General features: G+C 39.5%; 2 protein-coding genes and 1 pseudogene across 2 annotated transcripts in view; 1 reads left to right on the forward strand and 2 right to left on the reverse strand.

Annotated features, from left to right (window-relative positions):
- Positions 1–19778: 19778 nt before the first annotated feature.
- SETH5 (transducin family protein / WD-40 repeat family protein) lies at positions 19779–54317 on the reverse strand. Its single transcript, XM_077389563.1, has 19 exons — positions 52585–54317; positions 51351–51662; positions 50980–51219; positions 50771–50891; positions 50545–50687; positions 49781–50405; positions 47226–47290; positions 47033–47134; positions 46761–46903; positions 44630–44685; positions 41363–42012; positions 40975–41165; positions 40512–40818; positions 38254–38544; positions 38047–38156; positions 25333–25666; positions 20611–21027; positions 20300–20540; positions 19779–20193 (listed from the first exon to the last, which is right to left on the reverse strand). The coding sequence occupies exons 1-19, from the start codon at positions 54181–54183 to the stop codon at positions 20168–20170; spliced, it is 5973 nt and encodes a 1990-aa protein (XP_077245678.1). The 5' UTR covers positions 54184–54317; the 3' UTR covers positions 19779–20167.
- Positions 54318–59343: 5026 nt separating this feature from the next.
- LOC143883694 (pre-mRNA-splicing factor ATP-dependent RNA helicase DEAH1 pseudogene) lies at positions 59344–62403 on the forward strand (annotated as a pseudogene).
- Positions 62404–69209: 6806 nt separating this feature from the next.
- Positions 69210–72089, reverse strand: part of LOC143883122 (uncharacterized) — an 8208-nt gene continuing 5328 nt past the window's right edge. The window contains exon 2 of the mRNA XM_077386482.1: positions 69210–69233. Within this exon, the coding sequence (XP_077242597.1) occupies positions 69210–69233 (24 nt within the window). The remainder of the gene's footprint in view (positions 69234–72089) is intronic.

Here is a 72089-nt window from a genome sequence, read left to right on the forward strand (position 1 = left end):
TCCCCTGCCGTCTTACGCAGCACGGGAAAAAACCGGATACCACAGGCTGGCGACTTTGCTGGGGAACTTGATTTCTTAATTTCCTTTCAGCAGACTTGTTATCAAAATCATCAAAATCAAAAAGGTTATAATTCTGCATTAACCTACTTGGCATTCTCGAAGAATTCAACCAATGGTTATCCTTAACCCGATGTAGCCTTTAGGGGTATCCGCAAGTTGCAATCATTTCGCAAGTTGCAAACACCCCTAAACGTGCGAGATAAAACAAGTGTTAGATTTACTTTCCAGTACCATATACTTGTCACACTTCTTCTGCAGGGATTGCTAAGAGCCAATGCTCAAAATTGCTACCAAATTGCACGAAAATGCCCCGGGAGGCACCTAGACTACCCATTTTTTTCATTTTTCACTCACACATCATTTGGGATTTCATCACCCGCTTGCATACCTATTTACCCTCGGGGATGACTAGCACTTGGAATGGATTCGGTACCACTTGGGATTTCATCACCCGAAGTGCAGCTGATCTCAGCTCCATTTGATGTGAAAGCACTACTTTTTTGCATGTCACCCTTGTGGTGGCGTTAAAACGATGATTTATTGAACTTCTCGCCGCTCTAGGAGACATCTGGCAAGGGTTGTTCAATCACTTCGGCGAGAGGAACCTTCAAGCCTTCATCCCCTGCATAAGCCCAGCATATACACGTAGATGTTACCATGCCTGCATAAGGCATGCTGAACTTAGAGTTAGGCAAAGCCCACCAGTTACTCTCGAGAGATGTGAGCGTCTTCCAAAATAAGAATACACTAAACCTTTGGCCTACCTCGGGCATGTCGAGCGAGTCTAGAAAGGTGTCCCCGAGTTGCCATTTCTTGCTAGGAATGTCATTACCCTAGCCCGATGCGCAAACGGTCGTAACTTATTTTACCCAAAACTAAAGGTTATTGTCTAACCTGTAGCTTTGTGCTGAGTCATGTTTGCAAACCCATATCATCACATTCCTTGGATAAGCAATCATTGTACCCTTGAGGGATGTTAGTCCTACAGTTAATACGTTTAACCAAAAGACCCTCCATCCTGGTCCCATCTTTCAAAGGTTATTGCAGTCCCTCAATCATCTTGTCCAGACCGTCTTGGTCTCAGCCTTGTCAGGCTCTATTACTTTTCGTGTCTCGATCCATCCTAACTATCATTATAGTCAAGATGGCGAAGCTCTATCCGAATAAAGTCTATCTGTCCTTAGACTTGTCCCGACCACCCTGATCAAATCCCTTTTGGAATTGGCTTCTCACACAGAAATAGACCTTCCTCGACCACTGTTATGATCAAAAGACAGCGAAGCTCTGCCCAAAAAACCTATCTTCTAATATGAAGATAATCTTGTCATGACCATTGTTATGGTAACATTACCCGAGCTCTGCTCAAATTTCAAGTCGATCTTTCTGAAAGATTAGACTCACCCTGACCACTTCGGTCAAATCCCCTTTTGAGTTGTCTTCTCACACAGAGATAGACCTTCCTCGACCACTGTTATGATCAAAAGGCAGCGGAGCTCTTCCCAAATGAACCCGTCTCTGGTACGAAGATAATCTTGTCATGACCATTGTTATGGTCATAGTACCGAGCTCTGGTCAATTCAAGTCAGTCTTTCCAAAATGTTAGACTCATCCTCACCAACTATTATGGTCAAGATAGCGGCAGAACTCTACCCAAATTGTCTTCATCTTCCTCCGAGAAGATGACCCTTTTTCTGACCAATGTCTTGTTCATAAGTCAGGAGTCAAACTCAGGTCATGTTGTCTTCACTTTTGAAGACAATCCTATCCCGACCATTTTTCATGATCAAAGCGTCAGGGCTCTGTTCAAATGAATATGCCTTCTCGTAAGAAGGTATACCCAGCCAAACCTTTGTCAGCCAAAGTGTCAGACCTCTGTCCAATTATCATCTCGAGATCAAGGTTATCTGAACCCTGATCAAATGCAGTCATTTCGGGGTGACCTCCCATTTCTCAGTTCCTCGCATGTCCAGGTTCTGTCAAAATTTGTAAAAATTACAAAAAAAACAACTTTGCATGGTTTTTCCTCCTTGTGTGAAAAAGATATGAAACTAGTGTATGAATATTTCTGTCTGCAGGTAGAAAGTTCTTACCACTTGAAACCATTGCACCCAAGAAGTCAAAATCCTGGGCCCTTACCCAAGCTCGTTTAGAAAGAACCTTGGATCTATCTAGTCCTTCAATTCCTACTCCTTCGGTAGAAATTTCATAACCTTCTACTCCATGAACTCCTCTTACCATCATGGCAGAACCTATGGATCAGTCTCAGGTTATCCAAGAGCTGCAACAGGCGGTAGCTGAACTTACTCGAAGTTTCCGTCAACTCTCGGAAGAGAACGCCGTGTTGAGATCACCTCTTTGGGTTACTATGGAACCTCCTATACCTCAACAACCTATCACTTCTGTTCAGGAAACCATACCAGTCCATCCCACTAACCAGTTTACAGCTCAGCCTCCGGACCCATTCCTAGAAGAGCACTATGCCAGTGAGAATCATCCATTTTCACAGATAGGTAAACAGTGGGAAGATAAGTTCGCCAAAGTTAACCAGGACCTTAAGGTCATTAAAGTTCAGGGATCATCGAGACTCACCATGAGGAAGGTATCTCTGTTCCCCGATGTACAACTTCCCACCAGCTTCAAGTGGCCAGATATCAACAAGTACAATGGAACCGGCTGTCTTCGTATGCATCTCGCAGTATTTGAAGGCATGCTCCGATCACAGACACTGTCTCCGGAATAGTTAGCTTCGGTCTTTCAGATGTCTCTAGAAGGCGTGGGGCAAAAATGGCTTTTGAATTTGCCTGAGTTACTAATTATGGGTTGGAACCGCATAATGAATGAATTTATCAAGCAAATCTCTAATGAGGACAGAATCTCTCGCCTGGATCTTCAATCAACTAGGCAAGAACATATGGAGTCTTTCTCAAACTTCATAAAACGTTGGCGTCAGAAGGCAACTCAGACGCTCAAACGACCGTCTGAGGAAGATCAGATAGACATGATGTAACATAACCTAACCATTTTCTTCCAGCGCCCTATGGCCGCCCAGAGTTTCTCAAACATTTCATTGACACAGGTAACAAGATAGATGATTCCATAGCCAAATAATGGATACCAAGATCAGTATTAGAGTCGAGGTGTGCATACTCCAAGAATCCTGAGTCTGGGGCAGAAGTAAACAACACTTTAGCCTAAGTAGGAAAACTAGAGAAAAAATCGTCACCGCGGTCCCACAAGGAATTCTCTGCATTACCATCTTACCTGGTCGCGGTTATGAGGTTTCTGATCAAGAATAATAAGCTCACTGCTCGTATACCTAGCCCTCCCCAAATCCACTACCGATAAACTACAGTGAGTGTGAATTCTATAAATATCATCAAGAGAAGGGCCATCGGACTGAGAAGTGTGTCTCCTTGAAGCACGCCATCCAGAAACTCATCGACAAGGATGACTTCATCATCCCATCAAGGGCGGATGTTGCTCTCTAAAGGTCGTAGCTGCAAGCGAGAAAGCATAAGCATTTGCATTTTTCTCAGAATATGATTACCAATGCTGGAAACGCAAAACTCTCCAACTGGTCGAATACTTTTATCCCACTCCTTACTTCAATTATCCTTCTGGATACAGACTCCTCGTCCTCTGAGTCAGACTCCTTTCCGATTCCTACTCATCTTTTGAAAAAACGTCAAATGTAAATAAGCCCGACAGGGGCGCGTCAATCAGGTCTTCTTCTGATGTATAATGCAAATCAATAAAATGAACCTTCTCTATACTCGCCTTTGTCTCTCATTTCTTCTGAAGTAAATGCTTTAAAATACAATGAACAGCCCTCCTCAAACGAGGATACAAACGAAACTCCCCTCAAGATTAAGGAATTAATCAAATGAGAGGAAGAACGTCGAGCAAGAACCTTTAAAAGATGAGATTGAAAATATTAACATCGGCACTGAATCCCTGCTTCAGGAGATAAAGATTGACAAAACCTTATCCTCTGAAGAGCTTGCAGAATTAACCAAATTGTTAAAAGAATTTAAAGAGGTCTTCGTCTAGTCTTACAAAGATATGCCAGGATTAAGTGAGAAAATTGTCCAGCACCATATCCCTCTCTTCCTTAAAGACAAGCCGAAGAAGCAGAAGCTCAGAAGAATAAGACCTGAATAGGACCCCAAAATTAAAGATGAAGTGATCAACCAATTGAAAACAGAATTTCTAGAGATTATTACATATCCCATATGGTTATCAAACATCGTTCCTGTTCCTAAGAAAGACGGAAGAATACGGTGTTACGTTGACTTAACGAAGCATGTCCAAAGGACGACTATCCAAACAGTGGAACACTAAATGTCAAGAAGCCTTCAAAGAAATCAAGAGTTGTTTGTCATCTCCCTCGGTGTTATCATTAGCAATCACTTGACGACCATTCGTCAAATTCAACATCATGAACGTTACTCTAAAGTTTGTCAAAGACAAAGTTGCCACAGAGCAGTAAGCTGATGCACCTACTAAAGATACAGAACTGAGCCGTGAATTTTCAGAGAGAGGGATATGGTGTTTAGAGAACTCCGAACTCCTGTCTTCGATCCTGAGGAAAAGTTTAGACCAAACTAGTCTAGCCCCTACATCGTTGATGAAATCCTGTCCGGAAAAGCCGTCAGACTTCTTGACCAAGATGGAGATAGAATGTTAAAACCTACTAACCTTGATCAGAGCCTAAAATGACTCACCTTCAAAATTCAAAAAAATCCTTTGAAAATACCTTCAAGTCTCGAACTACACGGACCTGATCCCAACCTCTTTGGGGTACGTAGGCAATCTGGCAAAACTCAGGTTCGGTCACCCTTTAGTGAAGCCAACAAAACTCTTCATATTACCAATTTTGATCATTTTCCCCATAGAAAATCCTCGAACTACGCAGACCTGATCCCAATCGTGCTTTAGGGTACGTAGGCAACCTGATCCTTTCAAGTTCGATCCCATTTGGCAAAGCCAATTTACCCAATTAGTTCCGTACAGAAAGCCTCGAACTACGCGCACCTGATCCCAATCCTTCTTTTGGGTACGTAGGCAACCTGATCACCTCAGACTCGGTCACTATTGGCAAAAACCAACAAAACTTTTTCTCAGAATCTCCAGCAAGTCTTCCCAATGTCAAGAACAAGAAGATCTGAAGATCCGCTAAGTCGAAAACCTGAAAGGGCGACTTAGGCAAAATTTAGAGTCATCGTACCCGTAGAGATGGAAACCTAAAAGGGTGTTTCTGGCAAAAGTCAGGGCAAAACGGTCCGCCAAGTCGAAAACCTGCAAAAGGTGACTTGGTTATTGACAAGGCGTGTTTTCAATAAAGGCCGGGCAAAGCACTCTTTGGTCTAAAACAAAATGCGTTAAAACTCTGAACAATCTAAAGGGTCTTTGGACCATGATTGAAAAACTGGGGGCAGGCAACACTGCCCATTACAAATACATCCAAACTCATCTTCTAGGGTTCAACCTACCTAAAATAAATCAAAAGCATTTGTTTCAGTGAGAGTCGAGTCTCCTTCCTTTCCTCCCTCGCAGAGAAAGTAAAAAAAAATAAAGATTAGCCTTTCCCCAGCAAAGCCATTACCCGGCAAAGGTAATCATACATTGAAGGAAAGACACAGCGAATCTCTCCCCTATTAGAAGAAATCAGGATGCAACCTAGTACCCCAATGCTCAGAAAGATGTCACCTCATGATCAAGAGCGCTCAGAAAGAACCCTCTTGTCATTGTAATAAAATTGGTACCATTGTTTCTTACCTTGTATTGACTTTCTCTTGTCTATGGGAATATATACACTAGGGGCATTTTGTATTATTAGCCATAGAAGTATGGCTAATAACACAAAATGTATGATCAAATCAAGTTGTTCAAAAAACTAAACTAGGGGCATTTTTGTATAAATATCCACCTAGAACGAGTGTCTATTTATACAAAAATGCGCTTTATTTCAAAAACAAACAACAACACAACAAGTTCAAATAAAAGGCAATCAATCCCCAGAGGAATCTATCAACTCATCATCCAAGCTCCTTATCAGATTCAATCTTGTAAGCCTAGATTGTTCTTGGCTCCTATGCTCGCCAAGCCAATCACCTATTGACATAGGCTCACTCGCTTGCCTAGTCGATTCCTTTGGCTCTAGGCACACTCGTGGTCAAGCCAATTCCTGATTGATCCAGGTTCACTTGCTTACCTAATTGATTCCATTGGCCCTGGCTCCTTCGCTTGCCAAGCCAATCCCCTATAGACATAGGCTTACTCGCTTGCCTAGTCGATTCCTTTGGCTCTAGGCACACTCGTGCGCTAAGCCAATTCCTTATCGACCCAGGCTCACTCGCTTACCTGATTGATTCCATTGGCTCTGACTCCTTCGCTCTCCAGGCCAATCCCCTATCGACTTAGGCTCACTCGCCTGCCTAGTTGATTCCATTGGCTCTAGGCACACTCGCACGCCAAGCCAATTCCTAGTCGACCCAGACTCACTCGCTTGCCTGATCGATTCCATTAGCCCTGGCTCCTTCGCTTGCCATGCCAATCCCCTATCAACTTAAGCTCACTCGCCTGCCTAGTCGATTCCATTGGCTCTAGGCAGACTTGCGCGCCAAGCCAATCCTTGATCGACCCAGGCTCACTCGCTTACTTAGTTGATTCCATTTGGCTCTAGGCACACTCACGCGCCAAGCCAATCCTTGATCAAACATAGGCTTAATCACTTACCTAGTCAATTCCATTGGCTCTAAGCACAGTCGCTCACCAGGCCAATCCCCATCGACTTAGGCTCACTCACATGCCTAGTCGATTCCATTGGCTCTAGGCACACTCGTGCGCCAAGCCAATCCCTGACCAACCCAAGCTCACTCGTTTACCTAGTCGATTCCATTGGCTCTAGGCACACTCATACGCTAAGCCAATCCTTGATCAACATAGGCTCTCTCGCTTACCTAGTTAATTCCATTGGCTCTAGGTACACTCGTGCGCCAAGCCAATCCCTGATCGACATAGGCTCACTCGCTTACCTAGTCGAATCCATTGGCCCTGACTCACTCGCTCTCCAGGCCGATTCCAGACGTTTTGGTTCATTCACAACCAACTCAATGTTCATACGTAACCCTCGAAACCCGAGTCAATCCGTTTGTACGCTGTACTACATCCAATCAAACCAATCATGTTAAAGAAGCATCAATTCAAAATCAGTATTGTTAAATACAGTATCTCATCACATTCAATCAACAGGTGCCAATTTGGCATTTCTTTTATCAGTGTCCGCACTGGATGTGATAACGATATCCTCCGAGGTCCCTCCCCAAGTCAGGCCCCAAGCCAGACTTCCGATGACCCTCCCAACTGTTCGTAATGATGTCCACCCAAGACTCGTTCTAACAGCCGTATTTGCAAAACTCCAAAACCGTCGATGAGAGGTTTCCACTCGAAGACCTAACAACAAGATTCCTTGGTGAGGTTCCACGCCTTAGGATCCGATGTGAATCTTGCAAGCCTATAATTAGTCCCTGGTGATAAAATTTTGTTGTCTCCTTACTTTGGCATTCAGGTGCCTTGCACCCTCTACCAAAGAGGGGCATCTGTAGACACCCAGTTTTGTCAAGGCAGTACTACTGATAGGTGTCGTGAGGAAGAACCTTATGACGAGTCACAGAGCACCAGTTTGGTTTCTCTCAATCTCTCTTTAGGGTATTTGCAAAAGGAAACGATTTTCGAAAGCAGTTTTATTCCGGAGAAACAACCGGAAAGCCTGTTTTTACACAGCACCCAACTTTTTACGGCAACTCAAATGACACTTTGTTTTCCGAAAGCATACGATATTAGATTCATTAGAAAGCTCCTAGAACAAGGAATCCAACGGATCTGACCACGTGCAAATAGGAATACAATCGGGAAAGTTAAGAGCATTCGAAACTAAATAGATAAAAGACGAAAAATCACATTTTTCGAGAACCAGGGAAAAGACAAAACATCACGCCAACCGAGACTGGTGGCATCACCCAATTTTGCTTAGGGCGAAATTGGGTCGAAAACCTAAATTTTTTAGCCCCCCCCCCCCCCCCCCCACCGAACCCAATAAATAGGGGCGCGGGGGGAAGTGTAAAACATAACTTCACCCCCTCTCCTCTCCCCCCCTTTGCTTTGGTTTTCACACCCCCTCTCTGGTGATATTTTCAGCCCCCCTTTCGATTATCCCGAACCCTTGTCAAAATTCAGAAAAACCCTAGTTCATTTGCTTTTTAGAAGAGAGAAAGTAGAGAAACACTAGGTAGCTCACCCCGGGCGTCAGCACTCCGCCGAAATTTTGAAGGTTCAGAGCGACGACCATACTTTTACGTCGTTGTTCTGCCGAATTTCGCACAACTGCGAGCTACTTTTCAATAGCAGTGCCGTTGTTCTACCGAAATCGCGACAACTTTGGGTTCTTTTCAGCCACACAGCACCGTTGCACTGCCGAATTTTGGAGAACCCAAGGTTCTATTTCTTTAAATAGCGCCGTTGTTCTGTCGAAATCTCGGCAAGACCGAGACCTCCTCATCAGCACAGCACAGTTACGCTGCCCAAATCTCTACTAGTAAAATTACATTTATCACTTTAATGTAATTTTCTTTATAAAGTAAGATATGAGGCGGTTATATAAGTTCTCCTGCTCGTGTTGCCCCCAGAACTTATGACAGAAATCCATCTGCCTTTCTTTTACCGCTTTCTGTAATTTCCTTTGTAAAGTAAGGTACGAGGTGGTGACACAAGTTCTCTGGATTGCGTTGCCCTCAAAACTTATGATATAAACCCCTCTGCCTTTCTTTTACTTTCTGTCTGTCTTTTTCCTTTAGAATTGGTGGCCTACTTGGGATCAGCTGCAATTCCATCATTGGGTTTGTAACATATGGTCTCAAACAGGATCGAGCCACAACAGTTTATTTTCAAAAAAAATTTGTAAATTCATTTTATTTACATTCTGAAATTTAAGCATAACCCAAATAAAGGATAAAAAGATAAGTTATCTCGATTCATATTTTTCAAAAAATGCCAACATAAGTTAAGAGACCGGATTCGTCCTGGCAAGAAGGGTGCCTAACACCTTCCCCAATTGTCACCATAACCCTTACCCAGATATCTATAAGGACCATGCCTTAAACAGAGCAAAGTATAAGGTTCAAAGGCCCAAAGCAAAAGAACCCCTTTGGTTACTGCTCTTCCAATGAAATTCGAGTACCACTACTCATTTCGTTGGAAGAACAGGCACAGGTCCTAGGCCCTAAACTAGGTGGCGACTCTGAATTTCTCTAATTTGCGAAGTTAGGACTACGGTCCCAAGTCCGCAAGTAGCGCAGATCAAATAAACACTCCCTTGAGAACCCGATGTGATGATCCCCTGCCGTCTTTCACAGCATGGGAAATAATCGGATACCACAGGATGTGTCGAGAATATTTTGAAATACTCATGACATATGTATTGGAAGGGGTCCAATATGGACAAAATTGTGGAACCTTCAAATCTTGGGCCCAAGAACTTGCATGCACTGTATTTATAATATGATGAGAATAGTAGATGACTGTCTCCTGGATAGACTGATAGTTGAGGGAGATTTCCTTAACACCATTAGATAGTTGGAAGGGAATAGGCAGTATCGGTGGATATTTGCGGACTTTATTGACGAGATTCAGGACTGGGTGGATGGCCATACCATCCGTTTTCTGCACGTACACTGCTCGTCCAATGTTGAGGCTGGTCGTTTAGCCAGGGATGGGTGAATCAGGCATCTATGGAGATTTTTTATTTCCTTCCCCCTGATTTGATTTTTGTTTACCTGTAATATCTCTCTTGTATTGTACACTCCTCTAGATCGCCTTGGTCTTAGGGTTTGTTTATGTTTCTCTTATTGAATATAGTGCTCAGAAGTTCAAAAATAAAAATAAAATAAATAATATGACGAGAATATGTCGTCATGAGGTGATCCACATGGTCTTCTACTATCCTGATTCGGACATCCACAGATTCTAATCCCGCCCAAGACCACTATTTGGTTAAAAAAATGGAATCAAGGGGATAAAATTGACACGGGATGGAATTAGAGGGCGAAATGCCAATATCTGTTTACCATCCCAAAAGGAGTACTATTCTAATTTCGCCCCAATCGGAATAGTATTTTATTACCTTTTTTCTGAATTAAAATAAAATTTTTAATTTTTCTCTCAATCCATTTAAGGGAGATTAAGGATAGGAATCTAACTATGATGCTGATCCCGAATCCGATTCCTGATTCTAGTATTTCAAACGCAGCCTAAATAAGGCCTAGTAGATCAAGACGCTTGTATGATTTGAACAATGTGTTCTCAATGGCATTTGGCTGGACTTAAGGTTTCCATTAAGGTAGAATTGAGACCCACTAAGTATGGTTTAGGAATGAGTGTAAAAGTGACTTTTTTCTTACCATTCTTCTAAAAAAATAAGGAATTGCTGGGGTCCATCACAAAAGGCATTTCATGGCTGGTCTGTCGCATGTCAGACCACCCACCTCGTCGCGAAATGCCTTTTACGATGGACCCTAGCAATTCCCAAAAAATAATACAATCAGGAAGGAGAAAGACCACACCAGAAGTAGTCAATTTTACAATCAATGATAATATGCAGTGTTTAGGTACTTTAAAGTCACATCAGGAGCCATGCGTGTGAGATCAATGAATATAACACAACATCAGGTGCCTCCTAGTGTCTTCTAAAAATATAGTAAAAGTGACTTTCCTTTTAGAGTCCCCAAACTTTAATAGCTCATGCTTCGAAAATCACCCTCCTCTACCAATCACGGGGCTAAGATCATTATATCAGGATGATTTTTTTGGGCACGACCTATTTACGTTGAGACTCCACAAATGAATAATTGTGATCGTCAAATAATATAGCCCCTAGTATTATTTGTGTAAAATGTTTCCATCCAATGCGACCACCATATAAAAACTCCCATTTACTTGTCTAGAAACTTAATTTAGCCAAGAAATTTAACTTTTTAAAATTATTTTGATTAATTCACTTAATGAAGTTTCAATTTTTGTATCCCATGGAAATTTCAATAATCTAATCTACACTGTATATAAAGCGAAGCTCTTACTTTTTCTATATAAGGGGCCTTATTAAATTTAACTTAATCAATGCTAGATTCACAGGCGACCTTGAAAAATAAAGGGCAAAGGGTGCCCCCATTAGTCGAAAAGCATTAAAGATGGCACAGAAAATTAAAGTCATATGTTAACGGATTTGATCTTCTTGAAGGGAAGATCAACCTCTTGATCCACTTGGAGGGAATGATCTATCCTCTACTAATACCTATCTCTAAATCAACTTAGACGGTTCGCCCAAGATAACCCTTATCATAACTAACATCAAGGTGTGTTTCAGTTTATTAGATAACAGCAAAATACTACTGATACCTAGGGCTGAACAAAAAACCGGCCAAACTGATAAAACGAATCGAACCGGGCCTTTCAGTTTGGTTCGGTTTAGTTTTTTTAGGCATTAATTGGTTCGGTCACGGTTGAGACTTTTGCCGGCGGTTCGGTTCGGTTGACGGTTTTTGAGTTTTAATCCAAAAATGAACTGAGTTGAACCGATGGGAAACTGTAGACACCCCATTTTAGCCACCCCTGTAGGCGTCCATTTTTTGCCGGCCCCCATAACTCAAAATTGCACCTCCTTTCTTTTGTCTTTTTATTAGAGGACATTTTTGCCATTTTGGGTAGTCTAGCGGTAATGCTGTCATTATAGTCACCCTAAGGGTATCAACCCTAGATATAAGTGAAACATAGAAGCCTCATTTGAACCAAAAACAGGATAAACCGTGAACCGAACCAAACCAAACTGGACAAAATCGATTCAGTTTGGTTCGGTTATACCCCCATCGGTTCCATCATGGTTTGGATTTTCTCCAAACTAATGGGATCGATTCGGTTCAAAAAACCTCCCTAAAACGAACCGGACCGTGTGCAGCATACTCTTACCCATAACAAACTCCAACCCTAGTAGGGCCATCTAGTTACGTAATATCATAAGTTTCTTTAATGCCATTTAACCAACTGGGGTGGCTGTACTGATTTGAGCCCTACTGTCTCTCTCTCTCTCCCCCTGATGCAAATGGGGAGTTACAGAAATAATAACACGTTTTGATTTTGGCGGTAAACAAAGCGTGTAGATGAGAGGAGGATACTGTGGGCGTTTGAAAGTGAGGTTGTTGGGATGGTGGGGAGAAATTTATGTCTCCGACTCTGACTTGGAGGAAGATACTGCAAGATCCACCTCACCTCACCTCACCTCGGCTCTCTCTCTCTCTCTCTGTCTCACTGTCGGCAGTGATAAGCATGCGAAAGATATTATTGCTATTTCAAAAAAAGACATTCCCCTTTCGGAAAGAAGCAAACAGAAAAGTGCGGCAGAAATGACGGATATGGCTTTGCTTTTGCCCTATTCTCCATTTGATTTTGTTGTGCGTGTCAAAAATGGCGGCTGGCAACACGCCTCAAGAGATTTGCTGGCTCTGCCGAGACAGGCGCCAATGCAAAAAAGAGTTGGAAAAGCTGAATCTCTGATTTGACTATGGATTTGATATTTGCGGGGGAGAGAGATAGCACTCACTCCCGCACTCACTCGAAAGCAACAAACGGACAAATTTATGTAGAGTTCTTGGACACGTTATGTATAACAGTGCTTTTTTGCTTTGACTCGTTGACTCCAGTCAGCGTACCCTCACTCGTTAGCTACAACTAGGGGTGCAACTCGGGCAGGGCTTGGTGAGGTTGAGACCAACCCAACCTGAAGTAGTCAATTTTACAACTAGGAGGCACCTCGTCGCGAAATGCCTTTTACGACGGACCCTAGCAAATCCCAAAAAATAATACAATCAGGGAAGGAGAAAGACCACACCAGAAGTAGTCGATTTTACAATCAATGATAATATGCAGTTTTTAGGTACTTTAAAGTCACATCAGGAGCCATGTGTGTGAGATCAATGAATATCACACAACATGAGGTGCCTCCTAGTGTCTTCTAAAAATATAGTAAAAGTGACTTTCCTTTTAGAGTCCCCAAACTTTAATAGCTCATGCTTCGAAAATCACCCTCCTCTACCGATCACCGGGCTAAGATCATTATATCGGGATGATTTTTCTGGGCACGACCTATTTAAGTTGAGACTCCACAAATGAATAATTGTGATCGTCAAATAATATAGCCCCTAGTATTATTTGTGTAAAATGTTTCCATCCAATGCCACCACCATATAAAAACTCCCATTTACTTTTTTAGAAACTTAATTTAGCCAAGAAATTTAACTTTTTAAAATTATTTTGATTAATTCACTTAATGAAGTTTCAATTTTTGTATCCCATGGAAATTTCAATAATCTAATCTACACAGTATATAAAGCGAAGCTCTTACTTTTTCTATATAAGGGGCCTTATTAAGTTTAACTTAATAAATGCTAGATTCACAGGCAACCTTGAAAAATAAAGGGCAAAGGGTGCCCCCATTAGTCGAAAAGCATTAAAGATGGCACAGAAAATTAAAGCCATATGTTAACGGATTTGATCTTCTTGAAGGGAAGATCAACCTCTTGATCCACTTCGAGGGAATGATCTATCATCTACTAATACCTATCTCTAAATCAACTTAGACGGTTCGCCCATGATAACCCTTATCATAACTAACATCAAGATGTGTTTCACTTTATTAGATAACAGCAAAATACTACTGATACCTAGGGTTGAACAAAAAACCGGCCAAACTGATAAACCGAACCGAATCGGGCCTTTTGGTTTGGTTCGGTTCAGTTTTTTTAGGCATTAATTGGTTCGGTCACGGTTGAGACTTTTGCCGAACCGATGGGATCGGTTCGGTTCGGGACGGTTTTTGAGTGTTAATCCAAAAATGAACTGAGTTGAACCGATGGGAAACTGTAAACACCCCATTTTAGCCACCCCCTGTAGGCGTCCATTTTTTGCCGGCCCCCTTAACTCAAAATTGCACCTCCTTTCTTTTGTCTTCTTATTAGAGGGCATTTTTTGCCATTTTGGGTAGTTTAGGGGTAATGCTGTCATTATAATCACCCTAAGGGTATCAACCCTAGATATAAGTGCAACATAGAAGCATCATTTGAACCAAAAACAGGATAAACCGTTAACCGAACCAAACCAAACTGGACAAAATCGATTCAGTTTGGTTCAGTTATACCCCCATCAGTTCCATCATGGTTTGGATTTTCTCCAAACTAATGGGACCGATTCGGTTCAAAAAATCTCCCTAAACCGAACCGGACCGTGTGCAGCCTACTCTTACTCATAACAAACTCCAACCCTAGTAGGGCCATCTAGTTACGTGACATCATAAGTTTCTTTAATGCCATTTAACCAACTGGGGTGGCTGTACTGATTTGAGCCCTACTGTCTCTCTCTCTCCCACTGATGCAAATGCGGAGTTACAGAAATAATAACACGTTTTGATTTTGGCGGTAAACAAAGCGTGTAGATGAGGAGAGGATATTGTGGGCGTTTAAAAGTGAGGTTATTGGGATGGTGGGGAGAAATTTATGTCTCCGACTCTGACTTGGAGGAAGATACTGCAAGATCCACCTCGGCTCTCTCTTCTCTCTCTGTGTCTGCAGTGATAAGCATGCGATATATATTATTGCTATTTCAAAAAAAAACATTCCCCTTTCGGAAAGCAAGCAAACAGAAAGGTGCGGCAGAAATGACGGATATGGCTTTGCTTTTGCCCTATTCTCCATTTGATTTTGTTGTGCGTGTCAAAAATGGCGGCTGGCAACACGCCTCAAGAGATTTGCTGGCTCTGCCCAGACAGACGCCAATGCAAAAAAGACTTGGAAAACCTGAATCTCTGATTTGACTATGGATTTGATATTTGCGGAGGAGAGAGACAGCACTCACTCCCGCACTCACTCGAAAGCAACAAACGGACAAATTTATGTAGAGTTCGACTTGGACACGTTATGTATAACGGTGCTGTTTTTGCTTTTACTCGTAGACTCCGGTCAGCGTACCCTCACTCGTTAGCTACAACTAGGGGTGCAACTCGGGTAGGGCTTGGTGAGGTTGAGACCAACCCAGCCTAACTCGAGGAACTTATTTTTCCAATCCAACGTGACTCAACCCAACCCGATTTTCATATTGAATCATGTTTAGACCATCTAAATATGTTGGCCTCACTTGTACTTTCTCGCTGCCAGTATTTTTCTTAAAAATTAGGCACGGATGTCATATAATTCATCCATGGGTCCAACTCGGGCCGGGTCGGGTTGAGGCCAACCCGACCCGGCTCGAGTAACCCATTTTTCCAATCCGAATCCTATCCGACCCGACCTGACCCGAGGAATCCTTTTTTCCAAACCAAACCCGACCCAACTTCAACCCAACCCAACCCATGTTTTTAAGCCTAAAACACTAAAAAATCATTAAAAAAATGTCGGGTTACACTCGGGTCGGGTTTCCAAACCTTCAACCCGAAATCGACCCGAACTCAACCCGGGTTGAGAAAAGTCAACCCAAACCCAAGCCGACTCGACCTGACCTTACCTTTTTTTCGGGTTGAACCCGAACCAATTTGCGCCCCTAAATTCATCTAATTAAGACATTAATGGATCCAATATAGAAAGTCAGAAATGAAAGGATAATGGTATAGTGATGCACTAATTTCTAATTAAGACATTAATAGATCAAATATAGAAAGCCAGAAATTAGGTGCGTAAATGTAGATTGAACAGTAATGAGAGTGCAAGACTGCAAGTGGCATTTTATAATTTAAAATTTTAGAAAAGGAAATGATATTTGCGCCAAGTTGTTTCGATAAACAAGGGCTCCACTTGTTTGTTGTGTAGTATTTAAATGGATTTCAGAAGATATTATGGTTCTTAAAAAGCTCTTTAAACCTTTTAAATACTACACGACAAAACAAGTGGAGCCTATGTTTATCAAAACACTTGGCGTAGATATTTTATTTAGTTGCGCCCCCAGCTACAACGGACAAATTTACTTGTGGAGTATGAATTTGACTGGTACTGTGGTTCCTTTTTTGCGCTGGCTCGTCGACTTGGACTCAACATTACACTCGGTCGTAAGGAGCAAACGGACAAATTTAATAGAGTTTGAGTTGGACACATTGTGTGGGTGCTTCTCTGCTTTGACTCGTTGACTCGGACTCAGATAGATTGAGTGGCTAAGTCCCTGTTGACTGTCTGGTACAAACAGGTGCATAACACCTTCAATTTCATCAAATAAAAGTTCGTCTTGTCTCTTCTTTTTTAATCGGCTCTGGAGAGTTTTTTTGGAATTGTAATAACTTTTCACAGATAATTACATGATAACGGACAAAATGAGTTTGTGCAGTTATCAAAACATAGTAGTGCCGATATCAGTTGCCGTTAGAAAATCATAGGTAAGGTCACTTTTAAAAAATCATGTCATAATATTGTAATAGGTCACCAGCTTATAGAATATGAATAGTGGGCCCTACTTTGACTATGAGATGGCTCAAAAATCATCTTCATCCAACAATATTAACCATCCAATGGCTACGAATACGAGATTATTTACAGATCTAGAATGCTAGCGGCATAAGCACGGGCAGTATTTATCTTATTATTATCTTCGAGAAATTATAAGGACGAACCGCCCTTGATATTTAATCCAACAGCAGCACTTTTAAAACTGTGCTGCTGTTGAATTAAATATTAAGGCTGGTGCCTCTTACATGAGCATGCCCGATTGGGCACTATATAAAATCTCTGTTATCTTCTTTCTATCTTAGAATTGCTTACTTGTATGTATGTTTATTGACTCGTTCATACAGCTAGCTACCATTTTCTTTGGTAGAATGTATAGACATTGCTCCCCCTTTACTCTAGCAAAAAACTGCATTTTGCTCTATTTTTATGAATGGCAAATATTTATATTAATAGAGAAGAGAAAACATAGGAAGAACCCTGGCTATCAAAAGCTGAGGTATATACAACAAAGAAGGGAAAAGACATAAAAAACAATACAATAACCCCTTAAGGGGGGATGAAATCGAAGGTTACCAACTCTGCCTTTGAAATCGAAGGCTATAGGCCTCACTATTAGCCGATCTTCTTACATGATGAAATGAGATGGAAATTCCTACCACTTGTTACTCTAGGTCTCATCAATGCAATTTGCAAACCGCACATTCCGATATTACTCAAAATTATCCAACAGTAATATTTTCCCATGTTTTCCATATTTCTTTCAACATAAAACGAGGGCAAAACAAAATTTCATGAAATTTGTACTAACCCGATCTTACATTGAAAGAAACAAAGCCAAGAGAGATCTAAAGTAAATACATTCACCTCCAACTAAGTGTCACCTAAAATTAGTCCATTCACTTTCCTGTGAATGTTTAATTCACTTTTCAGTGAATGGTTGATATTATTCGAACCGAAAAAACCATTTTTTAATGCCAACCATCCGCGGGCGGATTTTTGGCGAGGCACTTAGTCGCCGCGGAGTTGAAATGAGCTCGTTAAGTAAGCCACATGGATGGTCATAATCAATCATCAATCAACGTTTAGAAACCACTTTTGCACTGATAAGAATGGGCTTGCCACAGTCATCAGTAACATTTTATGGCCAATTTAGACAAATCCCATATCTCTCTCTCTCTCTCTCTCTCTCTCTCTCTCGTCCTTATCATCTAACACATCTGCCTCACGTCAGGATCGGTTTTTGTGTTTCTACAATGCGACTTCAAAGTTGTGGAACACAAAAGTTAAGTTGTTCAACGCATAATTCCTCACCCATCCACTCCCACTAAGTGTTTGACTATTAATGTGATCAGAGAAAGCATGAATTGAACATGATAAGGTTGGCAATATGATAACGTTGGCGGTGGTCGTCATGGAATTTTAAGTTCACAAAATGATCGATACCAACAAGCACTGCCTCGAATGGGAATGAGTGGAGAACTGAAAAAATATAGCAAAAGTCCAAGTCAGAGTCTAAAGTAGCTTGTGTATTTGTTTGTTGTCTGGTTCTTTCGGTTTAAGTGGATTGTTCAAACTTTTTTTAGTAGAGTTTGTATGGTTAAGCTCGTTCGTTGATTTCAAAAGAAAACGTCACTCATAAACCCTTGGCTTGAGAGATTGTATTTATAAATATACATACAATGGGATTTGTATTATCATAAAGTTTACCCAAATAGCCTAGTTAGGCAAAAGCCCCAACAAAGAGAAATGTACTTCGCAAAGGGAACGTGCACGCATTGATAGTTGTGGGAGATATGGGAATCTCTAGGCGTGTAACTTGGGTCGGGTTGGGTATGGTTGAAGCCAACCTGAAACTCTAAACAGTCAACCCGAACCTGACTCTCAACCCGATGAAGGCTAACCTAACCCTATGAGAAATCTGCTGATGAACAGATTGGAAGTTTTAAAATTCATGAGAAAAAATTGAATAATTTAGAAAATATAATATAATTGAGAGAAACAAAATTAATAATGAAATAAAAATATTTTTAAGCAATGCATAGTGATCACATCAAAATCAAACTTTGCTTTTATAATTTCACAAGATTTGTACATCACAGAAAGCTTTTTAAACAAAACTACGAAAAATGCTCCCTTTTCCTACATACAAAAGAATACATACTCACCATGTGCATGCAATGTGTCCGTATAAAAAGCAGGCCCGTTGGAAAGAGAGAGAAGTTCACAAATTTCTTATTTTACACTGGCTTTTTTGGCAAGAAAATCTCACGGAGTGACCCCACTTTAATTTGAGAACCTAAACCCAAAAACCCACCTACATAAGGTCACTCAACCCTATTTCAACGAGATCTAGTGGAATTTAGGAGAAATGGGGCCCTTACGTAATAGGGTTAGTAAACTCAAAATTGATCTCCCTGATCCCAAAGGTGAGTCATTTTGGTGCATTTGGTTGCACAAAAGCTGGGATGGCTTAGGGGTTTTGCTTGGCATTTGGTTGCCGCGGCGTTAGTAGGACCATGAATCCCTTTTTCTGTTTTTAAGTTATTGCCATGAGGTTAGAGACGGCTCAACAAATGTAGGATTTCCCTTTGAGCTCTTTCAGAATTACCCAAGTTGAGTTATGAGTACGAATGATATTTCTTCTCTCTCTCTCTCTCTTTTCAGGAAAGGAAGAACACAAAAAAAAAAGACTCAATTTATAGTCTGAAGTCACTGTTTGTCCAATTCTAGAAATGCTTTAACATAATTATAATTTTTTTATTTACATAAAACAATGTAGTTTTTATAGAGAAATTATATGGTGCACGATCAGGCATGCTCATATAAAAGTGTGCCACTCTTGATATATTGATCCGATCAGGCACCATATAAAAATTCCGGACCAATCTTTACAAAGCCGCGTTAGAAATCCCGAGGTCTAGAATTTTTTTTTATGGAGTCCCAACAAAAAATCTCTCAAGGAAAACACTACTAAAACAGGATCCCGTTCAAGAAATAAAGAAGGGGTGAATAGATCCGATGGATTTGGCAAATTTCACAACCAAGATAGGCATTGGAAAATAAATTTTACACATGTTTTGATAAAAACATGTGTAAAAATATCAAAAATTGTGTAAAATGACTGTAAAATTTCTTTTCCTTCGCGCCTTAACAAGTGCCCTTAGCAAAACCCAAGAAATACACAGCCTGTAACAGAATTGCCCCCTCTTTTGAGTTGGGGTTGCCTACTAACAAAGCATTCATTACATAATTTTCACCAGGTGTTTTGTATTGGATCATTTCCCTAGATCAATATCAGCAACATCTGAGATTTATTGAAATGAAATATTGACTAATTAATACAAAACAAATATGGTTAGGCTGGAAAAAACCTTCTTTCTTACTCTTCCACCTCTCTTTTCCTCTAGATGAAGATATGGCCATATACACAGAACTGCTCTCATTGTGGTATAGTCACATAAAGATAAACAAATAAACATGGAATTAAATAATAAACTAACATTCTACAACTAGAATGCACAACAATGGGAGTTGGATAGAGTTCCACCATTCTTTCAGTGGTTTGGATGGAGAAATGCCTACTTTTTTCTTCTGTTATCTGTACCTGTAAACCACATTATTCATATGTTAGAGAAATGGAAAGCATTTGCAAACTTCATTTCTTTTTCGGGCATAAAGATGTTTGACCAAGGAGTGACTAAAATACTCACTAAATATACTTGATTTTAATGGGAAGCGAATTGATGATCCTTTTGCTTTTATCTCCTTCACTTGTCTTAATTTAGTTGATTTTTCACTTTTCACTGGAATACTGCTGCTTTCTCCTTTTATTAAATCAGTTCCTTTCTTAACCTTTTCATGATAAATTGCCGGTGGTGTGAGCCTCAACTGAGGCAAGGTATCTATTTGGAGAGTTCTCTGGGCCTTCCCAAGACTACTCAACATTTCAAACTGCAAATGTGACCCATAAGTTAGCGTTTAATAGCAAACGAATTCAAGGTTCAACAAGAAATTTATTTACCCGAGACATCTGGTGAAGTCCATAAGGTTTTTCCACGGGATCAGACTCATGTAAATGCTGAACAGGAGGAATTCCTTGTGCTTGTTGAGGTCTCGATAAAGAATTCTTGACCAATCCATTCTCCATAAGGACTGATTTGCTTCGAGCCCGTGAAGTCTTCTTCTTGGGCATACAAACAGGACATATGGCAGAGGAATCACTGTTCAATGCTTCATTTTCGTGAAATTCACACTGCATATGGGTTGTGTGACCACAATTAAACACTCGAATGCTCGAGTCAGAAGACTCCTTGGCGGTAACGAAGGAACCACATATACAGCATATAAGATTCTGTGGGGCATAAGCATGAGACACCCTCTTCTTGAGTAAGGTCATGGTATAAAATGTATCATCCTCGATCAAAGATTTAGCTGTGTCCTAACAAAAGGAAAAACAAAATGTGATATCCATGACAACCAAAATTAGTGTGCATGGATAGTGAAATCAGAGCAATCACAGGAATCATTTAAGGAAAAACCTAAATGGTCTGCAAGAACTGTTTACACAATCAAATCAGAAAGAAAATGTCACTAAACATCCATTTTGATGAACAAACTTTAAGGACCAGATATGTATTTTGGGAAGGCTTGCAGGAGGATCCAAAGATAAAAGAGTCAAATTACTTATTTCCTTGTATCTGTGCTTCGTAAAAATCCATCAACTTGTGGTAATAACTGGCAGAAAATAAAAATTTTGAATGAATAGGACTGGGCCTCTATCCGCAGCAGGAGCGAAAAATGTAGCCGGAAACAAATAAAAACTAGAAGTGAATTTCCATTATAAGACATCAAACTCCCTAAAATTTTACCCCTGAGCATTATCTAAATAGAACAAACCTATATCCACTTAAACACGAAAACCTAATTTATGCAATATTAACATTAGTTTGGCCACAACTGAAACTAAAAATTATATCCGTGTTTACTTCTCACAGACCCCCACTTAAAAGCAACTAAACTTACACTTACATTTAATTAAAATTCACTTAAACACTTCTAAAGTAACTATGACCATGACTGCAAGGTTTCAGCCCAAAAGAACATGAATACGGTACACTTCTAACGTTGTCATCCATACATACACTCCAGTTGTGTATCTTTTCTGATTCATCTAGGCCTCTTTCATTTCGAAGTTTTTATATATGATGGAGTGCATGATCTTCATCATTCTCCCCTGGTTGATGAGAATTCACCCAAATATTCCTTCGGATCCATGGTGTTTCAGTAATTCCTATGCATTAGCTCCAGCTTTAATGAAGAATTTAAGGAAGATCCTTTCAAATGAACTATGCATTTGGACTAGAAGCTCTTGAGAATTTTGATATGCTTAGTGTCTGTCAAAAAAACAAAAAATTTCGAAAAGTCTACTGTTTGGAATAACTGAGTGCATAAGGGAGGTACGAGCCATCTCTAAAAGCATATACAACCAAAACAGCATTAAAGCCACTATCCAGTCCCTAAGGTTCTGCCCTCCTTTCCTCTATACTATGGTTTACCACCATTGTCTCATCCTTATCCCCTCCATCTTTTGCCAATTTATCCGCTTCCTCATTTACTGACCTCTTCATATGGTTGAAAGTAGGACCAACGAGCATGCAAAGATCTCTAATTTCAGCAATGGCTTCAGCTAGTTCTCATGCCATTGCAGCTTTCCTACTTGCCCAAGCTACGACGTTTGTGGAATCACCTGCAATGGTTAGGGGACCGGAATTGGATTTTGCGTACCACCTCAATCCTCAAAGAAGGGCTCTAGCTTCCGCCTCATTTGAGTTGCAAACCACTGAATCCAAGTAGGTGAGATTTGTGACACCGTTATGATCACGAAAAATGCTGCCAATCCCTGCATGACCCAGATTGCCTTTAGAGGATGTCTCTCATGCAGTAGGTAGCGAAATTCTTATAATTCCTTCACCATGAAATAAGATCGATTTAAACATCGAATACAAGCAAATATCGAATGCAAGCTTGTCAACCTCCGTTCTTTCTCCTTGAATATACGATTGTTCCTTTCCTTCCAAATGTGCCAAATCATTGCATAAGGTGCCAACCTCCAAAAAATTTGGCCTGCTTTTCCAAAAGGCCCAACGTCCCAGCTGAGAATTGTACTCTTGATTGACCTTTGGGAAAGCCACAACAATCCAAAGCATTTGATTATGGTCTGCCAATGAGCAATAATGAAATGCACAAAAAGATCCAATCTGTGAATGTGTGGCTAAACCTTTAACATCTAGGACTACCCTGTTCTTACCCCTAGACCGCTAGACTAAATCATATGGTATTTAGTGAACACCAATCCACCTTGGTAAATGTTGTTCCTGGAAAACCATCTGACTCAAGGTTCAGCCCATCTAAGGGGACAGGAGGGAAAATTATTGTACTAGACTGACATCATCTTTGTTTTTGTCTTGAGAGGTAATTTTTGTTGAACATTTTTTTAAAAGGTTTAGTGGGAAAGCAAGTGACCAATACAGCGAAAGAGGCCGATGACAAACAAACTGATATTCATGACCTCCATTCCACTCCATACCCCATCCTTTTTTCTTTTTTGGAAAGGTTCCAAACCCCATCCTTTCTTAGATGAAATCTAGAAATTTCTATCCGACATGATCATATGCCTTTTGCATGTCTATCTTGCATACAACCTCCTTCTCCCCTCATCTTTTCTGATACGTGATTCTTCCTTCTACCTGTTTTACGCTAAAAGAAACTAGAATAAACTGATACTTGCTTTATTCATGAAAAATAGTCATTTAAATACAGAGTTTGTAGCCCACTTTCTCACCTATTGCAGATACGTGGAGATAAACATTGAAAGATTGAGATAAACAGAAATAAAAAACTGCAATGAGATAAATCAGGACTAATATTTATCCTACCCAAACGACTTAAACTTAAACAAATAAAAGGCCTAAATAATAGGAGATAACTATGGAAGATGTGCTCCAATTTAGTATTCGCAAGCAACGCCTCATTTGTAATCTCTCCGTCGTCAATCTCTTTCGGCCACGAACCCTCCATCAAATATAGCTTTTGCACCTTGCACTTGTGTCCCGGAGCGAATTTTTCATCGCAGTTGTAGCATAATCCCTGGGAACACCTCTCCTGAATTTGGGCTGGTGTGAGTCATGTAATAGTGGGTTGGGACGATTTGAGGACCACCTTGTTAACATAATGTCCGTAGTCATGTTGATGAACTTCAAATTTTTCTTCTTGCAACCGAGCAAGCCCAATTGCGGTGGAAAGAGATGTAGGCTTAAACATCTGGACATCCATCAGAATTTCATCTTTATGACCCGCGATGAAACAACTCACCATGAAAGACTCATTGAGACCATTCGTTCGGTTGGCGAGTGACTCAAACCGAGATTGATAATCCCGCACGGATGTGGTTTGAAGGAGCTTTGTTAGCGATCCAGTAGGATCCTCATAAGCCGTAGGCCCAAAACGGACTTCCAAGGATTGCTTGAAATCTGCCCAACCCGTGGCTGCTCCAGATTTTCTCATCCACTGGTACCACTGTAACGCCTTGACTTCCAGGTGAAATGAAGAAATCATCACCCGTTGATTATCTGGAATTTGATGGTAATCAAAAAAATGGTCCGCCTTGTAAATCCATCTGAACAGGTCATTCCCATCAAACCTAGGGAAATCCAACCGCATGGCACAAGTCTGGATGGTGCCAATGGAGGTGTTGGGAGGAGCATTAACAGGAAGGTTGATGGATTGATTCTCAGATGCTTCTTCCCTATCAGGTTGCCCCTTATGGCACAACTGATCATACTTGGCATCTATTGCTGAGATCTTACGAAGAATTTCACCCAGCAATTGACTTTGCCCGGCAATCGTTTCCATAACGGTGGAAAGTTGCTTACCTTGCTGTGCGGTCGTCTCCTTAAGCTGCGCCACTGCCTCATCCAACTTAGATATCCGTGTACCATCCGCCATTGAAGAATCGCTTGGCTCTGATACCTTTGATACGTGATTCTTCCTTCTACCTGTTTTACCGAGTTAGCTTGCTTCGAGGGAAGCTAAAACCTCCAATTTACGCTAAAAGAAACTAGAATAAACTGATACTTGCTTTATTCATGAAAAATAGTCATTTAAATACAGAGTTTGTAGCCCACTTTCTCACCTATTGCAGATATGTGGAGATAAACATTGAAAGATTGAGATAAACAGAAATAAAAAACTGCAATGAGATAAATCAGGACTAATATTTATCCTACCCAAACGACTTAAACTTAAACAAATAAAAGGCCTAAATAATAGGAGATAACTATGGAAGATGTGGCAAATGCAAGCGATTGGAGGGATGCCTCTGCCTTGTGGAACCCACGTTCTGCACGTATCATTTTCCATGTGTCTTATCACCTTATTCACAATGAGAACCCCATCTAATATTTATCATTTGAAAAAGCGTCTTTCAATAATGAGTGTGAATACAATTACAGGTCACATATTTCATAGAAAGAAACATTGGTGTAGATTCATGCAATTATAGGCAAAAAAAATATAGGTACGTTGATTCACATTATCTTTTGAAAAACATCTTATGCAATTATAGACAAAATTTAGATACATTGATTCACATTTATCTTTTGAAAAAATCTTTAATGAAAGAAACATGTATTTATTGAACCGATCATAATAAGAGAAGTATAAAAGGAGTATAAAGTATGAATACCAAGATTCTCCTCTCGTAGCCATATGTTCCAAGAATTCCCAGTATGGTAAGCTTAAAATCACCAAATTCCTGGCTCCCATTGTCAGAAAGGAGCTTAGCCATAATTGTTGGAAGGGGTACATATCCAATCATTCCCTCAACAATTTCTCTAATGAACTGGGAGAAAACTCTTTGTAAAATATGAGCACCATTGTTAAACTTTGTGATCCTCCATTTATATGTGTATACATCATTTTCCTCTTGTATACCAAATGTTGCAGCAAGGGAACCAGCATGATTTCTTCCTTCTGAAACATCTTTGCCATTATATGAGTCTCTCAAAGGCTGACAAAACCTGTATTGAAATACATACATAATTAAACATAAGATAAATGAATAAAATTAGGGTGTAAGTCCATGAAATTTAAAATGTTGAATATTGGGCAGCTGCTGATCGTAAGCAGTAATGGAGTGAAAACAAATCAGAAAATGTTTGTATATGGGTGTTTATTCTACGAAAAATCATTTTTTCTTTACAAACAAGACAAAACAAGGACCATCAGATGAGAATAATAAACAACTAAGATAAAGTTCTTTTGTTTTGTCTACTTTCAAAAAAAAAGTTCTGTTGTTTTGTTAATCATGAAATGATCTATTGAGGGATTGAGCCTCTAGTTCAGTGGCCAAGGCTTTGCTCTTCAACCTGTAGGTCGGAGGTTCAGAGCCAGCTTACCTACCAAAAAAATGATCTATTGATCCAACTGTTATATTCTGCTTTACATTTTCTCTAGTTATATTCTGCTTTACATTTTCTCTAGTTGGACAAGAAGCGGTTCAGGAAAAAATCAAACGCCCATAAAATGAAAGGAAAGCCAGAGAAGCAGACAATAAGTTACATAGCACACCCATTTAAGTAAAAGCACTTCATCTTATTATCAAGCAAATGCCTACACTATTTTGGAGCACAAGGAAAATACCCCCTTCAGTTTAGGTGAGTGAACAGGGAGTAAAGAAGGAAGTGGTTCACTTTTCCAGCTGCAACACAGATTGCAACATAAATACAACCAGACCCACCATCATATCATATACGCAGCAAGAGACAGCTAATAGCACCCAGTGCACAAAAAAAAGCTATCATATTGAATAAAGTCAACACCATTGCTACCAGCCTACCGCCATTAATCCAGATGAATAAAACTGAGAAGGTCCAATTGAAGATCAACAACTTAACAGACGGGCTTCCAAGGATAGGAGATGGATACCTACTGAAGGAGCCCTGTTGACCATAGGGTTTGCAAATAAGATGCTCGCATTACATCTTTAGAAATGAATGTTTGAAACCTCATCATTGACCAAAGGTCTAGGTGAGTTGAGTCAGCTGCTGAACTACTGAGGGAATCGGCCAAGTTGCACAAGTTGAAGAAACGGCTGGAAGATCTTCATTAGGTTGGAAGGACTCAATTAAACCAGGAAACAATAATCTAAGAAATAGAAAAACTTAATGGGGCAGGAGCAAAATAGAAAGGACAAATCTAAAGAAATAAATATAAAAAAAAGGAGCACAGTTTATAAGAGGAAAAAGTATGGCATAAGAATTTAATGGTTAGAATAGTGGAGATCGAAGAGGAGATCAAGAAAAGAGAGAGAAGTAAAGAAGATAGATCTGGCGAAGAGATCAATCAAAGAGAGATCTGGACTTACATATAATTGAAGGATGAAGCAGGGAATGGCTATAAGGGATCGATTTGGAGCCCCAAAAGAAAGACATTTTTACTAAGTGTTAGAGTAGAGGAGTGTCTGACATTAGTAAACCCCTCCCAATCTAAACAAAAGTAAAAAGAAGAGCAAAAGTGCAAATCAGGATTTTACTTTCAGTTCCTATGAGTCATAATGATGTATACCGAATTTCAAGTTGAGAGTTGGGACAAGCCCAGGGATCCTAAACTACAGTTATTAGGTTGGGAAACAAATTCGAGAAATGAAACGTGAAATGGAAACGGGAAATGCAATGGAAAATAGATGGGAAACAAGAAATGAGAAAATGATGGAAAATCATATGATAAATGCAATGAGAGACGTCTTAGGAAACGGATAAGAAATGTTTCAGAAATGGTATAGAAACGTCAATGAAAACACATATGAAAAGCAACGGAAACACGAAATATATTTTTTGGTAGATTTAAATTTGTTAATTTCAAATTTCTATGGGATCTTACACATAAATACATATATTTATAATTTGTTCATAATTTTTATTTAAATTATAGGCATGCATAGAAAATTTAGGTATGTTCTTTTTATATTTTATTTTTTAGCATATTTTTTACTTATTTTTATTTTTTATTACAATATATGCATTTTTAATATCCATTCCACAATTTTTTGGTGGTTTTTTTGCAAAACGATTTTCGTAAGTTTCACACATGTTTCCCAAACATGTGTGAAACATGTTTCCCACATGTTTCACATACGTTTTCCATACGTTTCACGTGTTTCACACATATTTCCCATATGTTTCCCACGCATTTTCCATACGTTTCTTATACATTGCATGGCCAATATCGTAAAGGGAACATGAAAAAGCTATGAAAAATACAAAATCACACATGAGCTAACTCGTTCGCACCTCTATGAACACCAACATGAGCTAACACGTTCGCAACATCATTAGCCAAGCAATAGACATGCTCAAAGGAAACCACTTTTCCTTTAACGTGGTCCAAGACCTCCAATTCATAAGCAAATCTCCATGGAAACATTTCCCCTCATACACCCATTGTATCACATTCATTGAGTCCCCCTCCACAATCACTGAGCTAAGGATTTCTCAATTAATAAGAATAATATCCATCTTGAGTGCTAGGAATTCAGCCTTAATGGAATCTGCCAAACCAATTGAATCCAAAAATCCCATGTGACACACACTATCATGATCCCTGAAAATACTGGCAGAACCCAGAATGTGAAGAAGACCACCTAGGTGATGGTCGATAATGTGTAAAGAAATTGTCCCGATGCACGCCCAAAGTGACCCGAAGTTAAATCTCATACACAAACTTGAACTCTGTATCTTAGCCAAATGCACAAAAATGGTGAAAATCGCCTGACAAATGGCATGCAGTGGCCTCAACCTCCCTTTGAAAACTCAATAGTTTCTCTCCTTCCTCACAAACCAAAGAGAAGTTGCAGAAGAAAGTCTCTAAAGAGTACTCCTCTAGGAACGAGGGGAAAACGGCAATCTCGATCAGCCTACTATTATGATTTGAGAACACCCATCTAACCTCAAATAGATCTAGATGATGTATTGTTTCCTCATCAACACCACACATGAACCATTAATTAATGATGAACTTGTCGCAATGTTCAATAGTCAGACTCTTTTCCAAACAAGTCATTCAACGACCACCCCCCACCCCTGGATCGTTCATACCCTCCTAAGCAGCACACAGAACCCAGAACTACCCGGTAACTTGTACAAAAAAAAAGAGACAACTAAAAAAGACCCATCTAATCAACTTTAACAAATACTTTAATATGAGGCACTCCATGTCATAGTTTTAAAACTCCCCTGCGTCATCATGGACTCCCCCGAGCCGACTCCCTTTTACTTGGCCGCATTCCACATTTTGCCACTGTGTCCCACGTTTTGCCCTACAAAGTCAATAAAAAACACTTTTGACTCTACCGAATTATGACCGTGTCAACCGATTACTTAGCCGCATCGACCGAGTACTCGACCGCATCATGGCGAGTCGACTAGGATTTTCTTCAGCCATGTTTAAAACACTGCTCCATGTCACGTGTACAACCTCCAATCTAGTACAGCTTGTTGCAACCACAGCCACCTCCCTATCAAAGAAAAGTAGGCAGACAATGATGTCCCACTCAACCTTATCCCCCACCCATCTAATTGTCTCCCTCACACGTCCGGTTAGTTACCACTATGAAAAAAGGAATGGAACTCCACCTTCAATGAACTTATCACTAGATTCACTACACCGGGTATCATGCCATAGCCTAATTCGATTCCCAGACCCGACACGAAATCTATAGCCAGCCTGAAAATTTATCACGGCACACATGATGTCTCCTTATAGTCATCCCAGTATACCATCCACCCCATTTCCCTCCATATGTTCTAATATCACTTCTCTCCAAATATTAGACCATTCCTTGCCAAAAGCCAGATCCATTTTCCGAGCAATGTCTATTCCTTACTCTTAGGATATGAAAACCAACTTATTCCTTCGGCTTACACACCACCTCCCACCTGTCAAGATGTTACTTCATACTCTTCTCGTTGTCGTTACACTAAAAACTTCTTTGCAGTTGCTCAAGCCTACCAATCACAATGATCGACTAGCAACCGCAGCCTTGATGAACATGATCCTCCCACCCAAGACAATAAGCTCTGTTTTAATGGTGACAATTTCCTCTCAACGTTCTCTATCACTGTGATGGAGACCATCCTCGACCAAGGAAGACCAAGTGAAACCCACGAGACCCGTAGAAAGCCTAATAGAGTATCAAGTGGAACCACATGAAGATTTTTTTAATCGTCAAAGATTTCGTTAAAGAAGATACCCGAGATGGTCGAAAACAAAGAACAAATAGGGGGGGGGGGGGGGGGGGGATACATCAGAGCTATAGAAGCAAGTAAAAGGATAAAACAGGAAGGAAAAATCAAGGCAGAAGGAAATTGAACTGCTCAAAAGTCTCCATATGAACCCTGGCCTTGGCAAGCTTATCACCTCGCCATTAGTGGATCTCCTAATATGACAAAGGAGATGCACGAGCTGCCCACAATATCTTTTATCCCGTTAAATAGATCCACATAGCACCAAGGGAAAACATGAGAGCCGGTAGAGTCCCCCTCTACCACCACGTGATTTAGATCTTCCCCCACTAAAAGTGTTATACCTTGGTGTACCGTATGTACCTCTGCCTCACCAGAGTCAGCAACACCAATAGGACCCACAAAGGCCCACCTCACTACTCCCACTTCATCCCTAAGCACTCCCCCAATTCCGGCCTGGACCGGTTTTCCAAAGCTAGAACCATCAAAATTTAACTTCAGAAAGCCACTAACAGGAGGCTCCCATACCTGAACAATCAAAGGTCTTGCCTCCGAGCTGCAACAAACCCCCCTCCGCCCATTCCACAAGTCAAAGGAGGAAACAAAATTGAAAAATGGGAGGGATTTAGCCCAAACAATAGTTAGTGCCACCACCCTAGAGGATGAGTATGAGGAACTCTTAGCATACCCCATAAAATTTCTAGCATTCCTTTATATTCCACAATATCTTACCTTTATTCCGCTAAGGAGCTAATTTCCAACACTCCAAAGCCTCTACAAGATTCTTAGGGAACACTCAGGTTATACCAAATCTCGCCAAAATGCTACTCCAAACCTCTCGAGCCACCTCAGAGTGAATGAAAAGATGATTTATAGTTTCCCCATCTTGATTGCGGAGGGCGCAATGATCTGCGATCAACATCTTCCTCGCCCTTAAAAAATCCACCATCTGAATGTGTTCTTGAAGAGCAGCACAACCAAAAAACACCTATTCAAGCAGGAACAATGATGGACCAAACCCTATTGATTCAAGGGGAAGCATGACAAGACACAAGGTAGTGGTAGAATGATTTGGCGGAGAACTCCCCCGAAGTATTCCAAACCCATATCCTTACATCAGTCATTTAATGTAGCAACCCTCTAATAACTCAAACAGCCTTGTCACTGAATGAAGCTCCCTATCAAAAAAGTTATGTCTAAAAGCAGCCAACCAAAACAATCCTCTCTCCCCATGAATAAAGAAGTCTTTAATTAAGGCCTCCTTAGAAGAGGACACCACAAACAAATCCAGGAAAAGCTCCTTCAAGGGAAGATGGAGGGAATCCAGTACCTTACACGATCATAAGAGTGAACTCTGAATCTAGTACCATCACGAAATGAACATAGGTGACTCCAAATATCACGCCACAAAGTGCGGCCCTGCTGTCTGAAACAATCCTAGGATTCCCAATGCCCCACTGGCGACCCATATTTGTTGTTGATAACATCAGTCCAACGCAATGATTCTTCCTCCTCGTACCTCCATAGCCGCTTTCCCAACAAAGGCTGATTTACTTCTTTAATCTTCCTGATCCCTAATCCAACGGTCTTACAAGGTTTACCAACCTTCTCCTAACCCACTAGAGGAATGCCTCGCTTCTCTTCACGACCACCCCACAAAAATCTTCATTGAATTTATTTTATTTGCTTGGAAACGCTTAAAGGGCATTTGAATAAAGATAATTGGTAGATATGGATATTTGCCAAGATCGCCTTTATTAGAATCAATCTTCCCCCTCTTGAGACAAGGTTTCTCTTCCACGTATCAAGCCTCCTTTCGATCCTTTCAACAATGGGGTGAGAACAGACAGTAAGGAGATCATTAAGAAGGAAATTGAAGATTATTATAGAAAGTTATACTCATCTGAGAATATTTTTTGAAACTAACATTACTAGGACAAGGGTGGTTTTGTCTTCAATTTGGGTGGTTTTCCCTTGGTCAAACTATCACAAGGGTGGTTTCTCTTCAATTTGGGTTTTCGATATAAAGGGGGCACTTTAAGATTATAAAAAATTTGGGCTTATTCTTTAGGGCGTTACCTAATTTCAAGTGTTTTAGTTAGTAATTCGGGAATAAAATTAAGGCCACGTTTGGTTACCAACAAGATTTAGATTTGGATTTAGTTTATATTTTGAACTGGATGATCCTTAGATTCCCAAATCAGCTACAACAGTGCAAAAAAATCCGATTTTCAAATCTTTTCTGCTAGACATTATTTGGAAATCAATATTTGTGGCAACTTCCTTCACCATCACTGCTCCTCGACGTTGCTCAGGCAGCAGCGAGACATCTCTCCCTCCCTTCCTCTCTCTTTCTCTCTCTTTCTTAAAACATGATCATGAAGATGATTGATTTGTTTTTTTTTTTTTAAATTGACATATTTCATTAATATTAAGATAGCAATTGGGACTAGTAGTCCCGATCTGCATTACAAAATATTAAGTTGGACTAGACCGACGGCACCAGTCCAAAAGATAAGCAAAACAGCACCCAGATTTCTATACAGTATTCAACCACCATCAGGACTTCCATCATTCACTTCGTATACCACAAAAAGCAAAACTAAACTTCCTCAAAAAATCCCAACCCAAGAAACTAGGGGTGCAAGTTTGGCCCTGTCAGCCCTGACCCGCCCTGACCCCGAACAGGGTCAGGGCTGGATTTTCCAACCCTGAGGGCGAGTCAGGGTTCATTTTTTTAGACCCTGACTCAGGTCGGGTCGGGTTCTGGGTTAATGCCTCGGGTACCCTGACCCGGCCCGACCCTAAGTTCTCTATTATAGAATTGAACCATCTGTGCATGTTTCTTTTGCTAATGTTTTCTATTATCTTGGATTGATGTTTCTTTAGATTATTATTATTACTTGTCTCTGTTGCCCGTCCTGTTGTTGAATTCATATTGTCTTATTTTGTTCCCTTTCTCTGTTTATTGATCATTTTGTTCTATATGATAAGTGGTTGCTTTATTTTTGGCACTCTTAACAGGTATTTGCACTAGGGTCAATTAGGCCCGGCCCAATCAGGGAGGGTCAGGGCCAGCACTGAGCCCTATAGGGCGGGCAATGGGTTGAGGATTTTCGGCCCTGACTCAGGGTCAGGGCCGAGATAATGGGATCCAGGGTTGGGCTAGGGTTTTGAAAAACCCGACCCTATTGCAGCCCTACAAGAAACTGTTACCCAAAGAAACTCGTTATATGCCCTTACCATCTATACATTTTCTTCATCCAATCAGAACCTAATATCTAGTGCCCATGAAACCACCCAAGAAAAACCTTTTTAATCAAATCAACAGAACTAACTCTGGCACAAAAGCTGCCACGCACACTCTCTCAATTCCACCAATAAAATTCCTATGTCCAATTCCAAATCCATATCGTAAGGGAAGAAATCTGAGGCAAACTGCGCGTAGGGAACCACTTCAACCGGATTCATCCTTATTGCTATCAACTCATTTATCTTTCTAATGCAAAGAGATTGCTTCGCCTCCCATTCTATAAGCCTCGTGGTATTTGCGACCTCCAAACGGCCTACGAAAAACGAAAATTTGTAAACTGGTATACAAAAGTCCTTTATATTGTATGTACCTGTTAAGGGAAAGGATTCCTCTGCAATCATCTTATTGTCCTCCTGAAACTGCTTCCATTGACGTTTAATAATACTTTTAACTTGTTCAGGGATGGTGGGAGCTTCCACCGAGGCTTTTGCTCTATTATATCTCAAGTTACGAACCCACCGCCGATGTTGGAACCACTTGGAGCAATCCGGGAACCCTCTCCGAAGCCTTTCGAAAGTTCGAGGGTTCGAAAAAGAAGAAGCATCCATTTTCCTGACCTAGCTAATATTGTGCTTACCTATTCTTAGGGTGACCAACACACTATTTAAGTAAGGGGTCAGGCCTAATAGATACAGCCTAGAGGCCAAAGTCACCCTCATAACGCATAGGAAACTAAGCTAATAATCAAAAGGGTACACTCGATTGTAGTGCCATAACTAACTCCCTGACCAAAAGATTTGCCTTTTCAAATGCCAGGGATAATAAGACAAAGCTTACTAGTTTCCGTAAGCCTCAAGCACCATTCCTTAGCAAGGCCCCTAGCATATTACTCCTCTTTTTTCCAAGCCCTAAGGCGCCATAAATGAGTTACTGCCCTTCTACTGGCAAAATCTTTCCACCGTCATAACTTTTCCAAGTACCCTAGACTTTTTAGACAGTCGGTCATCATTCAAGACATCCTTCCACGATAATCTTCTGCACCTCAAAATAAGATTCCTTCTAATAGATCTTTCCACTTTTCTGCCTCCCTCCTGCAACACTCCCTAAGCCCACGGCAACTAGCCCAACCAAAGGAAGCTAGAGGCAGTCCCAGATGTTCATCCAGAGACAGTACAAACCTTATGTCATACCTCGATACGATGAAAGGCCAAAGACACCTTTTGGAAATCTAGAGTTTTCCAAGCCATCCTCAATTGGTCAGAAGAAGAAGGGAAAATGAAGCCAGTGTTGGGAAAGGCACCCTGTACTTTTCCCGCCCATACTCCTGATGGTTTGAATTTTGAAAACAGGGGGTCCCGCTCCGACGGAACAATGGTTTTTCTATTTTGAATTTTCTGGATGGGCTCCGGGCGGTCTTCCACCGGACAATTATCTGCCCTAGATGCCATCGGGACGGCCGGGATTCCCAGCCCAAAGTTGAGAAGCTTAGCCACAGGGGGGAAGGGTCCTTGGGTTGATTGTAAACAAGAATCCCCATAATCAATTGCAGATTGAGGCCCCTTTGACTCCTGAATCAGAATACCCATCGTGTAACAGTCGCCAGATATCCATAAATTGGCAAAGGGGTAACTCAATTTCCATCTAGGTGCGAGGATCTTGACCGATACGAAACCCCTACAATGATTATGGCTACCTTCCATTTTAACCTCCAAGACCCGTTCGAAGAGATTTCCCAAACCTTCAACTGTTGAGGTAGCCCAGACTTGTAAGCGAATTCCATATATATTGACCCATAGCTCCTCAGACCCTTGGACGAAATCTTGGTTCCAAACGGCAAGGGAAATTAGAACATTTTCACACGCCACTTCTTTCTTAGCCAGGACTTTCGCAGCCATATCCATCGAGTGAAACATAAATAGGACTTCATCCTTTGATAGGAGGGATGGGCAGGGAAGGGTAGGGATATCCCAACAGTTTTTCGCCCAAAGCCATAGATCCGGTACAGATAGGTCTATTCTTTTTCCTACTAGACACGCATTTAGGATATTAAGCCTCGTTTTCACCTCTGGGCCAGAGATCGAAAGGGACGGTATCCCTCCTTCAACAAAAGGCTGTCAGTCCTGAGTCCGGCCAAACATCTCCTTCCTGGGTCTCAATAGCCGGCTCAGCTGGGGTTAATGTATTTCGCTGTTCCTGTTCACACCAGCGGCATCGGCTCCGCCACTTAAAATTTAAGTAATTGCAAGAGGAGCAATACCAGTCTCTCGATTGCCACAGCGGTCTTCTTTTGACTTTGTTTCTTTCCCTCTCCACTACTTTACCTCTGTTTTGCCCATGGCATCGTCGGCATTTACTCCTCCATTTAAACTTATCGTAACCACAAGATGAGCAAAGCCAGTCCCCCGGCCGATGGCTTGACGTCCCCCGGCCGACGGTTTCCCTAATTATGTCGTGATCCTTCACACCCACAATCTTTTCGATTATTGATGTGGATAATCTTTTCGATTATTGATGTGTTTTATATCCAAAACTCAAATCCAAATCAAAATACAAATGCATGAGGTATCCAAACGGGCCCTAATGGTATATGTTTCCTATTTGGTGTAGTAGTCTATGTTTAGGAGTCTTGATAATGTTAGTTTCTATTTGGGAATTGTTAATGCTTGAGGGTTTATAGGACAGTTTCGTTTTTATGTTCTAAAGTTAGAAACAGTCCTATTGAGTTTCTACCTATGTCACAAATGTTGTTCTCGGGAGTTTCTCAGCAAAGGAAAATTGGGATATATTTTTTATTAATTTTTTCGAGTTTACATCGGGAAATAAACGGTAAAATTAAAATTATTTAAAAAATATATAAAAATATTAAATTTAAGAAAAAAAATATAAAATAAAAATATCATAAAAATATGGGGATAATATAGGGATATTATCGGGATATTTTATGATAAAAACGAAAATATCATTATATTTTTAAAATCTCGTGATTAGTTCGGGATTTTGTCGTTTTATCAAAATCTTGCGATAAAAACACTATATTTTGAAAATAGAGGAGATATTTGTGACGTAGGTTTCTACTTAAATTAGCAATCCTAATTAGAAGTTATGTAAGAGGGGAGGCAACCCAAGATAGGTCGTCGGATTTGTTTCCTAAAATTGTAAGGAAACCCCACGCAAGTTGAAGGGAAGCCTCTAGAAGTCTTAGGAATTCTATATGTGTTGGTCAAGGCCCTTCTTTATATAATGAAATGCTAAAAATATATGAAAATAATTTTTCTTGTGCATGATTTCGTGGGTGTGAAATCCTACACAAGATGTTAAGCCTTGAACTTTCTAGGGTGTGAAGCCTTAGATCAATTGGAGTAATTCCTTTGGACCTGTTATCTCCTCCAACGTTACATAGTTTAAGATCTTTCATCTATTATCTTTATTAGCATCATTTCTCCTTTTCTTTAAATTCTGATTTCCTGCACGCTGTTAATTCCTGGATCCTTAGATTCAGTCTCATTCGTTCCCTCCTAGCCCAAGATCCAATGGCTACAATGAGTTCAAATTTTAGCATTCTCCTATTCCCAACATCAGGAATATTACCGCATAAATTCATCCCAATCCAATGGCTAGATTTGATCAGAATTCCTGTGAAGCTCTTTGATATTGGCACCCAGTCAATTTTCGGATTGTGCTTTCTTTGATTTTCTTGATTTTATTTGCTTCAGTTTCATATAATCAGACTTCTTAAACTTTTCTACAACTTCCTATTCTGCTTCATATGCCATCCTCCCATATTGTTCAATGCATGTGAACCAGTCCACCATCCGTCTACGTTATCTCCCATAACTGATGACTTAGAGAAGTTAACACGCTGACCCCTTAATTGCCTTATAAGACTACTTTCAATTTCCATAGTTTCTCTTCTCTAGGTTTGCTGATGAGGGTTGTCAGCTGCATATTGCAGATAAGTGATTCTCTAGCCCAGAGGAAACAAGTGTGAATCCCTGAATCAGTCCTCCATCTCTAGCCTCATCCAACATTTGAAGTTAACAAGGAAAAAGATCTTTAACGTCGATTGTGAGGTCTTAGTCGAATAAATACAAAGATCTAATGAGGTTTTGAAGAAGGAAAGAAAAGGTCGAGTAATCTTTTCAATAGCCAAATTGAGAATTGGTCCCGAGAAGTCCAGTTGAGATATATGCTACATTTTTAACAAGATGTGGGAAATAAAAAGAAATTGAGGTTTTAAAGAAGGAAAGAAAAGGTCAAGTGATCTTTCCAATAACCAAATTGAGAATTTGTCTCGAGAAGTCCAGTTGAGATATATGCTACATTTTTAACAAGATGTGGGCTATAAAAAGAAACCCTTTGACCAATACAAATTGTTTGAACAGATTGATCTCCGAAATTCAAAATACGAAACCGACTCCATATCGAGAAAAGTACCATTTGTGGAGACGAATAAAAAACAATACTATTTAAGGGAGATTAATGAAATGAATTTTTGTCACAATAGGCTTTATATCAACAGCATTCTTATTGGCAATCTGTGAATTATAATCCAGGAAAGGTACCCAATAGCATATCAGCAACAATTTGGAAATTATCAAAGAAAAAAGGACAGGCGAACATTAACAAACTATGGATTGTTAAAACCTTTAAAAAATGAGAACTTACTTACGTTAATACTTAAGAAAAAATAAAGGCGGAACCCTAGGTGATCCACTATTATCACTAATCATCAATTTAAGAAGCAAGTTGCATGTAATATATTCAAAATGGTCTAGATGGAAGTTCATCACACTTATCCAAAAAAATATTCTCCCCTGATGTGAGTCAAATATTTGATTGATCCACAAAATGATGATATGATTGGAAACATAAATTTACTCAGGAGTGCAAAGTACTTGTAACTTACGAATCAAGCAACCGGAACCAGAGAGACTCGGACTCTTGAGGATCTAAACGAGTGGTATTTCGTTGGCACAAACCAATAGATGAATGCAATATATCACGTATGCTGTTGACCTGTAAAATAGAAATCTCAATCGCAAAGAAAATTCACAATCACCAATGATACAACTTTAACCAAATATATTCGTCACAGACGGGAGAATTCACAAACCTCCTCGATCTTTAAAATACTATTATTGAGCTGCTCGATCTCAGTAAAGCTACCTGAAGTTACTTGAGAAACTATATTTTCAAGAGCAGTATCAAGCAAGCATAATTTTTCGTTAAGTCCAGATATGATTAGTAATAGAGCACTCCCAACATCACCAACTCTTTCTAGCAGAAAAGCAGCTGCATCTGTGACCCCATATTCCTGACACAGACGTAAACAATGCTCCACTCTATAGTTTTCAAATGTCTCCAAGAACTTGAGAGCCGAAGTGGGTTCATACTGACACAATAGCTGCACAACAAAGATGCAGGTGTAATGAGAATTTAAGATGCCATAACTATACGTATAGTTTGGGCATTTTTTAAAATTTCTAATTTGGGCATTCAAAAAAAAAAAGAATTACAGTTTGGGCAGCCACAGAAAAATCACAATTGCAAATTGCAAGGGGCAGTGATAGTTTGAGATGGGCATGTATTTGGTACAAATAAATGATGTGTTTTCGTATGTAACACTGTGGAAAGGTGCTTATCTCGTCATATAATTAACTGCCAAGATCTTGGAGAATCTAAGAGGCAAAGATTAATACTTATCCTTTTAAAACTCACAACCCTACCCAGATAGTATGTATACCTCAGTGCCTCAACAAAGTGAGAAAATATCTAACTCCCAAAAGTAATGCAGCATATCTTGTCAACTCAGTTGAGTTATTAGTCCCCTTGGAGAGAATTTTATTTCCTTCACTAAATTCCCACAATTCCTGGGTTTTACACAGTCTCCTAAAAATTCCGAATTCACGTTAAAATGTTTATATCGTTTTCGGCTCCATGGGGAGAATACTGAAATCATGTGAAACCATTTCATTCAGATCTAAAATCAGGCACGCAGGTAAAGAAGCAATTGTAAGTACCCTCCAAGGAGTCATGAGTTCTGAGTACTTCATAAAGTAGCAAGGCAAAAAACTATAATTGCTTTGATGATTTCTACACACCACTTTTTCCCCTAAAACTCGTTTCCCATTGTTCCTCATAAGTTGGCTTCCATATTTAATAATTAACAAGATCCGGTAATAATTAACGAGGACAAATCTATAATGCCATGAGACTCAAAAAAAATATTGGAAAAGGATAATTGTGTAAACATGCGGTTCAAAAGATCTTCGTCAGCCCAAAGGTGTGGCCATATGACTGCTGACGCCAGCTATATGGCCCTAGGAAGCCTGGAGGTTCAGAACTCAGAAAAGGGAGCAGCAGTCATCTAGATCTTGAAGCTCTCATACAAAGTTGTGATTTAACCCTGTGAACGGATAAAGAAATAAGGGAACAAAAGAGAAGAGAAGAAGAACAGATATGAAGCGAGCTTGTGGATTTCAAAGTAAAAAACCCTTGAAACGTGTGTTTATTAAATGTTGGAAATGCCCTGGGGGAGTGAGAAACGTGTCCCCGACAACGTATTACGAAAACATTTCCAAAACGTGACAAAAATTTGAGAAAAGGTTTCCTAAATGCGTTGGAAATGTATACGAAACATATTGAGAACCTATGTAAAATGCATAGACTTATATGAGAAATAAGTGGAAAATGTATGTGAAATGTGTGTGAAAGGTATAGGAAATGGTTTTAAAACATCACAGAAAAAAATTATGGAATGCAAGTTAAAAAAGGAAAACAATAGAATATAATTATAAAAATAGAAATAAGCAAAAAATTCTGCTAAAAATAAAACACATAAAGAGCATATATAAATCATATATGTGTCCCTCTAATTTAAATATTATAAATGAATTTATTTATGCATAAAACCTCGTTAAAATTCGAAATGAAGAAATTTCAAATCTCCAAATACAAAAAATATATAGAAAAAACTTATGAAAATATAAATGAAAAATAAAAATTAAGATAACAAGATAAAAATAATAAAAATAGAAATAAAAACATATTAGGTGCATTTCTCACATGTTTTTCTACTGTTACTATTCTAATGTGTTTCCTAAGACGTTTCCCATATGATTTTCTATCGCTATCCCAATTCTCGTTTGCACTTTTTTTTCTCGTGTTTTCTGCTTCTATTTCATATTTCGCTTTCCGAATTTGTTTCCCAAAATGTTAACTATGGGACAAATATTACTAATAAGGTTTCACTACTCACATGAATAGTGGCATGTTACATGTGATGATTCCCATATACTGTGAAATGTACGAAAAGAAGAAACTAGCAAAGTTATAAATTTCTCAAGGCTTGCTCAAGATTGATTTGCCTACCTCAAGATAAAGTTCAGCCATCTCATCGGTTACATGAATTGAGTTATGATGTAGAAGCTTTGGGAAATCAGCGATCCTTTCCAAGTAAGGCTCAAGTTCGTTTGATTGGTCCTTCATACGCCTTCCCCATGACACATCTAAAACATAACCTCTTTCTAAAGAAGAAAAGTCAAGAGTGCCGGACAAGTAAACCTCAATAATTGTCTTCAGATAAAGAAACAGGCTTTTTGGATGAGACCGAAGTTCAGATAGGATATGATGACTTTCCTTACTGAAATGGTCAATGACCAGAAACACTGCGCCCTCTCTGCAGCAAGCACACCGAACAAGAATAAATGCATACGATAAGAAATAACACTATCTCATAGAAATAACAGGCAAAAACAAAATTAACCCACTTAAGGCGTGGAAATGAAAATTTGAAGTAAAGACAAGTTTCATTAAGATATTATCCCAGCCTGACCTGCTTAATTTAACCAGTTCAGGAATTCGAGAGATAATTGCCGACTGAAAAGTAGAGTACTCAGCATCTCTCAACTGTAATAAAAAGCTGTTGATAAAAGCAAAAGCATGTATAGGTTCATCCACATCTTTCATATAACTGTCTAAAGCTGCAAGGTATTGGCCTTTGCTTCTATGTATCAAACCACATACCTGTATATTGAAATATAAAACACAAAGCTTTAAAGAGTGGTTGTAGAAAAATTCCCATCTATCAAAACCAACAAATGACACGTATCAAGACCAAAAGATAATAAAATAAATTATTTTTATATAGAACATTGAAAATATATTGTAACTGAGCCCCTCTTGATACTAGTGAAACAAAGAATGTACCAAGTAGAACTTACCTGGTAAAATTGAGCCTTTTCACAAAGATTTAACATGTCAGATGTATCCCAGTCTGTTTCAGGAACTACTTTCAAAAGGGCAAGGACTTGTTTCTCTCTTTGAGCAGTTTCAATTTTCTGACTTGGTGAGAGATCACTATCTGATATCAAGCACTCCAGAATATGATTCAATACACTTCTCGAAATAGTAGCACTTTTACATGCAACAAAACAAGCAATGAACTCTAGAAGGTGACCAATGTCTTTCTTTGAAGGCCATACTGCAGGAGATCCAGTTCCATCCTTGACCACCTCGGAGATTTCCATGTCAAGAATATGAACCAAGGTGTCTATAATATTTTGTACCATCAAATTCTGATTTTCAAAGTTCTTGGAATCATTTTCTTTGTTCTCGTATGAGCTTGCATCAACAATAACATGCAAAGAATGATCTGATTTTGGTGTTTCCTCTTCCAAGAATGCACACCTCAGAACTTCTAGAGTTGCTTCTGTGTCCAACCATAAAAGATAACATATGTTTGGGCAAGCTCTAGTAGATGACTTGGAGTTTATTACAACTTGTGAATTCAAGGCAGTAGAATCCTCAAGCAGAAACTGCAGCAGTTCCGTTCTAAGTAATGGCAAACGGGATGTAGGAAGAGTACCATGCCCTGCCAAGTAAAGATTTTAGGGTTTCAGGGCTCCTCTCAAGAGCATGAATGCCTAGAGTCATTCGTAAAAATTAGTGTTTAAAAACTTGCAAAAGTATATGGTGAATATGTGTACCTGCACGTAATTAGTGTACAACATAGTTGCCACCCTGGTTGATCCCACAACAACCCCTTACAAAGTCAAATTGTTGTTGGATCAAATATCAAGGGAGGCACCCTGATTATGTGCAGCAGCTACGCACGGACACCATACAAAAAGGATAAAAACAGGCCTGGATGAGAACTCGGTCAAGGTACAAAAGGGATTCGACTTGGGGGAGTCAATGAATAGCCTTGTCAATTTTTCATTAAATAGGGAGAGTCAAAGGAGTTTTGACTGACAGGTTAGGGAAACACACGGACACAGATGAGAACTCAGCCAAGAAAAAAAACGATCGACTAAGACAAGTCGATGATTTACTTAGAACATGGATAAGGAAGAAAGTTAAAAAGGCTTCCACTGCCCCATCATGTTATCCAGCTTAACTTTAATGGGTCATCCCTTGTGAACCCGGACTGAGAGGAGTGTATTAGCTTTCTCAAGAACAAACAGCATTATGGATTCAAACAAAACGGAGATCCAGGTTCTGAAAATCGGAATCGAATCGTAAATCGTAAGATATTTTCATATTTATATATAAAAATGAGAAAAAAATATTAAAAAAATATAAAAAAGGTAAAAAATAAGAATAAAACGACTAATTATCTATTTTCCATTTGAAACTATTAAATTAAATATAAAATTCCATGATTAGTAATCCAAAGGACAAACCATATTCATCGCACAATAAATTACTAGACAAAGCACAAACTATATTCATCACATTATAAATCATTATATAATTTATCACAACAATAAACAAAGCACATACTCAAATCTATAATAATCATCATACAAAGAAATGTCAGCAACAAACAAAGCATTTTGAAATGATTTTCATTTTGAAATCACAATCAGTTCTCAAAATCCAAAACAGACAGAATCATGAAAATCGCAAAAATCGCACGATTCTAAGTGATTCTTCGTCCGATTTGAATCTGTCAACCCACGAATCGATTTGAATCATAAGATTCAAACCGTAAATCGTAAGATTTTAACAACAGAGCGGAGATCCATGCTCTTCTCACCGAGCTTTAATGTTTTATTGATAGCATTAGGGGTGCTTTGTGGGTGAAGGTGACTCAGAAAATGCCATCACTTGGGCAAAAAATATTAGGCCGGGGCACTGGCATTTGGAATGCATTATTGATACGATAAAAGATTTATGTAATGGTCTTCTCCCTTAAATAAACACCCTACGTTAGGTTAGCAAATTAACAGATGTGTTAGCCAAAACAAGGTTACCTGGAACGAGGTACGGGAACGGGAGCGGGAGCGGGAACAGGAACGGGATACGATGGTAGCCCGGTACGTGGTACGATGAGGGTAGGCTAAATTGGTTCGCTATATGGGGTCGCGGGTCGATTTGGAGTGATAATCTGGGTCTCTCTCTCTCTCTCTCTCTCTCTCTCTCTCTCTCTCTCTCTCTCTCTCTCTCTAATTTAATGTTATGCCAAGAGATGTTGAAACATTGTTAGACCTTATCTTAAATATGACGGGCAAGCATATCAACTGGCGGCTGCTGATACTTTTTGGGAAAGGTATTCACATTTGACAGCTATTTAAAAAAGAGATTAAAACTTGTAGTGCCAATATCAGTTCTTGGGAAAGGTAATAACATTTGACAATTGTTTAAAAAATAGGTTAAAACTTGTAGTGTCACTCAGTAGGCTTGTGGTCAGATTTTTTTTTTAGGGTTTTTAAGTGGATGTATGCTTTCCACAGTTTCCATTTTCCCTCCTCTGTTATGCCATTTACAAACCCCTCTCTATGCAAAAGAAGGAAAGAGGAAAGGAGGCTTTACAATATTGTACATGGATTGTATTTCGATTGGCAATCTTTACTGGAAGTTTCTGTAGGAACAACATCTGTTTCAGGTTAGTCTATTTGCCTCTTCTCAGTTTCTTCTTTTTTCGGCCTCCAATGAGGTATGATGACATTAAAGATGGGAAGGAGAGTTGTTTTTTTATCTCTTTGACCCTTCTTCCGTCTCTCTATGCATCTCTCCCTTTCTTGCAGGTCGTCCAGGTCGCCATTTTTTTTAGCAATCCGGGTCGAAAACGACCCAAGTTTCGGGTTCGCGACCCCAGATCGCGGGTCGGGGGATGCGAGGGCGATCCCGGTCACATTGAACCTATGCTGGTGTTCATAGAAACTCTCTTTTGCAGGGCAATCACTGTCCTCTTTGCAATTTTTGTCTTTTTTAAGTGAATTAAGTTGTCTTTTCAAGAAATATATGCACACGCACACGCACACGCACACATACATACATACATGCCTAGTTATAGGAAAGGGACTGCCTGCACAGCATTATAAGAAGCAGCAGAGAGTTTTGGACAAAAATATTCAAGTGTTTCGGTTAACTACTAGATTTTCCAAATTCCATGCCTCAAACTATTGTATAAGTTAACGGAAAGATCCATATTATATTAACCACCTGACTTGCATAAACTGCCAATCATTATCTAAGATGCATACCTGGAGGAAACGCTAGACCTAAGAAGCAATACTTCAGATAGACAAGCATCCTGTACCTGTTTCCAAAATCCCCACAAGAAAACTAAGCACGTAAAAAACAATCACCAGTTTACATAGGAAGTCACAGAACAATCAGGTTTTCCAGGAAACAAATATCTATGTGAAATTTAATAACATAAGTAACCGCACAATACATGAAGTTATGAATGCATGACTTTGATAACCAACACTTATATAAATCTAAGTCTCAACATAAGGCAGCATAAAATTAAGTATCAAAAGGTTAGACAGTGATAACAGAAACATGAATTCTGAGATGATGATAAGTACAGGACATTAAAGGAAGAAACTTCAAATGAAATATTGTAATTCCCTTTGTTAGAAACTTACCGGCTTCTCCAAAAGCTTAAGCTGTTGGAGATGGTGTTATTGAATCTTTTTATACTTTAACACTCCCCCTCACGTGTGGCCCTTTTTTTTTTTGGGGTTGGCCTACACGTGGCACATGTGGCCCCTCTTTTTGGGTTTGGCCATTGCATGTGAACTTTTACTATCAAGGAGGTTTGAACTCAGGACCTTTGCTCTGATACCATGTTAGAAACTTACCGACTTCTCCAAAAGTTGTTGGAAATGGTGTTACTTATTGAATCATTTTATACTTTAACACCCTTCAAGATGCATTTACTAGACAAGATGCATATTTGCTCCACCATGCAAGCAAACAAGGGATGAGAACCAGATATACCCCAGAAAGGATCCCTCATTATCTAAGACATCTGAAACAAGACAAAAGTTCAAATGAAAAATTGTAATTCCCTTCCAGATGCATTTACTAGACAAGATGCATAAATCCTCCACCATGCAAGCAAACAAGGGATGAGAACCAGATATACCCTAGAGAAGATCCCTCATTATCTAAGATGTGTGAGACAAAAACGAAAGTTCAAATGAAAATTTGTAATTCCCTTCAAGATTGTAAGCCCAAGGGTTCCCAAGGGCTCAAATCTTTACCCATGTTTTGATGAACACAAATTGATAAGCTCATAATGGACTAATGAGTTGCCTTGAGTGTTGTGCTTGGACAAGTTTTCATTAGCATATTTCAACTTAGCACTACACTATGCTCTAGCTTGAGGATCAACATGCTCAATGGCCAAAGGAGCTAGCCATTTCCAAGAAGATCCCACAAAGAGATGCTGAAATTCAACGATTTCAAGCAAGTCAAGCATCGGAGGAGGAAGAAAGGGTGCAGTTGGAAGAGTTTGATGAAATGGCAAAAATGGGAAGTCGTTTGGGGATCGACTATGAAGAAGATGTGGAACAAACTAAGAAAATGTAAGTGATATTGAGAGGTGCGATGGCAAGGAAAAAAAGGAAAGACTCTGGGTAAGGGCAGTATGGAACTTAAGTCCCTGAAAAGATAAAGAGTTTGCTGGCCCATGGGTCTCGGCACAGTGCACTGATAGTAGTAATTTTTGTATGGTGTTCTTAGTTGGTTTCGAAGGTTGCTTCTTTTTGTTTGGAAAAGGATGGTATAATAATACTATCAAGTGTGCTTGAGGGACTGCAGTCCTTCGCTGCTTGAGGGAATAGTGTTTTCCTGGTCTTGGACGGATGACGTCTTCACTCTGGTTCTTTTGGGAGGGAAGATTTCAGATATGATGGTGGATTTGGGCTCAATTAATGTTGTACTCGTGTGGCTTGAGAGACCTTGGTCTTTCGCGTATCAAGTCTTCTTTTATCTGTATTTTTTCAATCTTGGATGGTTATGTCGGCGTAGTATAAAACTGGGCTATTTCGCTTTTGGTTTTTATGATATAATGGGGTGGGACTACTGGTCCCAATAGATATGTCAACTTTCAAAAAAAAAAAAGAAATCCATGTGTTCAATAAGTTGTTGCTTTTTTTTTAACGGAAATTCTTGATTTTCATTCAATTTAAATTTAATAATTCTCCTCAGTCAAGAAATTTTACAAGCAATCCATTTCCTTAAAATTTAATAAATCAAAATAAGGAGTCAGAAAAACATAACAACTGAAAAGAAAAAAAAAAAAGCTCCCCAAGAAGAAACTTAAAGATTTTCCCTGAGTTATTGATGACAAAAGATCTGTTATAAATAGAAGCAACATACCCAATAGCAGCAGCATCCGTTCTTTGGTTATTCTGTACAACCACTAAAAGTTCCTCTAAAGGTGCCTTGAAATCATCCAGACCTTTATTGAAAAGATATATCAGGGCACCGTATAGTCCATGTTCTCGGCATAATATGACCACCTACATGATCATTTAAAGTAATGATTTATTTGATATTCAAAAGCAAAATTCAAATGCCATTCAACTTCCAATTTCTAGTGTGTAAATACAATTCATCAGTTCTACTACATACTGATTGACCAAGATGACCTGATTAAAATCCAAGGACGAAATATCCATGTGAAGAACACACTGTTCAACCCGTTGCAACCATCCCTTGCTGCTGTAATGCTCCACCAGTGCTTGCATAATCTACCAAATTCATAAAACCAGCACAGTTTAGGCAATTCCTTCGCAAACAAAGGTGTCAATATGGCAGTTGTATTGATTCATAAGGCAATACCTCAGGAGGTAGAGATCCAAGCATATCCTTCAATATATATGGCTCCAAAAGCTCCAAGAATGAGCCTGGTAATAGCGTAAAATGATTAAAATTAATCCGAGGAAACATTGCTCTCAAAAGAACCATTGTTATATTAAGCGTCCAAAACCATGAAACATAATACAAAGTTTGTAACCAAGGTAAGTATAGATTATGAAATAAGTCAGTTCTAAAGAAATGCTATTTATGCTAGGTACTGCGAGCAGACAACATGTAACCCATATGAAAGTTAGTGCAAACAGAGGGTTCGCGAGTCGTTTCCAGAGAACTTTTGGAGCATTAGTGTATTATAACTTCAATAAAACAGCACCACCATTTCAATAGCAGAATAAACAGCCAAAAACAATCAGAAGGCAACTAGGTTTACACAAAGAACTAAAGCCTTCGAGATAATTCATTAAGTACAATCAGAAGGCAACTAGGTTTTCACAAAATTCATCCGAGTAGTTTTGCAAACAATGTGATCAAGCCAAAGAAATAAGATCCATAAACAATGAGGAACAAGAGTATAATGACCGGTACACAAACTGAAATAATATAAAAAAGTCAAACTAGTGCCCAAAGAAGCTAGCATAAGGGGAATCAAGGTGTAAAGAAATGGGAAGATGGAAGGGTATGATCAAAGAAACAAGGCTGCAAACCTATGATTTGTGGACACGGACACGAGTGTCGCGTGTCGACACGGACACGGTGTGTCGGACACGGCAAACTTCCAAAATTTAGAAACGGGGACACGGCTAAAATAGAAAGTACATATAATCAAGATTTGTGAACATGAATTTGTGTGCCGAATTTCAACACAAATATGAGGTAGCTGACATGCCAAACCCTAAAAATCTAGAAATAGTGGCGCTTATACACGTACATACATATAAAGTTACTATTGTTACTAACACTTATAGTAGTACATTTAAAAGTGTCTAAAGGAATGTCGACACGTGTGGACACGGGTGTCTGACACGACACGACACCGGTTTCCACAATAAATTCAAAGTGTCGGCTGAATCATAGCTGCAAACAAAATTGTGAGGCTCAAAGAAGGAAGCAAAGGATCTACGATATAATCGGGTACATGAGGAAATGCTTACCTTGGTCGTGTAGGCTGCAGCCTCATACCTCGCAGAGTAGGAGCTTCCAGGAACTAATAGAGCGTTACCGACAGCCAGAGTCAGTCAAGGCACTGCACCAGCCACCAGGGAAGGGATAAAGTTGAGGGGAAAGGTTGAAGGAGAAGGAGGGAATAGTGAAACAGAAGGGAAAAGAGAATGGACTGCAAGGTAGCAAGGAGGCAAGCTAGAGGAGGAAAATGGGAAGAGAATGGGGGGTGCAAGATTTTGTAACAGCAACTATAGGGAGGAGAAGGGAGAATATGGCTGCAACAGTATCGGAAAAAGTGGAGGCAGGAATAGGGGTTGAAGGTAAGAAAGAAAGGCTATGGCGCTTCGGCCGTGGGAAAATATGAAAGGGGAAAAATGGGGCAAGGGGGGACGAAAGGAGGGAGGAGGACAGAGGAAAGTGGCTGCATTCCTGCGACTGCATGCTGGCCAAGAGTGAAGGAAGAGGGAAAAGAAAGAGCGAAAAAGAGAGGAGGGAGGGAGGGAGGGAGGGAGGAGAACAGAAGAGGAAAGGAGGAGAAAGGAAAGGAGGAAGAGGAGAAAGAGAGGTAGAAGAGAGAACCCAAGAAAGGAGAGACTCGCCTTGCAGTTGGGAGTTGCTCTTGCAATTTCCAAACTTAAGAGGTAATAGGGTTTAGGGGATTTTATAGAGAGGACTTGTATTTTTAAGTAACAGGCCCTACTAAACCTCCAAGAAACACCAAAAGTCACTTGAGATGGTGGGCATTAGGGAGACTTAAGTGATTGAATGGGGGCCTCATCTGTGGCCCAATAAGAAATAAAGATAATATAAGTGAGTGGGTCATAGTGTAGCTAGGAATAAAAAGGGAAATAAAAGGGGATGAATTGGGTCCTAAGTGATGTGGACAGCCCACGTACAGGAAAAATAAGTGCTTAAAATAGAAACATATCCAAAAAATAGAAATAAAGTCTAACTACTCAAGTCTCTCCCCAATAAAGCTACATTAGCCAATCAAGTGGGCTGGAATACTCAGTCGTGAGGGGAAAAGAAGAACTTTAGCTTGAATAAGGGAGCAATTAAAGAATATATTGGGAGTTGGGAATGTGCTTAATATACTTACAAAGATGTATCCATTAATTAACTAGTTTCCACGGATTACAGTTCACATTAAACAACAATTATGGCTGATATGAGTTAAAAATATGCAACATTAAGTAGGACCAATTATGGTCACAAAAAACAACGCCAAGCTTTGAATTGGCTTTGTTTCTCCTGAAAAAGTAGAACCGAAAAATTCACAAGCATTACTTATTCAATGACCATAAAGATTTTGTCAACTGAAGGAGCATACAGAATTCCAAAAGAAAATTTTATGACCTCTAAAAGCTTCAACCCAAAACTTAGAAACTTCATCAAATTTAATGTAGAAGTGAAACTACCTCCTTGTTGAACAGCCACAAATTTGGAGAAGATGTCATCGAATAGGATGTCCGTCCTTTTTATGTGGACACAAAATTCTACCGCAACACCACCAACACGAGCATATTGCTCTTCAATCTCAGAGTGCACAGAGGTGTTTTTATTCTTTGTCTCATCTGCTTTCCCAACTTGGCTGCAGAATGCCACTGAAATATAGGAAAATACTTCATCTACATATGATATAAGCAGCTCTACTAAATATGGCTGTATGGCTTCCCGTATAGCATCAACGGTTCTCGGAAGATCAATAACACCATGTGCATGACCATCATAGAGCCTCATTGACATGTCAAGTGCACCCATCCAGTCACCAGCCTTTTGCAGAACTTGAATCCGTTCCTTCCATGGAAGAAGACGAGAAACAACAAGATGCATTGGCCCAAGTATATATATGGTGGCTCCTCTAACAGCTACAGAATTGTGATAAGCCTTTTCAGGATTCCCAAATGTATTAGTAAAATAAGTATGGTATGTAATGACATCATCTCCTCCAGAACCATGTTCAACAAAACTCGTTCGGTGAAGCTCAGTTCCTTCCTTCGCAAACAAGGAGAGTTGTCCCCTCAATGTGAGAACCACCAACATCTGAGAAGGAAATGCAAAACTCTTCCTTTTTTAAACCCCTCCAATGCATACATACAACTAGTAGTGGATACTACATGAAAGCAATAAGTAGAAGGACGCAACATAATTGAAAATGAAAGAACAAAACCCATTTGCTTACCTGATCATCCAACCATGCCACACCTATTGCCGCACTGTCAAGGGTCCATTCCCGATATACTTTCAGCTCCGATTTAACCAACTTTGCTACTTGAACTTTCCGATCCCATGCGATCGCAAGCAATGAAGCTTTATCCAATGCCTCTGAGGGGACATATACCACCACAAGATCATCAAACTTCAGAAAAATATCAATCTAAAATGCAGCTAAATGTATTAACTCTTACCAGTTGAGGAACCACGTAAGTGGGCCGCACATTTCCATGCAGTGTAAGGCATGGAACCTTCCCGAACCCCATCCGGCTTAGGAAGACGCTCATAGACTTCCAAATTGGGACTAAGCCTTACCTAAAAGAAATATGGGTCATTTCAACAGAATGAACATCTACTTAGTAACACTACTTAGATTTTGCAAAATCATCTGAGGACTTCATACCACCAGAGCAGTTTGATTGGTGACAAATATGACCACACCTTCTTCGACAAATGAAGACCCTTCACTGAAAAGTTTCCATCCTGCCTCTCCCCCAACAACACCTCCCACCATGCTACCAAGACCACTGGAGGACACCGCACCATTGCCTTCAGCAGACAACAATCCGCCCCCAAATGAGCCATCAATCAGAAGAGGAGAAGCGGATAATACAATTCCTGTTTTTTGACCATCAAGAAGACACTGTCCAACCCATACACAGTAGTAAAAAACACCTTCAGATAGTGAAGAGGAAGCAACCAGAAATACGCTACAAGTACCCAAAAAAGGTTTCAATTTCACAACTAAAATAGCTCATAATTAGGTAATTAAACCTGTGTTTTGACGTTGAACCGATTGAGCAATGGAACCAAAGAAAAAGAATGTAGCAGAACAAGCCCTTTACAATCACCAGTAACTACTTTAAACTGCCGTGTAACTTGTGTATCTTGCCCTAGAAACAAGGTATGTACTACTGGTGATGTATGCTCCCCGGTAATTGTTTTCACTCCCGTTGCTCTCTGAATATCCCAAACTGTTAGATGACCATCACTGTATCCTACTAAAAGCAAGTCACCTTGCTGATTGAAGCACATGGACGTAGCGGGTGAATGAGATTTTTCACCCTGGGAACCAAGCATCACCATCTGAAATATGCCAAACATATTTTAGAACAAAATAATCTGAGAAGCTATCATTTTTTTAAAGCAAATGAACAATCATAGCATGAAATATCAAACTGAGGCTCTCATATATCATTTTGCAAATAGAATAAGGCCACCATGCATCATCATACAGGAAATTCCTCCAACCATAAAGTAGCACCATTTCAACCGACCATCCGAAACAAAAATATATCAAGATGAATATATTGAACAGAAAAATCACCACCCAACAGAAGAATTTATAACACGGAAGTGCTGTATTCTGTTGAGTTGGGTGTCTTGAATTCAACCTGGTTTGTATAAGGGGTTTTAGGGCTTATTTTCATATTCTTGATTTGAGAAGAGGGTTGAAAGCTCAAAAAGGAGAAAACGGTGTACAAGGGTTTCTTGGTGGGTTTGGTGAGAGATACTGATTTTCTCTGGTAATCTCCAGTTCCTATAGTGGATTTTCTCATCGCCTCTGTCATGGACGTAGGCTTTATGCCAAACCACATAAATCTTTTTGTCTTCGTGTGTTTGCCTTTTTGTTTTGTTTTGCTTTGCCATTGAAATTGCAGGTTGCAATTGAAGGGGTTTTTCACGACAATTCTGATATTCACATTTCAACTATTTGTAAAGACGAAAAAAGCCAACTTGACAAAATAATAGTCTAAACATAGCACGCCAAAGAAATCGAGATTACACACAATGAATAGGGAATAAATGAAAATAATCGAGACCATGTAAGAGAAGAAAATAATGAGTAACCTTCGCATCCATATTGTCAGGATAATGGGCAGAATATTTACTAGGCACAACAAGAGCAATGCCTCTTGACATGCCAACAGCAATGAAGTTCATATGAACTGCTAGGGAATAAATGAAACTAATCAAGATCCTGTAAGAGAAGGAAATAAAGAGTAACCTTTGCATCCATATTGTCAGGATAATGGGCAGAATATTTACTAGGCACAACAAGAACAATGCCTTTTGACATGCCAACAGCAATGAAGTTCATATGAACTGCTAGGATCTGCGGGGAACCGTGATCACGCCTAAACGCTTGAGACGAAATGGTGCGACTAATTGCATTGTGAGGGTCAATCTGCAAATACCCAACTGCAGGTGGACCCCGCCGAATACCTTCTAGCCTCATCGGTTGAGCTGCAGCACCCTCTTCCCAGTGCAAACTAGAGGAAGCGTATTTCTTCTCAAGTTCTTCAGCCAATTCCAATGGTTTCATATATGACTGCAATTTCTTCCCACTCTTTTTACTAGACCTCTTGCTCTCTAACTGAGATGGGGTCTCTTCAAAGAGCTCATTCTTATCATTCCCTAAATTGGACTCCACTCCCCCAATTCTGACCTCTCCATCTTTAAGGTCAGAAGATTCGTCATTCTCAAACTTGTGTTTTTCAAATCCAGACAATGTCAGATTCTCATCAACCACAGATACATTCTCATTCCCCGGGGAAGAAGCGATATCTTTCTCAAAAACAGCAGGAGTTGAAAATTCAGAACTCTCATCCACCTCACAAGCAGTATCATTCCCACTTATCTGTTGTTCTACAGTGGCACCAGTATCCAAAGAATTCAAATCCACCAAATGATCATTAGAGGACACCCCTATTTCTTCTTCTCGAACACTCTCTACTTCTTCAGTATGCACCTCTTTAATAGACTGAAATCTGTCGCTTTCAGTCAATATCTCTCCAACCTCATCTCCTCCTGAGATTTCCTCACTACGCAGTCCTCCAATTCCCAACTTATCAGATGAAGAATTTTCCACCCTATCATCTTGATCTACTAATTTACCATCTAAAAGAGATATTCCAGATCCAATGACATCCGAAACATCATCAGAATGACCTAACCCTTCATCTACACCACTATACAAATCTCCAATCGAATCAACCGATCCTTGAGAACGAAGAAGTAATTTCTGCAGAGCACCACTATTAGCTCTTCTGAACTTGATCGCGGCCGCATGAGGAGTGGGAATCGAACGTGAAGCTGCTGCTGCAGCAGCGAGTGCAGCACCTGGTTTAGGGTTTTGTTTGATGCTTCCAAAAAGAGGAGGCAAAGGGCGAGAATTACTCCGCCCTAAAGAGAATAAACTATCACCTGATTTTCTCCTACTAGAGAAAGAAATCTTTGGTTCCTGGGATATTTCTTCTACTTCTGATGATGATTTTAGGGCTTCTTTAGAAATTGGGAGGGGAATTTCAGAATTGGGTCTAGAAGGATCTTCTTCGTTGTGAATTTGATTTTCTATTTTGGGGGGAGGAGTTGGGGAGAGGAGTTTTCGATGTTGAAAGTTGTGAATGTTGGAAGAAGGAGAAGAAGGAGAAGAAGAAGAAAGAGAAGAAGAAGGAGAAGAGGAAGATGAAGAGTCGGATTCGTTGAGGATGTCGTCTACTGTGCGTAGAGGGATATCGTCGTCTTCTTCGCTGCTGCTAGTCTGTAATTGAAGCAAAGAGTCGAGATCGAGAGGCATGGGAGAATTGCTCAGGTTCTTCGTCATCTTCCAGGTTTCTTTCAGGAAAAAATCTCAACCTCTATTCATCAGAGAGGGAGAGTAATTAAAGAAGGAGGTGTTGAAAAATACGGGACTTTGTTCGAAACGGGGCTCGGGCTGGGGCTTGGGCTTGGGCTTTGGGTGCATCCGTCTGTTATATGTTATGTAAGCAAAATAGAGATTTTATAGGGGGATGATTGTTTCGCCCATACTGTAGGATAATGTGCCACCTTGTTAACGTGATTTGCCGGGAAAAGGCGGTAATCTCTAACCCCACAATTCATGTTAAAGGTGGGGTGCATTTCAAGGTGGCAAACGTGCCGGGCGGCACGGCACGACCAAATGAGGCCCGGAAAGGCTCGCGGGCCGGGCACGGCACGGCACGGAAGGGTTCATGGGCCGTGCCATGTGGGGCCGAAATCCTCAAGGCTAGGCTAGGCACGGCCCGTGTTTTTTTTTTTTTGAATTAAAATTTTTCTCGAAACTTCGTGGGATAACCAGAAATATTTTTTTTGAAACAGAACATTTCTCGGAACTCCGTCGGTATCCCACGGAGTTCCGAGAAAATTTTTTGAAACAGAACATTTCTCGGAACTTCGTGGGTAAGAAATGTTCTCGGAATTCCGTGAATTCCTACGGAGTTCCAAGAACACTTTTGTTTTCAAATTTTATTTTATTTTTATCCATATTTTGTGAACAATTTTCTTTGTCCCCTTTTGTCAATTTTATTTACAATTATTTCACAATAATAATTTAGAAACAAAGATCGATTGTGCCAGGAATATTTATCCAGGAACCCGGACGGCGCCTTTAAATTTTATTAATATCAAATATTATAACAAGAAAATAGGAGCTGAGGAGGACATAGAACCTTGCCTCTAACCCTTTAAAGGAAAGAAAAGAGAAAAATAAATACAACTTTTAAATTAAAAGTCTTCAACAATCTTCAGATGATGAGTTTGAGCCTTCCAGTCCTTGTATTCTAGAATCTGCATCAAGCCATTCCTTCAAGCACACACATACCTCCAATGTTTTTTATGACATTTTGGTTCTTTTGTCTTCTAAAACCCTGTTACCTGCACTAAAAGTGAACTCCGATGCTACTCCGATGCTACTAAAAGTCCTTGTATTCTAGAATCTGCATCAAGCCATTCCTTCAAGCACACACATACCTCCAATGTTTTTTATGACATTTTGGTTCTTTTGTCTTCTAAAACCCTGTTACCTGCACTAAAAGTGGACTCCGATGCTACTGTAGACACCGGGGGAATTAGTATATCACGTGCCATGATGGATAGTACTGGATATGTTTTCTCATTTGCTTTCCACCACGGCAAAATGTCAAAAGTTTACCATTCTTCGGGATTGATATAAAGTTCATTTTCCAAATACATGATAACTCATTGCAAGATGCTTCACCAACACTACTAGGTTTTGCTCTTTTTAAGCTTATTAAAGTAAAAATTGGATTATTTTTAGGCCCCGAGCTCGTAGAAGAACTGGATCTTCTTTGTCCATGTTCCACCTCATATATATGATACATAGACCTTAATAATGATTTAATTTCATTTATATTATTTCCTGAATCTTTAGGATCATTACCGAGGTTGTTATTGCTCTTCTAGCAAGACTTCTAAATCTTATAACTTAAACCTAGGGTCCATTACTATACTGAAGGAATATAAAAGTAGAATTTCATTAAAATATTTTTTAAATTTAGCCTCCATGACTTCAATTATTTGTTCATGTCTTTCAGTTCTATTTTTAAAAAAGTAAGCGTGATGTTATAAAAGTTACTCATAATTATGTTTGAGGTTGGTTTGTTAACAGCAGAAAAAACATTAGTTGCAGTATAAAAAACTTCAAGAAAACTCATGAAACCCTCACAAGTGTTCCAATCTGGGAAACCTACAGTGTAACGGAGAGGTTGAAGTATATTTTCATTACCAAATGATTGAATTAAATTTTTATATGGGAGGCAATGTTTCAACATTAAATAAGTTGAATTCCACCTATGTCTAACATCTAATTTGAATTTAGAAAATTCTTTTCCATAGGTGTTGCATAATTTTGCAAATTCTTGTCTTCTAAACATTGAAGAATTGATAAATGTAATATAAGCTTTAATATTTTCTATTTGTGGGTCAATAGGAGCTAAACCATCTTGCACAGCCAAATTTAAAATATGGCATACACATCTAATATGAAAAAGTTTTCCACTTAAAATAGGTTTCAATTCAGTTTTTAATAACTCTACTGTGGAAATATTATTACTAGCATTATCAAGAGTTATAGAACAAATTTTTTTTGTAATATTATATTCACGAGCAGTATTTAAAATATATGTTGATATAACATTTCCAGTATGTGGGTAATCAATAAGACTATAGCTAATAATTCTTTTTTCTAAAAGCCAATTAGAGTTGATATAGTGTGCGGCTACACAAATATATGAATAACCCTTTTTGGTACTCCAAATATCGGAAGTAAGTGCAATTTTCCCATTAAATCGTTCAAAATATGAAATCAATTGTTGTTTACGTTCATTAAAAATTTTACAACTATCTGATTTTAGAGTGTTTCTAGGTACCCTTTTAAAAGCAAGATTTAAAGCTTGTTTAGCATATTTTCAAAACGTTTATCTTCTCCAAAAATAAATGGTTGCTCGGAGTGTGTAACGTATGTGGCTATTTCTCTTCTATTATTATCATGAGAGTAGGAAAATGTTCCTATTGAACTAGACGTGCGACTTAGTTGGGTTTGCTTAGGGTCTAACGGGCCATGCTTTTTACCACAAGCGTCGGCATGCCTTTTTAAGTGGCTCATTCCACCCGAAACATTATAACTAAGATCCATTTTACAATGTTTACAAATTGCCCTAACTTCTACTTTCCCATCTGGACGTGTTATCTCTTCATGAGTGAAGGTAGACCAAACAGTTGAAGTTCTACCCCTTTTAACTTTAGAGCGAGAATGAGCTTGGCTCCCACTAGCACTAAGTTGGGTTCATTTTCGACTCCAAATTCAACCTCGTCTTCACTCCACTAACCTCCAAAATAAGCTTCCATTAAATCATCATTGCCCATGACTTGGTTATTGTTATGGCCAATGTTGGGGTGGAAAACTTCTTCCGAATCGGCCATTAAGAGGGGTTTAAAAAAAATTAATGAAAGGAGAATTATAATTGAATATTTAAATGGGTACCAACCTCAACCTATTTGAGCAAAATCTCGCCCTCTTGTTGATCGCCGCCAATCTCCGCCCTCGTGTTAATCGCCAATCGCCGCCTTCTTGATGAGTACTTAGTGCTACTAAGTAGAGAGAGAAGTAGATTGGAGTGAGAGAGAGGGAGAAGTTGATTGGGAGAGAGAGAGGGTGAACTTGATTAAGGAGAGAGAGAATTTGATTAGGGAGAGAGAGAAGTTAATTGGAGAGTTTAGATAATAGAGAGAGTGTGAGCTTTGGTGAGAAATGAAGGGGGTGGAAAATTGTATCTATAGGATTGGGTGGGTTATTTTCTAACTTCCCAAAATAACCCCAAAAAATAGTTGTTGGGGGGGTTAATTTGGTAAAAGACATGAAATGACTTAAATATCCACAAAAAAGAGTTGTTGGGGAGGGTATTTAGGGAAGGTAAAATATTTAAACAATAAAAATCCAAAATACTCTCGAAAACTAGTTGTTGGGGGGGGTTAATTTGGTAAAAGACATGAAATGACTTAAATATCCACAAAAAAGAGTTGTTGGGGAGGGTATTTAGGGAATGTAAAAAATTTAAACAATGAAAATCCTAAAATACCCCACAAAAAAGAGTTGTTGGGGGTATTTTCAAGATTATATGAAAATATATGTTTTGGACGAAAATACCCCACAAACTAGCTGTTTGAAACAACTTTTGGGGGGTATTTTCGGGTTTTACAAAAAAAACAATGCATTTTCTAAAGGGGAACAGGGCTCGCGGGCCATGCCGTGCCTTGGCAAACGGGCCGTGCCGTGCCGGCCCGCCGTGTCACCCAACAAGGCCCGGCACAGCACGAAACTTCGTGCAGTGTCGGCACGGCCCGTTTGCCACCTTGAGGTGCATTATATCCTACAATTGGGGCGAAAAAGTATCTTGTGTAAACCCCCTGTAGTCCTGTATTTTTTCAAAAAGTGTTGTACGGGCAAAATATAGGATGATCCAAACCGTCCATGTTATGGAACACAAGAGTAAATACTAAATAGGTTGTGCCTAAAAATCATTTTCATAGGATGATCTTAGCCCTCAGATCTAAAGACAGTTCCTCTATAGATCGGAGGGTTCGGATCATCCCATAGAAATGATTTTTTGGGGCACAACTTATTTACATTATATGATCGCCTTGAATGACCCCACATACTTATGTGCATCTTTAGGAAGTGAAAAAATCTCCCCCTTTTCTTCCTTGGACAGCCGCCTCTAGTGTATAAATGGTTATATTTTCACACTACAAAGGGGGTATCCGGGGAAAGAAAGCGGGATAATTTATCATTACCCGGATCATTTGGTGATTTTTTTACGTCGGTGATATTTGCAACCCAAATTTTGTCACGGGCGCCCCTTTAACTCTTAAAATAAAACGAAAAGAGTCTAAGATAGTAAGATCTTATTGACTTACAACGAAGTCTCTCTCTCTCTCGATACTACACCTTTCCAGAATCTTATGCTAAAAATATAACGTAGGAATTATATTTCATAAATTATTTCATCTTTATCCTTAGCTAATGATCGCTTGTAATTAGCAGTTTTAGATTATTTGTAGTAGTTTTACCTTTAATAGAAGTATTTTATTAGTAGGTCTTTTGGCAAGCTCTCACGTGGGCGATTGAGAATTGGAAAAGGGAACGTTTTTTGAACGTTTTGAAGTACATTCTATTATCCTTCAATCTGCCGTGTTAGTGTTTTATTTTGCAAAAAACCGACTGTGAAGAAGAAAAAAAGGAATAAAAGAAGAAGAGACAAAATCTCGATAGTGTGTTTGGGCCCAGGTAAGCTTTCTCCTCTTCTCCTCGTCTTTGATTTTCAGTCCTGTCAATCTTCTTGAATCTGTTCTATTGGTAGCTTGTGTTAATATTGTGGATTTCTCATTCTTTTGCTGCTATTTCTCCTTTGATTAACTATTTGGTTATATCAGCTGTGAAGAGAAAATGAATGATGATAACAATCTCAAACAAAGGGTCTCAGATAAATTGATGTCACTCTTGGGTTTCTATGAACCTTACATGAGAAAGTTTGTCATGGTTTTATCTAAGAAATCATCCTCACCTGCTGACATCATGGGCCAGCGTATTGAATATGGGTGTTCTCCCTCAGCCAAATCTCGCGCATTTTCCGAAGAGATTTTTGCTAGAGTTCCTCGTACAGCATCTGGGTTAAGTAGTTATCACAAAGAAGAAAAAGCCGCAGCGATGTTGGTGAAGAAGCAAAACAGTTACACTCTTTTGGATGCCGATAATGATGATGATGATGGTGGTGATACTGGCCACGTTTATCCTGTTGTTGTGGGTCGAGAATCAAAGAAAGTGGATTCGTGTCAAAAGCATTATAGGGGAAGAGTAAAAATCAAGACAGTGAAGAGGAAGAGGTGATTGTAAAAGGACGAAAAGAACGAAGAGTTCGAAGGCGCATCTATAAGGACGAAGATGGGCTAGAGTCAGAGGAAGCGAGACTACGTGATCAGGAAGAGCGAGAACAGTTGGAGAGGAACATAAGAGAAAGTGATGCAGGCAAGATAATGGGATCAAAGTTGAGACCTCGCGAGGGAGAGGAGGCAATTCGGAGATCTAAAGCATTGGAGCAAGATGACACTTCAACTATAAGAAAGGTTTCACGACACCAGTATTTGAAGGAGAGGGAGCAGAAGAAGTTGGATGAGCTGAGGGATGATATCGAGGACGAGCATTACCTCTTCGATGGTGTTAAGCTGACAGAGGCAGAAATTCATAAGATGGGGTACAAAAAGGAAATCTATGAGCTTGCAAAGAATCATTTAGAAGAGGTGGAAAATATTCGCGAGTACAGGATGCCTGAAGCATATGATCAAGATGAGGGTGTAAATCAGGATAAGAGATTTGCTGCAGCTGAGCATCGGTATAAGGACCTAGGGTATGGAGATAGGATGAACCCATTTGCGGAACAGGAGGCAAGGGAAGAGCATCAGTTTGGAAAGGCAGCCCTAAAGTTTGGCACGAAAGATAAGAAGCACATATCAGAAGATTATCAGTATGTGTTTGAGAATCAGATTGAGTTCATAAAGGACAGTGTTATGGATGGTGAGAATGAAGATGAATTGCTCATTGTGGTGGCTGAGGACTTAGTGCAAAATCAATGTTGGAGAAGCTTCAGAATGAGAGAAAAACTGTGCCTATCTATTCATATCGGGAGGAACTGCTCCAGGCTATTAATAATTATCAGGTTCTTGTTATCGTTGGAGAGACTGGTTCTGGAAAGACTACTCAGATACCCCCAATATCTTCATGAGGCTGGTTACACAAAATGTGGGAAGATCGGGTGCACCCAGCCACGTCGTGTTGCTGCCAGAGTTTCGCGGGAGATGGGTGTTAAACTTGGCCATGAGGTTGGTTATTCTATTCGATTTGAAGATTTCACTTCAGAGAAAACTGTTGTAAAATATATAATGGATGGAATGTTGTTGCGGGAATTCCGCGATGACCCAGATCTAGCAAGCTACAGTGTAGTGATGGTGGATGAGGCGCACGAGAGAACGCTTTCGACGGATATTTTATTTGGTTTGTTAAAGGACATTGCTCGATTCCGAACTGATCTTAAGTTGCTTATTTCAAGTGCGACCTTGATGCGGTAAAGTTCAGTGACTACTTCGACTCTGCTCCAATTTTTCTAATACCAGGGAGGCGATTTCCTGTTGAGATATATCATATAAAATCACCAAAAACAGATTACTTGGATGCTGCAATTGTTACTGTTCTTCAAATACATGTGACTCAACCTCCTGGTGATATTCTAGTCTTCCTAACTAGGTAGGAGGAGATAGAAACAGTTCATGAAATTCTGAAACACAGGACACGGGGCTTAGGAACAGAAATTGGCGAACTTATAATATGCCCAATATATGCTAACCTCCCAACCGAGCTTCAAACCAAGATTTTTGAACCAACTCCAGAAGAAGCTCGCAAAGTTGCCTTGGCAACAAACATAGCCAAAACATCACTGACAATTGATGGGATTAAATATGTCATTGATCCTGGATTATGTAAGATGAAATCTTATAACCCACGAACTGGTATGGGGTCATTACTTACTAGTACCATATCTAAACCGTCTGCATTGCAAAGGGCAGGTAGATCTAGACGAACAGGACCTGGTAAATGTTTCTGTGAATGCCGTGCTTACACTTAAGAGCCTGGGTATTCGTGACTTACTGAACTTTAATTTTATGGATCCACACCCCCATCTGAAGCATTGCTTAAAGCTCTTGAGCTTCTCTTTTCCCTTGGTGCACTGAATAGCGTAGGGGAACTGACTTTGGTGGGAATAAGGATGGCAGAGTTTCCTCTTGATCCAATGCTTTCTAAGATGATAGTTACTTCCGACAAGTACAAGTGCTTTGAAGAGATTATTTCAATTGCTGCTATGCTGTCTGTTGGGAATTTGTTATTTTACCGTCCAAAGGATAAACAAGTCCATGCTGACAATGCAAGGATGAATTTTCACACTGGGAATGTTGGGGACGATATTGCGTTGCTTAAAGTCTACAATTCGTGGAAAGAAACTAATTTCTCAACTCAATGGTGCTATAAGAATTATATTCAGGTTCAGAGTATGAAACGTGCCAGAGATATTAGAGGCCAATTGCTGGGTTTATTGGAGAGGGTTGAAATTCAACTTTCATCCAATGAGAATGACTTGGAATCGATAAAGAAGGCTATAACATCTGGTTTTTCTCACCATTAATTCTGCGAGGCTGAAAAAAGAGCGGGGCATACTGAACTGTCAAAAATCCACAAACCGTGCATATACATCCAAGTTCTGGTATGGCACAGGTGCACCCTAGATGGGTTATTTACCATGAGTTAGTTCTCACAACAAAGGAGTACATGAGCCAGATTACAGAATTAAAACCTGAGTGGTTGGTGGAGATCGCGCAACACTACTACCAATTGAAAGACGTTGAGGATCCTGGATCAAAGAAAATGCCTCGCGGGGATGGACGTGCGGCTATGGATTAACAATTTGGTTAATGTGTTGCGAGATTGGAAGAAGAAATTATAAATGGTTCTTTTGTTTGCCAATATGCTGGAAAGGTCCCTCTTTTGTCTCTTTTCTTTTTCTTTTTTTTTGGTTTGGACTTTGGAGTTCGCATTTTATTTTTGTTACTGCTACTGATATTTGAGGCATTGTAAATACCTATAATTAATGACCTAACCATGGTTTTGGGCTCCATATATCAGGTTTTGGAGGTAACAAATCTCTTCTGTTTCCATTATATTTGGTACTTCATGTATCAAACCAACTGCTTATGAATTACTTTCTCTATGGTGGTCGAAATCAACTGGTTTCATTCTCGATTTCACGGATCCTTCTTCTGTTTATGATGATGTGAAACAAGTTGTCTTTCTTAGAAGTTATAACTCTAATTTCCTTGTTATGCTGCAAGTTATTACCAAATTCACAAAGATGGAAATTTTATAAGGCTGGAATGGATTAATTTAGAGTGAAAATCTTTATATAGTACTGTCTTGCCTCAAGTTGTAATTTTTATATCCTGTTTTTTTTTTTTGGATTTTGAGAACTGGTTGAGTCCAAAACTGATAATTGGACTCTAAATTACATTTTATTTTGGATTTTGAGTACCGATTTTGAGTCCAAAACTCATTATTGGGCTCAAATTTAGGTTTAATTTTGAGTCCTGTAATCAGCTTTGGACTCACAGTCGGTTCACAAAATCCAAAACGAACAAGGCCTTGGCCCACATAAAGAAGCTGTAGAAGATTAGGTCTCTTTATTTCTTTTCTTTTTACGATAACATTATTAAGATTGTCATCACATCCACAAAATACAGTTTTTCTGTTTCTTACAAAAATGTTATTAAGATTGGCAACAGCTTTTGGCATGAGAAGTGTTGTTTATGTGCCTCGGATTACATTAGACACTGTAACAGCTATATCTACATTCTGTGAGAAGGCCAGCATGGTGATATTGGGTGAGGCTATTTTATCTTATTCTGGTTGCAGGCCCATTACAGTTCTACTTTGGATATGTTTTGGCTAAATTGAAAAAAAATCCCCAAAAAAAAATTCCTTGAAAATCAAATGTTCCAATGTTTGGTCGTTGGAGTTATTAAAATTAGAACAGCCTTCTTATTCATTTATTCAGTATTTCTATTCAGGGTTATGTAGTTGCACCAACACTATCTGTTGGTTCTGTACTGCTTCAACAAACTGCTATTTCAGCTTCATTTCACTACAACAGTGTGGAAATTGTTGAATCAAAGCCAGATGCATCAATAAGTTGAAATAAGTAGAAGCTTTTGGTTATGAAATATTCTCTTTATTAGGAAGGCTTCAAATACTTGTCAGAGCTTTCTCGTTAGTTAATTCAATGTCTTTTAAGCAGGCTTTCTAGAAATTTAAGTAGATTAGGCTTCAGATAGTTGTGCTTGGCAAGCTAAACTTCCATTATCAGTTTATGTGAGAAATTTTGAGTGCATAGAGATGCGCTTGTGTGGGGCCCCGTCAATTCCTTTGAGTTTCAAAGTAATTAGAATGTGGTAACATATACTAAGTTACTAACAATTGAAGTCAAGTTAGACTGAGTTGAAGGTAGATATAAATGAGTGGATCGAACTGTTTCAATTACAAAATTATTGAGTTTTGAGAAAGGGCATGAAACCTTTACATGAGTGTTAACTGAAAGCAAGATCAAGAGATGACAGAGTAGGAAGGATTCTCACTATAACTACATGACATGGAGAGAAAGTCATCTCAAGAGTAATTTCCAGGTTGAGCCTATTTAAGAAAGCTAGAGCAATCCCAAGGTAGTACTTAGATTAATAAAGTAAAAGGTTGAAGTAGTCTCATTTATTCCTATTTGTGTCTTTATAAGAATGTGTTTTGATACAAACAGCTGAAATTGTTTGCTAAAATATTTTGGGAGACAGAGTGAGTCACAATTTTGACATGAAGATACTTCACTCATTTTTACCATTTTGACAGGACCTTCCATCGCCTGATGCAATCCAAATAGCAAACAACCTTTCTAATTTTGGTCAGAAATACAACAGAGAAGATATTTCAACAGATATTTTGGTAAGCAAAGACTTTATCATAAGACTTGGAAAGTATTTCTGGAATGCAATTTTTTATGGTCATTTCAGATTTCTATTAGGCTTCATTAAACCCATCCATTCAAATTTTAAAATTAGTGAAATACCCCAAAATACCACATTACTGAAATTCGTCTCCCCTTCCATAAGAGGGGCATTTTCATCTTATAGTATTAGTCTTTGATTATGGCTCTTTTAGAAGCCTATAAATACATTAAGAGTTTTGGAGAGTAATCAAAACCTAAACCATATTGTTCAGCCCAAGAAGGAGAAATCCGTGTGGAAGGAGAGGAGAACCAAGATCAAGATTTGGAGAACGCAAATCAAGGTCAAATCTTTATTCTAGAACGAGAATTTGGTGTTATAGAACCCTAAAAAGAATAAGAGTGTAACTAGAAGAAGAAGATTTCAATGTTGAATCATGTTAGAAACAGATTGTACGGTTGTTTGTAGACTTCTTACGGATCGGTTAGTTCCTTGATCCCCAACAAATTCAAGATCAATACATTATGGAATTGGAATTGGGATTTATAATTTTGACCAAAGTCTTAAGGCTTCGATGTGATCTCAGTTTACTAGGTATTGATGCATGAAATTGGGATTGATGGAATCTCCTCGTCAAACGGAATCCATCAGATCCAGCCTCGTGCAAAACGGAGTTCAAACGAACAAGTTATGACTTTTTGAAGTTTGTGGGAAATCAGGTAGAAAATCAGTGATTCGCGACCAATTCGCGACCTAGGGCGAAAGGCTATAGTTCGCGGCCAAAGAATAGGGAACAGATGGGTTGTCCCATACAACCTTGATTTTCTAATTAAATATAATGCCCATATCAATGTCAAACTCTGTGCCAGAACAAAAGCTATTAAGTATTTATACAAGTACATTCATAAAGGCCCGGATAGAGCAATTGTTGTCTTGGAGGTTGACACTACAACTCTACCTCAATCCACTGGATCTAATCAGGGGAATGATGAAATAAAGCAATACTTAGATTTCAGATACATATCGCCACCAGAGGCATGTTGGAGGATTTTTGAGTTCGATTTGCAAGCCCAACGACCACCAGTTGAGCGCCTCTAGTTTCACTTACCCAGTGAGCAGTTCGTCGTGTTCCAAGACAACAATGATCTTGATGATGTTGTCTTGAGGCCTAGGATTGGTAGGACTATGTTTACAGAATGGATGCAGGCTAATAAGAAATTTGAGGATGCCCGATTATTGCGGTGTGTTCAGTTCCCAACTTCTTGGGTTTGGGACAGGTTAGAAAAACAATGGCATCGACAAAAACGAGGCAAAACTATTGGTGGATTATTTTATGTGCACCCATCATCTGGCGAACGGTATTATTTGCGAATGCTTCTCAATATTGCTCGTGGGCCATTAACTTATGAAGATATTCGCACAGTTGACAGGATACTTTATCCAGACTTTAAGTCTGCATGCAATGCTTTAAGTCTTCTAGACGATGACAATGAATGGCATGAGGCACTTGAAGAGGCTTCAGTTTGGGCTTTGGGACGGCAACTTTGATATCTTTTTGCATTAATTTTGGCATCATGTGAGGTGACAGACCCCTTAAATTTATGGAAAATGGATTGGAGGGTCTTATCAGAAGACTTGCAGGTTGTAGCACGGCGAGAGCATCGCAACCCACATATGATGATATCTGACCATGACTTGCAAGGCTTTATAAGATAGAGGGCATCCTTAACAATATCGGGAGGAGCCTACCAGATTATCCTTCAATGCCAAAACCTGCTGCTAGAAATAGTCGCATGTTATGAAATAGGCTTATTTCAGAAGAGTTAAATTACGATTAGGTAGAGGCGCTGTGGACCCCGATCCGAGAGAGGACGAGTGCGGCGAGGGACGCGAGATCCCCCTGCAATCATCAAAGATCTCCACATGTGAAGGAGAGCTCTACCAAGGAACTCTCAAAATAGGTGCCACTCTCACAGCGTAGCATGAGTGGCAATACAAAACGAATGAGATACATCCTGATCTGGAGACACGGCTTGAAACCAAGATGTACCTAAAAATAACTCAGAGTCGCCATCCATGGATACGCCATGGAACCAAAATAAATGCTCTGTCTGCAACGGATAACCAGAGATACAAAAGGTCTGTGCCTGATTACGAATGGGGAAGGTCCGAAGAGCACCCCCAATTCGTCCGAGTGTAAGCACTTGGTCTCTTATGCCATTTATTATTAACCTCGAAGAGTTTTTGGTGAAAATCATGTGAAATGAGAACAAATATCCCTGAATTGACGTCTAACTAATCATGCATGACTCGGGGATGAACTAATAAGTATTCACAATATAAATAAAAGAAATGTGCCGACTAAACACAACTAAGTTATGAGTGACATGCCTAAATGATGTCTAAGTTCTGGTGTTCAAACGCATGCATGCTACAGCTAAAGGTATAAGGTATGCGCATGAAAATAAGATAACACAACAAAAATACACAACATGACAACACAACAAATCCTAGGACTCTAAACGATTGAGCCCGAGTCCTCGGATGGTCTGATGTTCATCCAAAGAAGCCTATGTATCCCCGCCTCCACGAGAATCAGAGCAACATAGTTCTTCGCGCCTATTCTAAACTATGATACCAAAGACATCTAGACCTCTATCCTAGACTCGATCTAAAAGACCGAACTAGTTATTAAAGCTTCTTATGCGATTATTTATATTCCAATAGATTGTGAATTTTAGGACACCCTATATGCCCTAACTAAATGCAGGTTAGCCCTAAGCTAATGCAGGTGGTTCCTACAACCTATGTTTAACTAGGCTGTGTTTCCTAAGGAAAACAAAGGGTTGACTAACGCATCCTATTCTAGTCATCAGTCGGCGATGTGAATCGCCCACTGACCGGACGAAGGCGCTCCTATAACTCTAGGACAAACCCCTAACTCTAAAACAATCACAAACAAGCACACAACAAATCAAAGGCTAAACCCTAACTCTAAAAAAATTTCTATCTAGGACAAAGTTCTAACTCTAGAGGAAGATCTTTTTGAAATCAAGGCTGTAAAGTTGTTTATTCAAAAAGGTTTAAAATGCTATTTACAAAAGTTTGGCTGGACTTGGGATACAGATCTCAAGCTGGACTATGTACCTCGTGGAAGAGGATCAAGCCAACGTAGTTCGAAACCAAACTTTGTAACTACGCTCCTAAAATTCAACACCTTAGATTTTTAAAGGTTTTTTTTTTGTTTTTTAAATTTTTTTAATGTTTTTCAAATGTTTTTGTTATTTTAAATTTCTAATGTTTTTGTGATTTTTAATGATTTCAATGTTCTTGTGACTTTAAGATTTCAAATGCTTTTACCCCTTTTGGTAAAAGGCCAAAGGGAACACACAATGCGACACCCTAGGGTAAAACCCATAGGGTAAAGGGGAAACCCCAAACCAACAAACTAGTATCTCTAGACAAGATGCAACAATCCACAAACAAGTAAATGAGTGTCCCAAGAACAAAGAAAACAATCCAAAAATCCCAAGCGAGCAAAGCTCTAATAAGACTGTGCTAGTCTCTAATGGAAAAACTCCTAGCTAAAAAAAAACTAGAGAGGGAGTACAAATGAGTCAGGGACTCTCTAATAACGCTACCAAAAATGAGGGCAAATAAGTCAAAAACTCGCTCCAGAAGAAAGGGCTACTCTAACATGAGGCTGGGTAAGCCTCCTAAAAGGAAAACTCTCTAAATGAGACAAGGCTTGTCTCCAAATATGGGCTCTATAAATGAGGCAAGATATACCTCCTATGCACAAAGGTGGGCCCTAAGTATCCCTATCATCGCCCTTGCAATGAATAAGAAGGGTACAGGTGACTAACAGACCAAGTCGGTTTTCAACTAATAGGGAGGACAAGTTGGGGTACAACTTATAAAAGGTCATATGCATGAGGCAAGTCATGCCTCCTCTCTCTAAGGTAACTAGGGTAAACTCGCTAAGAGATAGGTTCTGAACAATGAGGCTTGCCTCCAAAGGAGCATGGCCTAAATGAGACATAGCATGTCTCCTAGTGAGGGCTCTAGATAACTCTTTCATTGCCCTTGCAATGAAGAATGAATGGATATTTAAAAGGCATCTAAAAGACTAGTAAAGTCTACTATACAAAGGAGGGGAGCTCTACTTGGACTGAGCAAGTCCCCTAAGGATGGGCTTGGCCTACTAATGTCCAATGTCTAAACGCATTTAAAAGGCTGGGCTAGCCTACTAAATGAAAGAGGGGAAAGCTACTTGGACTGAGCGAGTCCCCTAAGGATGGGCTTGGGCTAACGCCTTCATCGCCCTCTTATGAGAATGGGCCATCTAAGATTTAAAGGTACCTGAAAGGAGAAGATGTCTCTGCCTAAAGAAAAAGGGAAGAAGAGAGAAAAGTTTAAAGGTAAGCCTTATCCCGGGATAGAAAATAATTAGTATACTATGAACACTCATGATCTAATAATATGCAAATGAAATCAAATAAGGCCTTCTACAAAACTATAGTCAAATTAACAAGAGATTACCCGAAATGGAATAGGTAAATGACATCTTATCTATCACCTTATTCGAATGAAATCACAATTAATGAGAGCTTTCTATCAACCGAGTTACACACCAACTGAACTAATACCATGACAACCCATTATGCTGGAGAAACAACACTCCTGCTATCATAATAGTTAAGGTTCATAATAATGAATAGCAGCTCATTTCTTGTAAGAATAAATCCCCTGTTATATCAAGCATGTACACAGGAATAACACCAAGCATAAAATGATAATCAGTCAAATTTGTCTAAAGCAAAATTCAAATGATTAAAACCTAGTAAAAACCCTTTCATCATTCAAGAATTTCCCACTACTCTCACAGTCTTCCATTGCAACAGAATAAATTACCATGACTGCAAAATTTAATATTTATATTTTATTTCTAAAATCCATCAACATATAACTCAAGTAATGATACAAGTGAGGTGCTAAAATCCACAGATTATACAAATATATCTTACAGGTTACCAAAGTATACGAATGCAAATTAAATGTCTTCTCTAAGCATCCAACCACGGAGTTCAGTAAAATTACATGGGTGACTCAAAGCTAATAATTTTTCATAAATGGTTTCAGCAACTAACAGAATGTGATAAAACAAGGTATGGATCGACTCTTATCTGAACATGACTAAACTGATACCATTTCCCACTAAATATTAGATAAGCTAGAGCTGAATAGGTGGCAAAACATGGTGATTGTGCTAAACTTTCTGTACTCTTTCCTAATTGCCTTGGCGGAAAATATCGCATGAATTATCTTGTTAAATTTAAAGGTGCATGCGCCCTGTTTGCAGCTCAAGACAGATACATACAATTACCACAACATGAATTCGTTAACCATCTATCATATCAAAATGATATCCATAAGAGATAAGCCCAATTCCAAAATACAAAATGACATCAGAGCAACTACTTTCACCATCCACATACTAATCATGAATTGAAAATAAGGAAAGCAATTAATTGAGAAATGAATGAGTTAGCCAGGAGATGAGAGCACTGAATCATGAAAAATGTAATCAACTTGAGCTCCAGTGAAGTCTAAAATGAAAACGGAATTCTTATTTGGCTTTGTTCTGAATTTTTATGTACAACTATTTCATCTTTCACTTTATTGGTGTATCAAAAGGCTACACTAACCACAAGGCCTATGGTGTCTGACAACTTTTCAGTTCAAGTACAAACTGTTGAAGGAAATGCAACCTGAATCAACCCAATGGACTCAGCCATCTGAACTTTTACATGAATTCACTTTGCTATTCAAGTGATAGTATTGGAACAAATCATAAAGCAAAGCAAGCAGTAGGAGAAATCATAAAATTATCTCAATAACAACCAGGTATCGCCTTTATTACCATTAAAGCAAGAGATTAAAAGATTAAGGCAATAAACAGAGCATAGAGGGTTACTTGAATCCTTCTCTGAAATAACTTTGGCTTCGGATCTCAAATTCCCTTACTGAGATTTCCAGACCAAAATTACATATATGATGAGCTGAAGCAGAGCAATAACCGTAATTGTCCTGCTCAGACTAAATCTTGTCTTATGCCCTTAATGCACTGCTCTTCTTCTTTCTTTTCACCTATGCAATTAGGGCTTCGAAATGGGTTTTGATGGTGGATGAATAAAGAAACAGAGATGGTAGGGTCTTGTTAAAAAAATGAAGTGGGTTTGAGATGGAGAATGTAGGTTTCATGAGACAATGAGAATGGGTTTTAGGTGAACGGAGCTTGCGGGAGGGATGCCAACAGAGGGGCCTGTAAGTGGAGGAGATGTTGTTCGGTGAAGGATAAAGAGGGTGTTGGTGCTGGTGTGATGGCAAGATAGAGGAGGTGGTGATGGCAGAGATGGAGATGGGTTAACGGTGGTTGGAGAATGAGGTTGATGTGGGTTTGTAGGGAAGAAAAATGAAATGGGTTTTGGGGATTTTGAGAAGTGAAAACGAGAAGTGGCTGAGAATGGTGGAGATAAAGGAGAGGGAAATGGCTGTGAAGAAATGGTGGTTAAGGAAGGTTGAAGATGGGGTTGGCTGAAAATGATGGATAGAGATGGGAGCTTGGTCGGATTTGGGGATTTAATGGGAGAAAAAGGTTAGGGATGGAAAAATGGAATGGGTTTAGGGAGGTGGAGATGATGGTGGCTAATGGTGGTGTTGGTGGCTGAGAATGAGGTATTGGAAGAATGAAACAGAAGTGGGTTTGAGCTTATGAAAGGGATGAAAATGGAGGTTGTGGATTGGCCGGATTCCGGCAATCCGGCCGGAGAAGATGGGATGGTGATGGTGGAGGAGTGGTGGTCGGATTTAGGTTAGAAATGGTGGGAATGGAGGGAGATGGGGTTTGTGGTGGTGGCCGGAGATGGTGGTGGATTTGGGTCCTGGGTTTTAGAAAAAAAGATAAATGAAATGAAAGAAAGAAGAAGAAGAAGATGGTTGTGGTGGTGGGATAGAGGTGGAGGTGGTGCGGCTGAGATGGAGCCGGAGGTGAGAAGATGGTGGGGCCGGAGGAGATGGCCGGAGTTAATGGCCGAATTTCTCTTCCTCTCTCTGGTTTTCTTCTCAACGAAAATGAGGTTCTCCCTCTTCCCAAATTCGATGGGTGCCTATATAGGACAGTGATAAAATCTACCCCTTTTCTCCCAGGACAGCCCACCCTCTATGCATTCATGACTACTCTTTTCTACACTATTAAGGGGGCTCGGGTAAGAGATGGACCCCTAAAAATAATGATATATGCCCACTCCCTTTTCTTACCTGGACAACCCTTTCTAGTGAATTTTTTTAAACTCACTTACGCTAGCGGGGGGAAAAAAATCTTTGCAAAAAAATATCTTCTCTCCATTTGATCTTAACCCTTCAAATCACCCTTTGATTCAAGGGTTAAGATCAAAGAGATCCTAACCATAAGCTTCCTAATATTCTCTCTCAACTAATCCTAGCCTTAAACATCATTAGCTCATGATTAGGCCTAATGGTGACTTGGAGGGGAGGAAAAGAATCTTCACTATTTACGAAATTGCCCTGGTTCAGGATAATACA

This window comes from Tasmannia lanceolata, unplaced genomic scaffold (assembly GCF_043159265.1).
Source record: "Tasmannia lanceolata isolate RefF3 unplaced genomic scaffold, GAP_Taslan_0.1 ptg000008l, whole genome shotgun sequence".
NCBI classification, from domain to species: domain Eukaryota; kingdom Viridiplantae; phylum Streptophyta; class Magnoliopsida; order Canellales; family Winteraceae; genus Tasmannia; species Tasmannia lanceolata.

Coding starts and splice junctions, on each gene's coding strand:
- SETH5 (XM_077389563.1), bottom strand. CDS start 54,183: ATGACGAAGAACCTGAGCAATTCTCCCATGCCTCTCGATCTCGACTCT. Junction 47,291..49,780: donor TGTGGCTGTTCAACAAGGAG/GTAGTTTCACTT, acceptor CGCTATTACCAG/GCTCATTCTTGGAGCTTTTG. Junction 21,028..25,332: donor GCTACGAGAGGAGAATCTTG/GTATTCATACTT, acceptor TCCTTTTGTTAG/GACACAGCTAAATCTTTGAT.